This window comes from Synchiropus splendidus, chromosome 8 (assembly GCF_027744825.2).
Source record: "Synchiropus splendidus isolate RoL2022-P1 chromosome 8, RoL_Sspl_1.0, whole genome shotgun sequence".
Classification (NCBI taxonomy): domain Eukaryota; kingdom Metazoa; phylum Chordata; class Actinopteri; order Syngnathiformes; family Callionymidae; genus Synchiropus; species Synchiropus splendidus.
The window spans coordinates 20,433,173-20,495,250 of NC_071341.1; the positions used below are offsets into that span (position 1 = coordinate 20,433,173).

At 42.8% G+C, this 62,078-nt stretch overlaps 5 protein-coding genes and 1 long non-coding RNA gene across 8 annotated transcripts; 1 reads left to right on the forward strand and 5 right to left on the reverse strand.

Annotated features, from left to right (window-relative positions):
• Window positions 1-2,777: 2,777 nt before the first annotated feature.
• On the reverse strand, window positions 2,778-8,998 carry socs9 (suppressor of cytokine signaling 9). Its single transcript, XM_053872930.1, has 2 exons — window positions 8,864-8,998; window positions 2,778-6,964 (listed from the first exon to the last, which is right to left on the reverse strand). Exon 2 carries the CDS (start codon window positions 6,816-6,818, stop codon window positions 5,184-5,186), a length of 1,635 nt encoding a protein of 544 aa, XP_053728905.1. The 5' UTR covers window positions 6,819-6,964; window positions 8,864-8,998; the 3' UTR covers window positions 2,778-5,183.
• An 88-nt stretch (window positions 8,999-9,086) lies between these two features.
• On the reverse strand, window positions 9,087-21,567 carry LOC128763770 (protein Smaug homolog 2). 2 transcript variants are annotated; one of them, XM_053872929.1, is made up of 13 exons: window positions 21,304-21,567; window positions 19,373-19,893; window positions 18,786-19,196; window positions 18,057-18,299; window positions 17,842-17,951; window positions 17,473-17,559; window positions 16,676-16,949; window positions 15,909-15,994; window positions 15,552-15,667; window positions 15,149-15,347; window positions 13,796-13,922; window positions 12,966-13,049; window positions 9,087-11,377 (listed from the first exon to the last, which is right to left on the reverse strand). In XM_053872929.1, the coding sequence occupies exons 2-13, from the start codon at window positions 19,566-19,568 to the stop codon at window positions 11,349-11,351; spliced, it is 1,962 nt and encodes a 653-aa protein (XP_053728904.1). In that variant the 5' UTR covers window positions 19,569-19,893; window positions 21,304-21,567; the 3' UTR covers window positions 9,087-11,348. The 2 variants fall into 2 exon arrangements, with proteins under 2 accessions (XP_053728904.1, XP_053728902.1); XM_053872927.1 differs by having other exon boundaries at window positions 18,726-19,196.
• A 615-nt stretch (window positions 21,568-22,182) lies between these two features.
• On the reverse strand, window positions 22,183-28,904 carry paf1 (PAF1 homolog, Paf1/RNA polymerase II complex component). The gene is made up of 14 exons (XM_053872882.1): window positions 28,681-28,904; window positions 27,920-27,952; window positions 27,734-27,826; window positions 27,530-27,651; window positions 27,054-27,120; window positions 26,871-26,972; window positions 26,682-26,787; window positions 25,551-25,619; window positions 25,063-25,166; window positions 24,872-24,988; window positions 24,675-24,803; window positions 24,468-24,573; window positions 23,128-23,212; window positions 22,183-23,053 (listed from the first exon to the last, which is right to left on the reverse strand). Exons 1-14 carry the CDS (start codon window positions 28,725-28,727, stop codon window positions 22,629-22,631), a joined length of 1,605 nt encoding a protein of 534 aa, XP_053728857.1. The 5' UTR covers window positions 28,728-28,904; the 3' UTR covers window positions 22,183-22,628.
• A 1,149-nt stretch (window positions 28,905-30,053) lies between these two features.
• On the reverse strand, window positions 30,054-33,254 carry LOC128763932 (uncharacterized). The gene is made up of 4 exons (XR_008415695.1): window positions 33,043-33,254; window positions 31,603-31,739; window positions 30,464-30,508; window positions 30,054-30,407 (listed from the first exon to the last, which is right to left on the reverse strand). It is a non-coding gene; the product is annotated as an uncharacterized LOC128763932 (long non-coding RNA).
• A 1,998-nt stretch (window positions 33,255-35,252) lies between these two features.
• taok1a (TAO kinase 1a) lies at window positions 35,253-45,111 on the reverse strand. Of its 2 annotated transcripts, none has more exons than XM_053873141.1 (20): window positions 44,868-45,111; window positions 41,795-42,041; window positions 41,225-41,296; window positions 41,041-41,142; window positions 40,607-40,652; window positions 40,431-40,527; window positions 40,238-40,351; window positions 40,062-40,153; window positions 39,871-39,964; window positions 39,692-39,773; window positions 39,364-39,531; window positions 39,058-39,258; window positions 38,856-38,975; window positions 38,541-38,777; window positions 38,338-38,466; window positions 38,063-38,266; window positions 37,744-37,983; window positions 37,339-37,551; window positions 37,063-37,245; window positions 35,253-36,878 (listed from the first exon to the last, which is right to left on the reverse strand). In XM_053873141.1, the coding sequence occupies exons 2-20, from the start codon at window positions 41,924-41,926 to the stop codon at window positions 36,369-36,371; spliced, it is 3,036 nt and encodes a 1,011-aa protein (XP_053729116.1). In that variant the 5' UTR covers window positions 41,927-42,041; window positions 44,868-45,111; the 3' UTR covers window positions 35,253-36,368. The 2 variants fall into 2 exon arrangements, with proteins under 2 accessions (XP_053729116.1, XP_053729117.1); XM_053873142.1 differs by lacking the exon at window positions 44,868-45,111 and adding an exon at window positions 43,613-43,993.
• A 2,410-nt stretch (window positions 45,112-47,521) lies between these two features.
• tsr1 (TSR1 ribosome maturation factor) lies at window positions 47,522-53,546 on the forward strand. The gene is made up of 15 exons (XM_053873098.1): window positions 47,522-47,669; window positions 48,415-48,518; window positions 48,601-48,829; window positions 49,753-49,887; window positions 49,978-50,408; window positions 50,481-50,625; window positions 50,691-50,875; window positions 51,879-52,096; window positions 52,159-52,318; window positions 52,379-52,489; window positions 52,555-52,687; window positions 52,760-52,876; window positions 52,948-53,088; window positions 53,155-53,229; window positions 53,298-53,546. The coding sequence occupies exons 1-15, from the start codon at window positions 47,543-47,545 to the stop codon at window positions 53,480-53,482; spliced, it is 2,496 nt and encodes an 831-aa protein (XP_053729073.1). The 5' UTR covers window positions 47,522-47,542; the 3' UTR covers window positions 53,483-53,546.
• The last annotated feature ends 8,532 nt before the right edge of the window (window positions 53,547-62,078 follow it).

The following is a 62,078-nucleotide window of genomic DNA, read 5'->3' on the forward strand; positions in this document are numbered from 1 at the left end:
ATGGGAGCCGTTTCTGCGTGTCCTTGTGAGACACCATCGAGGGGGAAAAACTGCTTCCTTGGTCACTCTCAGCTGTGCGGTTAACTGCACACACATTAGCTTCAGAAAATTCGAACTGCTTATGTTAAAATAAAAAAAAAAACCTTTCAAGGACAAAAGTGTCACACTGTCAGACATCACTCTTTGCCAGAAGAAGGTGTATTTTTGTCGTATTTCCAGTTAGTATTGAGCGAGGATGGACAAACACAAGTACTTTCTCAGTGTGCCTCTCTTTTTGTTTTCTCACTAACAGAATGTTTGACCGTGTAAAGGGATGATGCAGCAATCTGCCGTATTGATTTTAAAAGATTCGAGCCCTGCAGTAGCGAGGGAAGCGAAACAAGCCGTGTAGAATTGTAAATATCACAGTTGCTCCAATGTTTTATTAAAGCGGGAGCAGCGCTGTGAGGTAGGAGGCAGCTCTCATTATTTTTCCATTCAGCACAAATGGCCAAATAACGTTCAAGTGAAGGCTAACACATGCAAGCGGAGAGAAGTAGGGCGGTTGTATGAGGTGAGCAAGATGTCTTCTGAAGTTGAAGGAAAAATACATTCCATTTATGCAGCACTATCGTCCTCTCGCGGTTCTCATGGTAGAAACCCCCTTCGGCTCTTCTGGGGACCATCATGAGATGTGCTCTTCCCCGCACGTCCTGCCTCTGCCTGGGGCCTGCTACCAGTTTGCCCAGAGCACCTCACAAATTAGATCCTGTTTTTCATTTCAACAAACTGCTTTAATTTGCCACTTTAGTCCCAAAAAAAGACTGACATTATTTTAAACTCGAGGGCAGCGACGACGTCCAGGGACGAGAGTTAAAAGCCTTGAACGGTCATTTGGGTGGCAGGCGTCGTGCCCCTTGCTTCTGCATGCATGGGAGCGCAAATGCCTTTCATCACACTAAATCTTTAAAAGTGTCTTTTTTTGGACATGCTTCAGTAGACAAAAGGTCAGCAGTCCTGACTTTGAATTCGGGGCGCCGCCTCCTACCTGCTGTCTACCTCATTAGCAGACGCCTGCGTATCGCGGCTGATCTGTATTCTGCATATCATATCAGCCGTCTAGAGGAGAACACAGCATCACACAGGTTCACAGTGTGATCTATGAACCGTCTCCACAAGTCTGCCGTATTGTGTCCCTCCTGAGATTATCGCCCGGCAAACACAACACAACAGTTACAGTGCAGTTGTCTCTACTTCAGCCTTTCAAAGCCGGGCTCACGTATGCTATTGTCCCTTTGATGCGACATGACATTTATGCTAATGTACCTCGCAGGTCATCTTCCCTCACGTTCAAATAAGTTCTTCTCAAGTGTTTCAATGATCACAACACGGAGGCTTCCACCATGTGAAATTGCATCTGATGATCATTCCTGCTGCGTAAACACTCGCGGGATAGTAGTCAATAGTCATTACAGTTTTAACGTACGTGCCGTTACTTGAAAATGGATCGTACAACTCACTTAGGTTGAGAAGCTCAGTCCCCCTGGGAGGGACTCAAGGTAGAATCGAGTTGGCCTTGACATCCTGGATGCCGCCATAATGTTAGGTATTTCACAGCTTTCATTTGGTTTAACTATCATAGAACCGTTCACACTCATTTTTATAAGTTATTACCGTGGGTCCTAAAAGTCAGCGTTGAGTACCACAGCTCTCGGGAGGCTGGTTGTTCTGGGATCACCTGGGATTTCCACTGGAGCGGCTGGAGTTTTCTAGGAAGGGTGGATACTTTTCTTGGCCTCTGGATATTTGCGAGCGTTGGCCACTTTGAAGAGAAAATTCTGCAAATCCATACTCAACCCTAAATAGCAAAACTGAAGGCACATGTGCCAAAAATCCAGCCCTTCATGTAATTTAAAATGGACCACAAGCACCAAACTTCTATTAAAATTCTTTATTATTTTTATTATTTTATTCTTTATTATTATTTATTTCTTTATTATAGCTTTGTTTTTGTGCTTTATAATATTATTTCTTTTTAATTTATTGTGATATGTTGAGTACAGAGCATGTTACAAACATAATTTCCCTTGGGATTAATACAGTTTTTGGGCACTTTATGGGCATAGTTGTAATAGAGTGAAAAAGACTGTCAGTTGTTGGGATGTGAATGCACACATCCCAAGAACTGCACCTTCACTCAGGGTGACAACTTTTCGGCACCAGGAGTCTAGTACAATAAGGTGCTATAAGCTTCAGCTGGCCCCATGACTGGACCAGGGATACTTAAAGAGCGCCACCCCATGGCTTTATCCCAAACACTAGGCACTTGTACAGTGTAGGGAAACGTCCCTTGTTAAGGTGTGAGGAAATGCCGTGGGAGGAGGAGCGTCGGACGTGTCAACATGGACGGCGGACTTTTGTGTGACCCAGGGACTGAAAAGTCCTCCAATCGTCATTATCTGACATTACTTCAGGAGTGTGTGAAAGTGTTGACAGGACACACTTGAAGGCCGTGATAACATAGATGATCACAGACATGGCGTGGAAGGTCTCACTGCAGCAGCGTTACATTACAAGAAGGTAAAGAGGGTGTTCTTGTGGCGAAATCTCAACTTCCAGAAAAAAGCCTGTCACTGCATTTGGATACTAAACACTTGACATTTTCATTAGCTGATAACTTTTTTTTTTTATCTGAAATGTTATGACACCTCTTTAGCAATGAACCTGAATCACGACTCATCTTGTAAAGCATGCAGCTGGAAACGTTCTCATTGTTCCTCTACATTTACCTTCCCAAAGACATTTCTGTTCAAAGTTTCTGGCTAACAAGTTACAAGGACAGAAAGTGCCACCGTCTGCAGACATTGTAAAGTCCACTCAAGCGTCTGATTAAAGGCTATATAAATACGTTTTTGTTTTTTTTTTAAGGCTTGACATGAACCAACTCTCTGCAGATTTTCTAATGCCGTCTCTGATTCAATTTAAAGCACCGCGGAAAGACTGGAGTCTATTTCTTATGGCATACTTGTTCGGCTCTAGTTGACTCCCGCTGTTTCTTCGTTGAGCTGCTGGAATATCACACAGCAGGAGGCGCCTCTGTCCATTAACTGTTGGCAAAAGATAGAATTTACCATCTTTGATCATATAAATCCTGCATGGGGTCATGAGGATGTTTACTTCAAATTACAAGGTCACAGCTTCAACTCCTTTTAACCTTCGACGTGTTGAACATCAGAGCACGAAATCAAAAAATACAGTTGCACAAAGGCATCATGGCAACAGATGAGCTGATAAAATCTCACTATTACCTTGAACTGAAGGCTGCTACGGGGCTCTCCGACAAAGGCATCGCAAACGTGAGTTGTTATCCTCCACTTCCCACTTGGTCGCCACTAAATCCTTCACCCTGACCCTTGAAGGGCCTCACACTTCCTATCACGATTAAATTGAGAGGAGAATCCCGCCAGGACGGGGCCCCATGAGGGGATTTATCACATCAATGGAGGGGTATAGTCAAGACAGCGCAGCACGATCGCACTTATGTCTGGCCTCCAACATTTGCATATTAATAAGTGGCTGGCTGACAAGTGCACGAAGGCCAAATGTGATCTTTCACGGCAAACTAATAAGACCCCCAGCACCGGCTGGCTCCAGTCTGCCGAAGGTTTTCTCATGGAGTCCCTTTAACTAGACAAGAAGTGCGATGAGTCCTACACATCTGAGTGAGTCCGAAAGATTTCAGGAAAACGTTCAATAGCATCAACTTGCTTCGCTACTTAGTTGAATTGCTTCGCTGGAGTACTCGATCCCGTCCTTCAGGCTGGTAGAATGTGCACATGGATAAATCATGCCATGCTCCAAGCGCCTCCCACAACATCGCCCCCTCCGTTTCCCAGCATCCGAGCTTGTCAATGTGAGACCCGTCACCCTGGCAGGCGACTGATGAACAACTCTATTATAATCATCTCCTTTCACAGTGGGACTCTCGCGCTGCTCCTTAGAAAATTAAGCCGATGAATTTGCACTCGGGAAGACAAAAGCCGACGAGATGTAGCTCTGTGAGCGGCGCAGATATAAATATGTTTAATGATTGGATAAAGAACTTTGTGCAAGACGACATGTAGAACGTACACAGCAGGAAATAAATTAAATTAGGACAGTGCATTATCAGTGAGTACAGGCTGCTGGAGTGGAGGACAAGCGGGACTCTTTGTTCAGTCGGGCAAGGCGCACGTCTTAACCACTTAAGCCGAGTGGTCCCTTTTGCCGGATCCAGGATCACGATGAAAATTTGCGATAAAAAAATGATTTGAATGGTGTTCCAGCTTTGATACTTTCGATTCTAAAAAATGCATAGCTCAGCTGCTGTAGGAATGAGTCAGCTCAGAAAGAGGCGTAGTAGCACTGAATTAAAAAAAAAAAGATTAGCACCAGGTGAGCCCCCAAATTACTTCCTTTTTCGGAAATGCTTAAGAAGCCATTCTTGACACTTGCTGAACATGTCATTCAGAGAGAGGCAGCATGCTAAGACACTGCTGAGAGAGAGAGAAGCAGGAATCACATTTTCAGGAATAAAATGATGGAATATAAAGGTGGAAAGCACTTTCCATACCAGGGTCAGAACTGTTGTTAATGTCGAGGGTGTAGAGTTGGGGTTCCCTGCGAGTCGGCCGCCGCAAACCCATCGAGCTATTCTATAGTTCGATACATTTCCAAGGATTCATGTCACAAACGGCAACCAATCCAGTCCAAGTGAACTAGTCAGACGCTCAAGCAAGAGAGGACGGCACAAGGAAGCTTGAGAGGAAGTAGAACAGGACACACAACTGGAATCCCACGGTGCCGGCGCATGGAACTATTTAGAAAACTGTGATTCAATTCATTAGAAACCAAAATCCTACATGGGAATTAATGACTCCGAGATGACAAGTTCACACATTAAGAGTTTAAACTACCCTGACATCAGTGGGGAGGTTCACCTCCCTAATTGGCTGGTTATGCAGAATCATGTTAGTGTGACATGTTGAGCAAGTGTGAATAAGAGGGTCGGGGTGGGTGGTTAATTCATTTGCTAAGTGATGCTAAAAGTGGCTCTATTGAATTCTGAATATGGCGGCCATATTAGGCCACAACACATTCTGTGTCAAATTTTTTAAAAACTGCAGGCACACTCTGAGAGGCTTAAGCGGTTAAGAGGTTTTCCTTCACTCCCACCACGTATCCATCCTCCGCACTCGTACTCGCTGCTTATAGTGGTATTCTTTGAGGTGCTTTTTCAGAGTGTTTGGAATGGGCAGCAGGTTGATTCCATCGTAGGTGGTGCAGCTGCTGATGACCGCTCTGCTGATGTGCTGCAGACTGAAGGGTTGTGTGCGATGGATGGGGTTGGACAGCAACGGCTCGAAGAACATGCAGGAGTTGGGGTCTTTGTAGTGCTCCAGCAGGCCAGTCACAGTGGGGGCATGGAAGACGCTGGGGTCGTGCACGTCGAAGCTAAAGTTGTGGTTCCACTGTTCGATGCGAGCGTGCAGCGAGCGGCCATACCGACGGAAACTAACAGAGAAGAGGTAGTCTTCCTGCGCCGAGTCACGCAGGAGGAAAGTTCCTTCAGGCTTGCCGTCTAGCAGGGTCTCAGCCTCGTAACGGTCCATGACCCCCCAGTAACATGGGAGGTTGGTGATCTGCAGCAGGTCTGGGACTAAACAATGAATGTAGTCGATCTGAGTGTGGATGTTGTAGCCGTCCTGGGAATTATGATGGTCAGTCTGAGAGAGCATCGAATTGGAGGGCAGCTTGGCAGCTTTCACCTCGGAGTCAAGCGGTGGATCAGGATCTGGGTTGCTGTTGTGACCTGAGGATGTCCCTGAGGCAGAGGCCACCACCTCGTCGAGAGTGTCCAGACAACTTTGCAGCAGGAGCTGGTGCTGCTTCTGCCTCTGGATAAGAAGCTGCTGCTGCTGCTGCTGGACCCTGTCACTTCCTGTCAACTCATTCATCCCGTGAGCTACTTTCGGCCCGTGCTTGTACAGTGGGTTCATTTGAGCCGTCACCTCAAAAGTGTGGATCTCTGCGTTGGGTGGTGGCTCGACACCTTGCTCGATGCTAATACGCCGTCGCTCCCGCAACTTGTCATCGACGTCCTCCACGACGATTGCCTTGGCTGACACCGGGGCGTTGCATACCACTGCAGAATCGAGGATGGGGGGCTGGGTGATCGGTGCTGTGTGCTGCTTGATCAGATACCACTTCTGAGCCAACTCGGATCCCACAGGGAACGGGCAGTCGTCCAACATCAACTCACTCAGATGGATTTTCCGCCTGGAGGAGGTGCAGGGAGTCGAGGGTGAGAGTGCCTGAGGAGACGGCGGTGTTACAGTGCTGTGTGTTTTGATGGGGAAGCACTGTCCCATCGCATCCTGTATTTTTTGCCGTAGTGTGCGACTGCTATTCGAGCCTCTGGCTTCACCCTCACTGGACATTGATAAGTCTGTGGCAGAGCTGACTGTTCTCAGACCAGGGCCTGCAGTTAGTATTTCCTGACCAAACAACGACGCAGTACTGTCCATATTCTGCCACCTCCAGCTCTCCCTCAGAGGAGAGCGGGAGGACTGGTCCTTGGCCTCCAGGTCGCCCAAAAGTTCTCCATACTCGAAGCCATCGCTGACAGGCCGGTCAACTGCAGCCTCGTGAGATGAGAAACCTTTCTTCTTCCCCTTTGCACCTTTGCGCCCTCCACCAGCATCCCGCCTCTCTTCTGATCGACTCTGCCTCACCTTTGGACGGGCACCTCTCTCGCGATCCTTCCCTCTCTCCCCAGACTCTTGGGGAAGCGACATCATAGATAATGTGCTGAATTGATGACAGTTGCGCTCGATGATGAAACTCTGGGGATTCCAAACTTGATGACTCAACAGCTGTTCGCTTTCCAGGGGAAGTTTTCCATCTGCCTCTGTTCCAGTCACAATCAGCGATAATCTTCAGCAACCTAAAAAGGTAAATAACAAGCGTGACATTGCAATACTGGCGACTACTGACAGATAATTCAGCACAATCGTCCACGTTAAAAACAATAAATGCACCGAACTAATTCCCATCAATCCTATTCCTCATATTTTCTTAATTTTAAATGCTTATATAAAGTATTGAGGGAAGTATGTTACCTACTCGAAAAACACAAGCAAAAATAAGTGAAATTATACAAGTGAAACAATGATGTTAAAACAGAAGCCAGAAAATGAAGCTCCAGCCCTGCGTTAGTTTGAAAAATAAAAATGAACAACACTTCATAATATTATTCTTTAGAAAGAAAAACAATTATCTGCCAGCATGAACTTGTAGGACAATGTACTGAAGTACAGTGGTACCTCCCTTCTCGACCACTATCCGTTCCAGACGGCCGTTCGAGAAGCCAATTGTTCAAAATCTGAATCAATTTTTCCCATTACAATGAATGGAAAAAGAAATAATGCGTTCCAAGCCTTAAACTAGTCTTTTGTAGGAGTGAATGTGGAGTGTCTGCTGCAGGTGCGCTGCTCCTCTATGTGTGTGGCCGCTGCATGTGGGAGGGGTTGCCGAGTGAGTGACGTCTCTCCAGAAGTGAAGAGGTGCCCGGTGCGTGTCCAGCTCTGAATGTGCGCTTCTGTGCAGTTTGGCTGTGACAAAGTCATAAACCAAGTCACGCTCTGTCCCAGACTCGCCTCATCCCTGTCCCAGCTCCAGCCCACAACAGGACATCAAACCCTGGAGTGAGCGCTCCAGCACCTCCCCTGTGACACTCTACCACGGTCCAGTGTGGAGACAGGAAAGGTTTTACACCTCAATATGAAGAAGAAACAGTCAGTAAATGTAGCTAACGGGACACGTCTGCATACAGAGGCTGCGTCATACACAATAACAAAGCGCGTCTGGGTCAGCTGATCAGTTTGCGCACGTTATGTTTTTTTCTGGCTTTATTCAGGGGCGTTCAAAATTCAAAGCAAAAAAATCTCGAAATTTTTGATCGAACTCCGGGATGTTCGGAAACCGAGGTACCACTGTACTACATTGTATGCTCTCCACTTCAACTCTATATTGTTCTTAATGTGTTCACCTGGGTGTTTGTGGGGTTTACATATTTCCCCCCTTGCATACTTGGGTTTCCTCTTGGCACTCCAGTTTCCACCCACGACCCTAAACATCCAGCTCATCTACGACCATAAATTGTCTGTGTGTGTGAGTGAGCGGTAGTGTCTCTACTTAGGCCCTGAGGTCGACTGAGGAGTTGTCCAGTGTCAAAAATGGAAATGTTTTGAACAATAGTAGTGCGTCTCCTAGCAAGGCATATACTAAAAAATGTACTACGGGAGCTAACAGGTTACAAGGTGACTATCGAAACTTAAATTCTTAGCGTAGAAGAGACTTCTTTGTACTTCAGATGACAACTTATTCATCACCGAACACACACACACACACACACACACACTTTTATAGATGTTATGAGTCCAGTTTAAGGTTATGCAAAGAACTGGATGACAATTACACTTTGTTAGCCAAGAAACAAAAGTTATCTGTGCATCAAATATGAGCTTAATGACCGTCCGAGGCAGACTTGTTTAGAGACACGGTTCGACGTCCGCAACACTTGACGCTTCGTTTCGCGTTATATTTCCAACGTTTCTCTTAGATAATAAATCACTAATCTTAGTACATGAAACGTCAGCTAAGGTTGCCATGTCGGTTAAACAACTTTACGTTCACTTTTACACCGTTGACATTGAAACCACTCGTTCAAAGTAGGAAGTGTTCGATAGCATGCTAATGGCTAACCGGTTTGAGAAGCGACTGTGTTTATGGGCGATAATAGTTTGGTGTGAACGTTACGGTTACTTTGAAAAACAGTACTCACCTCATTAATCACACTTGGGGACCAAGGAATTGATGTCCATGTCGGAGGAATTAATGACGATGACAAAGAGGCAGCTAACAACACGCTAGCTTGATAACCGGGAAGCGGTGCTCACGTGACCCGGAAGTAAAACATACACGAGTACGTGTGGGAACCGCGTCGTCTCTGGTCATGTGATCGACTAAAATAAAGACAACACAATGTATGTTGCAAAAGAACTGAACCTCTTTATTTGAACTGACAACGATCCAACAGATGCTGCATTTCAGACCATTCACACACACAAATGAGACGGTAAAAAAATGCAGCTGAGCATGAGATGCGAAAGGTTTATAAAATATACCTGGAAAGTCATCCGAGATGAATATCGACTGAAAAAGACAGAGACGCCGACAGCCAAGTGTGTTAAATCATGACTCAAGCTTGGCAGGGACATTGACAAGACCTCAGGTCCAGGCGACTTGGTACCTCCGACCGGATGCTTCACGTGTACAAAAATACACCAGGCTGACCTCATGAAGTGCATTTTACCCCTGACTCATTTCGTGCACCATTGGAATGTAAACATGGAGTAAACGTATTCCTTGGCCTGTTATTAGTGTTCAGTTTACTCATGACTTGAATTGGTGGCTCAGATAAGCATCATCATCCTCTGCTGCTGCTGCTCCCTACATCTGCACTGTCAAAGTGAGCAGAGGCCATGAGAAGAGCGATCTGAGCCATGTAACAACAGCTGATAAACAGTAAAGTCAATGACCGTTTCAAGGTAGCAACGTTTTTACACAATGTCAGCAATGAGGTTTATGGGTATGAATGTGGTGTCTGTTTCCTAAGTCAAAAAAATCCAAGAGCCTGCTCTGAAGGAATCCATGACTAGAATACTACTCAAGATCTTAAAATTAAGATATTGAGGGCTCGACATTTCAGGCACCACATGAAACGTCTCTGGGAGCCAATCACAAGGCTGGAAGAGCCAGTTAAAAGCCTTCTCTTTTTTTTTTTTTTGGAGGGGGGGGGGCTTTCCATTTCAAGCTTTCCAGCCAGCTCCTGTGTGCGGTGGCTTCAGTTCTTCAACGTGTTACATAGTGATACAATGGGTTACTTATGACATCACATAACATGAGCTGGGTATCATCCCAAAAAGATGTAAACAGTGACATATAGGCGTTATAAACATTAGTTGCAAGATTTAACGCTCGCTCTCTCTGTGTGTTTTGGTGACAATGGAGCCCATCCACCACCATGTCCTCTATCTACAACAGTGCTGTATTAGTGTGGCAACAACATGCGATTATAGAAAATAAGCATCAATATCAAGGGAGAGTAAAAAATACCATTGAAAAAGATCATCTGTAAATAACCATCTGGACTATACAGACCTCATATGGCTATGCTGAAACCAAATATGAATCCCTGCCTTTATGATGCAACCAAGAGTGAGCGAAAAGTTAAGACCATAATACACAAACATGCACCTCCGCTCTGCCACATTCAAAGACAGAGGCTGAATAAGACAGTTTTTGGATCCAAACACTGATACCGTCGGGTGAAACAATACGACGAAACAGAAAAGAGTGGGGCATTTTCAAGCACCTTAAAAAGAATGATTCATCAAATTGCCGCTTTGGCCGCGCGAGGAGAAGGGCGGTGGCGTGCGAACGAACAAGTCCCCTGTCACTCCTCAGTTCGACGCAGCCACACCGGCCCTTTGGGGATCCTCGGCGCAAAGGACGATTCATCATCATTGAGGGCGTAAAACAAAAGACAAATCACAGCCGTTGCTTTAAGGGGGAAGGAGAAACACACCGTTTCACTACGAACGTCCCTCTCGATTTAGGGATCGCACAACTCTTCTCTTTGGCTTTGTAGAGAGGACAGTCACTCCGACTATGTAACAACCAAGACGAACGCTGAGCTAAACCTCAATCGCCATCATCACCGCAGGACAAAGGAAAGCTGTCCCACTTCAACGTCCTCACTAGCACTGGTCACAGGAAAATCTATATATCAACGCCTCGCTCACCTCTTCAGTGAGTGTACCCCAAATTATACTTTAGTGCCTAATATCAAATATAATTTAAGAAAAGTGCCTTACTCCTGGCTGGAACTGGCTCCCAAACTACACACGCATCTGTCGCAGGAGGAACCGATGAAGTCGCGAGGCGGAGCCCCAGTAGGACAGCACCACTCTGTCGCTCTCAGAAGCCGGTCAACGTGACTCTGCATGCTATGTCACAGTCCTGCAGGTGACAGAGCGGTTCACGCACTTCCTCTGCCCTGCAATATAATATCTGTATTCCATTAATTATTTTTTAATAAACTTAGTCGTATATAATAAAGTACAAAAATATTAGAGAACATATACACAGTTTTTCTGTCATTTAGTAGTGACTGTTTGCTTGGTTCTCTTGATTATACATATATCTTTGTGCTGGGTGACAAGGAGCTGGACAGGCTTTAACTCAAGTGGATTTCAAGACTCCTTTCATATTGTGGATGTTCGGTCAGTTCCATCTGAGCAGAAGAGCAAAGAGCAAAGAAATGTTAGAACAGTCACATCCAGAATCACGTCCAGAAAAACTTCTAACTCCTCACCAACCCTGAACAACAAGAGCAGAAAAGGTTCTAATCCCATAACGTAACTCACTTGTCCACCCCAATTCCAGCCCACAGGGTGATTTCTTTTGCTGCTTCTGCTCTGCAATTTCACCACAATTCCCCAAATGTTTCAACAAGCTGTGGAGTTTTCAGTAAGTGGTGTCTCCACCAGCATCTCAGTCGCAGGGTTTGATATTTAAATCACTGTCTTTTCTTAGTGGTGGAGATTGAAATTGTTAAAATATGAGATCTCACCATCTGTCGCAGCATTTTTTTTGCTTACAATTATATTCGGAAAGATTCAGATGCTCCTCCGGTTTACAAGGATAAGGACAAATATATCAAGATTGTAGTTTCATTTTGAACATTCAGGATTAAATGCTACATCAGGGGTGTGTCAACTGCAATAAAAATAAACAAGACTCCACTCAATCTTTCACCATCATCATAGCACTAGTTACTGGGGTAAAACAATGTTTAGGAGCAGCATCACAAGTCACTGGTTGGATACAGGACAACCAGCGTCATGGTTCTGAGGAAGCTCAAGCAGACCATGAAACAGGAGTATTTCTCTTCCATTTATTCAACTGAATCCCAGCATATCGAAATCTTAATAAAGTTAACTTGCCATATGTCTAAGACGCAAGAGAGCTGCACCAAATCATGATCCAGCCGATTTATCGGCACCGATATGGGCATTTATGACGTCATTATGATCAGCCGTTCAAATGACGAATACAAGCCGTTTTTTGTTCTTATTTTTCATAAGATGCTTTTTAAATTTATATATGATGCAAAATGTTATTAGGCTTTAAAATTTTTAATTGAAAATTTGATGTAGGGTGTAAGAAAATATTGATACACTCAAATATCTTGATACTTGATTGTGTGATTTCGCTTTGTAATTTCAAGTCAGCCATATCAATATTAAAAAAATACTTGGATATGCTGCTACCTTTTACAATATATTGCTGAACTTAGAGTATATATCCAAATGTATGATATCACCACTCGATACGTATCGTAAGATACCTGCCAATACACAGCTTTAATTTGATCCCCTCCTTTTCGTGACTGCTAGTGATTTGTTCTTCCACTCAGTACCCACAAATAACACAGAAACAAACATCTCTGGCTACACAGTTACAACAGATCTGCCTTTCCATTTCAGTGCATTTTTTTGTTGTGCCTGTCAATCTTTCAAAGTGACTACAAATTGCTTTCTTTAAAATGAATCAGACAGTTCAAAGAATGTCTCCTGACAAAAAACATAAATATATGCAAGACATTCTGGCATAAATATTTGATGAGGAATCAGATCACTACATCGTCCTACTCCTTTTCATGCACACAGACAGTGTTCAAAGACTTTTTAGAACTTAATGTCAAATCTACTTTGCTTCCATCACTATCATTATTATCAGTAAACTGAGTATGGAGGGTTTCAGGAGGTTTCTGACAGAAATGTATACCAACTGTGATCTGAACTTCTGGGGACACTCACCCCCTAAGGCGTGCTCCGTCATACTGAGGCACAGTGACTCCAGCGTGGGGTTGATCTCCAGGTCGGCACCTGGCACTTGGCATTCTGGGGAAAAAAGTGAACACAGTCGGACATGCTGCACGACACAATGAGAATCCATGTTCCTAATGGTGGACATTGTAAAGCTCCTACATTCCGCGGCGTGAAAGTTCATTGTACAAGTTGTTTGCTTTACTTTTGGGGGATTATGTGTTCTGTGTAGTGGCAAAATGTAAAACCACATATGAATCCATGAGGATTGAGGAGGTGGAATAGAAAAGCAAGAATCCCCTTTAATTCCTTCAAAATGTGCTCAAGCACAGTACAGATCATAAAGTCAATGACACTTGCATTTAATCCTCTACCCATGAATGAAGCAAATTAATATTAATAACATCCATTTTGGAATTTACAGTTTAAAACACCCCAGAGGACAAGGCTGCGTAGTTTGGTTTATAAATTTGATTAATTTATATTTTCACAGAAAATATTGAAATAATATTAATCTTCCAATGAAGCAAACAGAAGTAGGCAGCATGTGACAAGTTGTTGACAACAAAATGTGCCTTTGCTCGGAGGGAGAAACACATATTATATCCAGGCATCAGACAAATTCAGAAGGTTGTAGTTGTGCATCTAATGTAGCGGGAGGAATTGATCCAATTGTCCTCTGCAGCGGTCTAATTTATCTGTGTCCTGGCTTGAGTAAGGATACAAATGCAACCATAAAACTAAGAAAAACAGTTTGACAGATTGTAGGTGTAGACCTGAAGAATAAACAAGATTAGGAAGGCGCTTTGACCCCACAGTACCTTGCTGCTGGAACATGAGCATGGTGTGTGGCGACGTGTGGACAGGGAGTGAGTGTGTCCGCTGCACTGAGCTGCGACTCTGACTTGGCATGCTGTTACTGCCTCCAGGGTTGGCAAACCACAGGTTCTACACAAATGAAAACGAAACAGTTTGAGAATAAGACCAACTCATTTTTATATTGCTGCCTTGCAAAATGTAACAGCAACCTACAAATAGACAAAAAACACCTTGAAAACTATGGCAAGTAATTGTATATTAAAGTTAGATATATTTCCATTCAAAATAATGTTCTCCAACCAATTGGCTGCCAGCAACGCTGCAGGTGTGCTGCATCATTTGCGAAAGGCATCCTCACAGACAGGTTTTATGGTGTCATTCTTAAATGTTTGCGCAGTGCACTTCATCAAGTTCATATTTCCCTCAATGGCTCCTTTGAGTTAGATTCCAAACTTTAGCATATACAGAAACCAAACTTGTCTGCGTTTGTGCAAGGACACTTTTGAGACAGGTTTATCAGTTGTGTTTAGTAAAGTGACACAATACTGCAAAAACAATTCCATTGTCACTGAAGTAAAAGTCAGTCTGAAGGATTACTCTCGGGTCGAGGGATCCAATGAAGTTTTCAAATCTAGCTCCCTAACACTGTTTGAAGATGAAGTTTCATGTCAGGATAAAGACGCCAAAATGACTTGGATGCTACTGCATGACACTTTCTTGTTGTTTCCAATTGAATTGTACACACATTTCTTTATGATATTATTATTACTTGAATGCCATAATATAATCCCTCGATACACTTCCTCTGGCTCAGTAAAATCAAGTCTTTGGGGGCCGAACCAACCCAAAAGGAAATATAGGAGTCCAGTTTTGGGACCAAAGGGCAAGGAGACTTTCAAAAAATAAACTATTACATTCCAATACCTGCAATACATTGTAAGCTCACCAGGTTCCCTATTTGCTTCTGAAACTCAGAAGAAGGCTGATATTACAACACTTTCAGATGCAGTTTGAACCCAGCACTCCACACTATTAAAACTGGACTCTCACAGAAGAGCTGCAAGGATTTGGATGAATGAAACACTTATAACAATTAGGATTCGAGCTCACGAAGATGACAAAAAATTGACTGTGCTACCGTTGTACGAGCCGCCCCCACTTTCATTAATCATCATAGAAATTGAAATAACCCACTGAAAAAAAACAGAGCTGAATTGTTTCCCAACCTGCAGTTGCATTAGTACTTCTGGTTTTAGCATCTCAAGACAAATTATACATGTGATCAGACTCATGAGCGTGGAATAAATGATTTCATCAGAATGTCAGAAAAATGAAATCTCAAGCCGAAAGCTTACTTGTCTGCCCTGGCCAGCCAGTGAAGGATTCGTAAGAGTGTGGCGGGGAGATACGCCTCCAATCCCACCAGGACTCAAGAGCCCCATGCGACCAGCTGCCAGTCCACGAGGGGTCATCTGGAACTGCCTTTGGCCCCGTCGGCCCACACCCCCGCTCACAGAGCCTGCTGTTGGGAGGGAGTTGGATCCGTAGGCCCAGCTGGAGTTGAAACAAACAATTTGACTCTTCACCAGGCAAAATTTCTTTTAAAGAAGGAAAGTGATGCACTCAAGAAGAGAGTGAAAAGGGAAGGAAAACGGTCACAACGCAAGCAGAAAGTAGGGTGAAGTGCAGGGAATTCCACTCAGCTTGTCTGACACACTGACACATCACCCCTCCTCAGAACACTATGCAAAGGCTCACCCTTTCTGTCTGTACACAGGCATCTCCAACATAGCTTTCCGTGGGAACAGGCGAAGCAGTTTGAGGACTTGCTGCTTCCAGGAAACCAACCTTTTCTTATGAGTTTCTGTAAACGCCTGGCAGAAAAAGATGTGACATGTGAAAACATGTGAAGCACTAGATTTTCTACAGTAGAGTCTGATGCAGCTGGAATCTTGATATTTTGTCAAGGGCAAGGCAGGTTCAAGTTTGAATTTCAACAGCGAAAATAGCCAAGATCATCCATTAATAACAAAGACAGCCTATGGCTATTTTCACCCGCTCGATGCTATAGGGCGATATTTCTGTGCGGTCAAGCCGATGTTTGGAGGTTCTCACCTCATGCGTGAGACACTTTTCAATGAGCTGCAGGTAGCAGCTGATATTCTCCTCATCTGGTCGTGACACCAGCAGCTGGGTGCACACTAAAATGAAGAACAAAAACCCAGTCAGTTTCAGCATCAGTTTAGAAAGTTATTATCCACAAACTAGAGCAAAATAAGCCCTGGCAGACAAACACTGAAAACGCATTTCCAACAGTGCCCCCTGCTGTGAAAAATGTGTTCTGTGACATTTTGTCACCCGATTTTCACAACAAAATTTAGGCCACAAAAAAAGGACTGGATTAAAAATCGAAACATGAAAGACATTTGAAACCCTTTATGGTAGAGCGACTACATAAACAAATTTAGTGCTCCATGTTTAAAGCCTGTTTTTATTTCTAAATATAATCAGCAGAGTATTTTTACACAAAATAAAAAATAAACATAAAGAAATAAGTCCAAAAAATGAACCCCACTTAGCCTTCTCATTCACCTACAGGCCACAGATCAAAACCGCTCTATCAGCATGTCACTTTGTCAGTCGTTCAGCATCAGATTAAAAATGTTCAAATGTCAGCATCTGTGTCAGGTGCATCAATAAATAGGTCTTAAACTAATCTAACGGATAATATGCCCATTGTAGCTCTTAAACAACAGTACGAAAGTGAATGTAATGACTGCGACTAACAGGACACCTGAACTCATGTATATGCTTATTTAGTTAATGAAAATGTAAAGCAAAGATTGCATATTTTTTGTGGTCACATTTCATTCGCGTCGTACCTTTCCCCATGACTCGGGTGAACTGTCCAGCAATGTCTCCTTCTGAGATGGGCGTTGCCGAGGAGTCGCCATCACAGGCAGGTGGGTTATGCGAGTGGAAACTTTCCGTCGCAGAATCTTTGTCCACTCCGGATTTTGTAGCCTCTGACGGGCAGGAGGTAGTTTCCCGTGCTGTCAGTATTGAAGTCAGCGTGCTGTAGGCCTTGATGGGCGTAATGATGATTTGCTGCAGTTCCTGCAGGGCGTTGCGCAGGTTTCCTCCTTCCAAAATGTCCTGTGTGTAAAATCAAAATGTAATAATCAAAGAGTGCAGTGTGGTCATGCATCAGGCATATTTTGAGCTGCACTTAAATCCTTGTTTTCATTGTCCTATTACTCTGTGTGTTTAGATTTTATTTTGAATTATACTCATATGGTGTACAGTAGTATACACAAACTATATCTAATAAGAAGTAATATCGATGCATCCGTGTACAGTGGTCTTCATCCTGAGGAATTATTTTTAGAGGCTTCTGAGATGAAGGAGACAATAAATTAAGCACATTAAATCTTCAGAATTGAAGATAAACTTAAAATTAATGAGCTGAGAAAAACATTTCAAGCTTAGCCTCTTTCTAATTTGTTAAAATGTCTCACAGCTGTAAACCAATATCCTCCTGGTCGGTCCGTATCATAAAGTTAAATGGGAGTGCCACATTTCAATGTGTCACACCGACATACTCGAGTGCCTTTGATCATGGATATAAATGGAGATTAATAAGTACAAGTACAGGATTAGACGAACGACACCACGTTACCTTTTCCAAAGACTTGAGCACACTCTGCCTCTCTCGCAGCTTCTGTATACTCAGTGCGATCTTGTGCCGCGCTCCTTTCGTCACATTCTAAACGGAGAGGAAAACAACACGTAAACAAGTCATTTCTCTCAGGAACATGTTACTAAATAAGAAACCCAAACAGCATCTGTTGGAGCCAAGGGGCACCAACAAAAACTGTGCCATTTGTATGTGTGACTGGCTCAATATAACTGTGGGGTGCGGTGGTTAATTTCATGCCTCATTGACAGCTGATGTATCATCAGGTTTGAGGACAGTTATGTTCACAGTTGATATGGAGGGTGGAATAATCAAAGCCGGGCTCAGTAGGTTTAAATAAAGGCTTAGAACCTGCGACTCCAAGTGCTGTTCTGTGAGGATCATCATCTCCTCGTAGGTCATCTGGGAGAAAAGTGACGCATATTTATGAAGGCGGAGGCTTTTCAACCATGCAGGAACATCTGGAACCAAACAACGGCAAGAGAGCGTTACGAAGCAGCTTTTATCGCCACAGCTGCTTGGTGTGTGGAGCCAAAAGACCGCTCAGTTAGGTGATAATCTCTGACCTTTCATGCCACTGCCATCCTCCTGGAACGTGTTTCGTGTGGAGCCCTGCTCCTCTGTCTGCTCGCTGCCCGAGGAGGCCACGCTGCTTTGCGGGGAGAGGGGTGCGTGGTCTGTTGGGATGAAGCTCTGTCGGTTCCCTGCATCGTCCTGGCCGGCCCATTCAGAGCCACAGGCCTGAGGACTGGAGGGAATTCCAGAGATGGACTTCTTCAGGGGGCTGGGCTGCATCTGCCCACCCACACCTAAGAGCAAAGAAAGGGTAAATAAACAAGGTGATTAAAAACACAGGATTTACTGATGTCTAGCAGTGATGAAACAGTGTCCTCATTTTAACAGCTTACTAGATGGCACCCTGTGCACAGAAATCCTTGGATTTTGAACGACAGTTTCAATGAAACCTGATCATTTTCAAACTGACAGCGCCACTTGCTGAGCTCTGGCTATAAGGATGCAGATTCATGAAACCTCATCAGCTCATCATGCCTAGTCTTTCTATCTGGAGCTGCAACAACTGTCTCACTGTAGTTGTGTCTCCCCACGTTCAGTAAGTCCATGCAAGAAACTGCTTGCACTTAAACGCACCATTTGCACTTCAATCTGACTAGTTATGGATAAAAGCAACAACATCCAGCTGCTTAACCATGAATGGACAATCCAAGTCAAATAACCTGTGTTACTGTTAATCGGAGAAGACAAGCCGCCTGGAAAGGTCAAGTGTCCATTCTGACCAGGAGGTGACGCGGTGGAAGAGGGGGACTTCTCCTGCCAGGCGTGGCCAGGCTCCAGAGCCTCTGCAGAACTAGGCCATTCGTCAGAGCCCTGGCGGGGGTGGTAGGGGCTGGAAGGTACTCGAGAGGACACGTAGCCACTGGAGAGGTGCTCCTCCAGGTGGTTCAGCCACATGGCCAAAGACGTGCGGTCATCCAGAGTGGTTGCGGGGTGGATGAGTGCGTAGGACAGCAGCTGCCGGCTCTCTTCCACAAACAAGCTGCTCTCGATGGTGTGACTCAACACCTTCTGCAACAGCTTCATGTACTCGCACTTGGCCTCGCTGTTGCGTGGCTGCAGCAGCGGCAGGTGAGACAGTAACAGGGACACCACTTTTTCCTTCGGTTCCTGGTGCCACTGGTTGACGATTGCTGAAGAAAGCAAGATGTAGAAGGTTTTTAAACATTATGCAGAGGCGTTTTTATTTTCATTGCAGCAACAATGAAAAGGATTTCAAAAGCCATTTCAACGTCTCTTGGAGCTCAACCTGCAGCACAATTAACAACAGTGAGAGATACAGATCTATGAAAACATAATGCTTATTCACCTGCATTGTTGGCTTCAGCTTCAAGGATGTGAATCTCTGTGCAGTCTGCCAGCCAGTGTTCAAGGCAAATGTGTAAAAAGCGAGCTTGGGTGCGGGACACTCTCTTCAGGAGGGACAACAGTGCCACCGTCTGTTCACACTCGTTCCAGCCCTTGAACCAATCTGTCAGGATTCCCACCTGGTCTCGGAACATCATGGCTTGTCTCCTTATGAAGGAGAACAGGAATGTGTGACAGGGGGAAAAAACAAAGGAAAAAATAGTCTCCTGCTTCAAACAGAATCAGTCTTTCCCCGCACAGCGGGGTCGTGTTTGCAGCAGTCCTGGGATCCCCTCAGACTGGACCGAGGGGTCCTCACATGGTTTACGGGCGAAGAAAACTGGAGAGGGATTGGTTGTGCAGCTTTTTGGGGAATAGATGTTTGAATCAGGGTAAAAGGACTTAGTAGGATTGTGTTTGTAATGATCCAAATAGGAACTCTTTTCTTCGACCTTTACATGTTCAGGATCCCATCATCAGAGCCTGGACAGAGAAGAAAAACAGGAAAATGATACAAGACAATCGAGACATCTATAAAAAGACGGAATCAGGATTTTATTTCTAGAACTTTTGACAATGTCTCTATTGGTAATGCACCTTTCAGAGGTACAAGAGATACTTAGCAAACACGGCAACATCATCCATCAACATAATCAATATTAACTAAGGCATTATTAATCATTTGGCAAGGGATTACAGTCATGACTGTCACATGCCACAACAGGCCAACTGTTTCTTCCTCTAAGATACTTTCACATTCACATGTGCAGCCTATAAATGTTCACATTTCAATTATGATCCTGCCTCACTTACCACCCAGACAAGCCAATTCAATGAACTTTTTTTAAATACTCTTCATAGCTGCGATTGCTTATTTCCATATGCAAACAGAAATAACGAACTTTGCTCATTCATCTCAACTTTTCTTGAACCCTGTATTATGTCACAAACATCTGGAAAGTCCCAGACGCCACACATGACCAACCAGTAAAAGACTCAAAATGGCGAAACTGTTTGGACCCTCATCATCTGCGTATCATTTTTTTACAGAAAAAAAAAGTCCTTGGAAAAAGTCTTTGAGGACGGAACTATCACATACATTTTAGATATCATTATTCATTGCTTCATTATTAAGTAAAGTGACAGGAAAAAGGAATGCAAATGTGTTTTAATAGGACTGTAAAAGAGAAATATAAGTTTACCACACACAAATCATGATAAATTCCTTGCAGTGACCAAGAGTTACTCATGCATTCAGATTATTATATTTCAGGTTAAAGCTGGTTTGAGCATATTTTCAAAGCCAAACAAAATCCATCCTTACAATTGAAGTATGATTAAAAATAATAATAAAATCTGATTATATTAAAGCAGATATATTTTTGTAAACTTAAGAACATCACTGAGGTATATTAAAATGATATCAAAGCTGATATATTTTGGTAAACTTAAGAAAGTCACAGAGGTATATTAAATGAGCCAATATCACTCCTAAAGTGTGCTGTCATGAAAGACATTTATATCATTAAAAAAAAAGATTCTAAACAAAGTTAAATGTCAAAATTAGCCGCAGCAGAAGTTGAACCCAAAACCGCTCGCCTTGGATTCAAGCTGGCACTTGTTTGGGTCACTAACGTACCGACGGTAGAAAAGCAGAGAACAACACACGTGAATGTAATTTTCAGTGACATTAAACAAGTTAGCTGAGTCGGCCTGGTGAGAGATGAGGGATTTGTATTGTTTTTCGTTGACGCTGTTGCTCTCGCCTTTTTCACCGATTAACTTCAGCCTTGCAAACACACACGCGACATTCTCACCTCGCACAAAGGCCTGGAAACTGACCTCATAGTTGTCCTGCGTACAAACATTGTGTATTATTGGGTTGTTGTTTACCTCGGGCAGTTGACACTGTTGGCGAGCTATGCTAACCCGCTAGCCTTAGCTTCTTAGTTAGCAAGTTCTGCTAACAGATGCAGTGTCGCCAGTTCAGCGGCTCGTAATCCGATGAACGATATTCCACACTGGCATTCTTTACAAAGCGAGTCCTGCGGGGCGTCTGGTGTCGCACGCTCCACAGTCGGAGAACAAAATAAGTGTTTATTGCAACAGAGAAAACAAGAGTATACGCCTGTGGAAACCCACTTCGATATGCAGTGACGTAAGACGCACGGTGACGTCACGCGTCTGGACGCGACGTGCGGTTTGTCAAGCGGGCAAAAAATGGAACAAGTAGAAAGGAAAATTGAAAAAAAGATAAAAAAAAAACCCAAAATAACCTGAACAACATTTAATTTAATATCGTAAAAACATTACAGTTTATTCTTTTTAATTTTTACATCATGATAAACGAATCGCAGAAATTATAGAAAAAGTTAAAATTATTATATTATATTATATTGGCCAGGTATTGTTTTTTATTTATAAGTGCGGATTACATTGACCAGATTATATTACATTGGTTTATATTATATTGTATTATATTTATATTCTATTATATTGTTTATATTATACATATTGTTTATATTATATTGGTATTATATTGGATTGTATCATACTGGCCGTTCCGCTACACTTCCATTAGCTCCACCGAAACAAGAAGATAAAACTAAAAGATAGAAACGAGACAGAATTTAAATTGATTCCCACGAGGTGGAGACAGGCATAGATGCCAACACCACCCATCACTTTATAAAAATATGACCAGCAGCTCTCTCAGAAGTAAACGAAAAGAAAAGGAAAATAAAGGCAATACTTAAATATAATGCAGTTTATTATACTCCATCAAATTATGGTAAAACAAAAGTTCATGTTGGGTTCTTTACACGCAACACGGCCGTATGTACCACGTTGGCTTCATCCACCTTCGTAAGTCACACAGACAGAATACCTTATCTGGTGAAATCTAATGTTTCACTGTGAGCTTCCGATCAGACACTAACAGATTAAAACTCTAAATCATTTCGACATGAATCTTTAATGGACGTACATGCCAGACACAAATCAGGATTGACAAAGGTACAGGCGGGGCACTAAGCCTACAAATAAAAGACTGTCCAAAAATAATCAGCCTCTGACACACACACGTTTCATTTTTGCTATAAAAAAGGGACGCCTGCAGACTCATGATAAGAGGGTAGATGTGGCCCTGCCGCGATCGCTGGGACTGAATCTCATAGATAAGACAAGTGGTCATTTCCATTGTGATCAGATTGTTGCAGTTATTCACTGTCACTGGCGTCGCTTGAGGCTGAGCCCCGGTCACTGCCACTGCCGCTCTGCGCCTGAGCGTCCGAGTGGTCGCTGCTGCGGTCGCTGTGGGCAGGAGAGGCACTGCGGCTCCTGCTGCCCCCTCTGTTGCCGCCCTCGTCCTCGCTGCCGCTGCCCTCGTCGCCGCTGCTTCTGGCTGAGTTTTTGGGCTCGTTGTCGTCGCTGTCGTCGTCGCTGCCGAAGATTTCTTCCTCGTCTCGCAGTTCCCTGGTTCTCTCCTCCCCGCTCTCGCTTCCACTGCCGCTGGATTTCCTCCTCCTCTTCGGCCTGTTGTCCTCATCCTCATCATCTCTCTGTTCTCGCTCGTCCTCGTCCCGCTCCGATTCGCTACCAGAGTTCTCACCCTCGCTGCCGCTGCCCTTCTCTTTCTCATCCCCTGCAAAAGAAAAACCATAAGCACATACACCACCGTCCTACGACACATTACCTGAGAGCGAGCAGGAAACTCACCTGAGTCCTGCATGTCTTTATCCATGTCCATGTCTTCCTCCTCGTCTTCAGGCTCATGGTTCTCCAGCTGAGCTTTACGTGCTTCCTGCAAAGCATCATCAGAATGTGCCATTTTACACACAAGAAATCCGTGTAACAACCGCACAAAGAGGAAACGTTTAGAAGAGTGCTACCCAACTATGTCATCATCACTGTTATCTTATATAATCGTATATACAATCTTTATACAATAGTTTGCCTAAATTCTCTTCTCCAGTCACTGTTCATTGTTTCAATCAGATGCACATTAGATAACTATTTTGCATCCCCTCTGGATCGTCCTATTTTACTGAGAATACTAAGAATTCAACACAAGTGTGGGTTTCCTCAATGAAAACTCAAGACGAAATATTGTCGTCTTATCTGAGTCAAGTGAGGAAAACGACAACTTAACACATAATGTTGCTGTCAAAAAAAACAACTAAATCATCGTAAAATGTGGATTTTCATAAATCAAAACAAGAATTTCATCAGACGCATCGCACCTCACTGTATTATTTAAAAGATGTGCCTGTGGTATTCACATTAACAACTTCAAAAGCAAAGTAGTCTGACACAGAGAAACAGACTAGAGCTGATGTTATACTCTGCACCAAAAAGGAAATGGGCTGTAGTATCACGCCGACAATCGAGCCATTGTTCATCTCACTTTAGGTTATTTCTGCGAAGCTGTGAGGATTCTATTGAACTGTGACAAATACACTGGTAATTCATCATTTTTAGAAGGCAAAAGAATGCGAGACCATGTGAAAATGAATCTCTCGAGGTCTCTTCACAATGCCTGATTTTCATTCTGGTGACTTATTGCAGCCTAGATTCAAGGAAAACAACCACATTTCAAGATAAATCCTACATGTTTTTTTCAATTAAAATTAAAAAGATAATCACTCCAACAGTCACACAGGAAGTTTGATTCCAGACTACTTACTCAGAAAGCCAATTTGAACCAATAATCTATTTGTTGTCGTGTCTCTTTAGGCCTTTAGTAAATTGCCCTATCAGTCCTACATTTTGTCCAAATGAAAAAAATGTTCACAAATAATAATAAAAAAGATGTGGAATAAAAATCAAACAGGTCTACAACAGTCTGTATTTTAGGTTTCCATTCGCTTCTTCTACACCACATAAAACTGCATCACTAAAAAGAGACAAAAAACTGGTCACAGAGACCAAGTGGATAACAGTAGGCATGGGTGACTGGATAAAATGCTCAGTCAACTTAAGAGTATGGCCTAAAAAGAAAAGTAAAACGAAAGCCTGATAGGAAGACCAAATAAAATCGTCAAAAACAAAACACTCACCTGTGCCTCCAGCTCCTTCTCATTCATATCTCTGTGTTTACAGACCAGCACGGCGTTGGTAGTGGACTGAGCTCCAGCCTTGGCTCGCCTCTTGCTCAGACGCACCCTGCAGGTCAGACGTGAAAACAGTCAGAGAACAGACGCCAACATCCTTCAACTCATTGAGTTGAAAATGATTCACATCAGCATCTTCAAATTTAAACTCGCCTGGTTTCCAGTTCATTGTAGTAAACACCGTCTCCATCTCTGAAGATGAAGAAGTAATTCTCTTCGTAACCCTTGCTGGCTTTGTTCTTCACGTTCCAGTTGTATTCTCTGGCGATCTTGTAATCGTACCTGGAACACATTAAACATGTTGCCTATCTGTGGACATTTTCTGAGCAGACCAGTCAGGTTTCGCTTACAGATCTTCAGGCATGTAATCCATTCCCTCCTCGAAGTCTCTCTTGCGCTTGCGAATGGTGTCTTCATTAGGCAGGAAGTAGGCCACAAACTGGTTTCCCTCCTCGTCCATCATACCTCTGTGTCAAGAGGCGAGAGAAGTGTATTACAATGCAACAACTGGAGAGGAGCAAGGTGGGAGTGAACCTCTGACCTGATCATGGCTTGAGACATCATCTCCACACCAGCCGGTCCGGACATGTCCTTTGGTGCAGGATCAGAGTCAAATATGACCTGAGCGCACGGGTTGATCCACATCTGAGGAGGACACACAATGTCAATAGCTGCTCTTGATCCGACTAATAATAATCCCAGAGCAAATACTTTGAAGGCGACTTCTCAGTCAGACACATTTAAATGCTACAAAGACATAAAAGAAAGCAAAAGTATCCAAAGTGAAAATAATGTTGACTTTTCCCTTTGGGCAGAGATGTTCAACTCACCCAAAAAATAAAAAAAGTTAAGACATTTCTCATACAAAACGTGAACAGAGTGGCTTTTTCATGAGATCAGATTTTATAAAGATGGAGGCTGGTCTTTCCTGACATTCAAAACTATGACGCCAAACAAACCTTTGCTTATTTATTTTCACAGCTTCAGCTTGTTTGTTAATGAACTGTAATACTCATGACATCAACTCACCTTGAAGTCTGGGAACACAGGCAGTACTTCCACTGGAGTAACCCTGGGTTTGCTATAGTGCTGTGAAATCTGAAAAAGAAAGGAGTCCATCAAACAGAACTTAATCTCTTGTTCATGTCAATATAAATGGTTTTTGTAAGGTTATTACTTCTACTACATCAAATGTATTTTGTCTGCTTTGTTTCTGAAGGTGGTGGGACGATTTGTCGAAGCAGCCTACCTAACATACGTTGGCTTTTCATTGAATCATACATACCATCAATTTAAGAAGGAAAATAGATCTAGTTCATACTTAAGTCGCTGTGGTCTATAAGCCGCTAGTGCAGTGATGCTGTCTGTCGCGCAGAAAGATCTGTGGTGCTTAAAAATGCATGAGGAGTATTGAAAACCTGGGATGGAGTGACTGACTCATGAAACAAACTGGGCAATGTTCTAAACTTGAATCATGAACTCCTTGCATCTTTTATTGACGTTAAAGAGCTCAGATTGCGCTGTTTTCATCTGGATGTCCTGTTGCTTCCCCTCAAAAAAAAATCCATATATTAGCCACTCGTATAAGCCGCATGTTTCGGTAGCGGGTTTAGTCCGGAAATAACGGTAAATAATAAATTACCAGCTGTCTTTAATGGTGCCAGTGATGTCACACAAGTATGCTTCACTTCTTGTTACTCTGTTTATAAGCAGATGTATCCACTATCTATTTCCACTATCTTAACTAAGTAAACTAACTTAACTTAGTTTTCTCAGTTTCACAAAGGTTAGTGCTGCCCAGATCAATCAATCGGTAACAGCCACATTGTCCACTCATCGAAGAACCAGCCAATCCACATTCCGTAAGCTTCACTTGAGGCTAGAAATCAGTTCATACTTGACGGTGGCATTCCAACATAGAGGGCTTGCTGTTGCACCTGCAGCCCCACATGCAAATTCAAATTGTTCCACCGAGTGCTGAAGGTCAAACAAAAAACACGGGCCACAAACCCTCCACTCAGTAATCACAGTTCTTACTCAGAACATATTTTTATATCTTTGTACATCCTGTTTTTTATGTGTACTTGTGTTCACAAAAACATTTACAAGCCAATACACAGGTGTATTGTTGATGATCTGAAAGATCTGTGAGTCACTTACTGATTTCTGTGCATCATCAAACGTCTTCTCAATGGCGGAAATTTGGCTGTCTCTGTCTTTGTAGATCTCCTCCTCTGTGAACTGTTGTTTGACAGACACTCCGATCCTAAGAAACGCCGCACAACCAGGTAAAGAAAATATCACAACAGGCAGATTTTTTTTAAGCAATAAATCTGTTTATATACTTACTTGACTTCCACTTTTTCATTGGATACACCGTATCTGTTGAACTCTGTTGAAATGTATTCTGTCTTTCTCATCCATGGCACCACCTTGGCATGCTGCTGAGACCTTCAAAACGGCGTAGAGGGATTCACAATTTATACACCGTATTGTCATTCATGAGAAAACATTTTTTTGAACGCTCCCCACCTCTTTGAGCTGGACGGAGCCTGGATGTCTTCCTCCAACAGTTTTTCATCAGCTGGATCCAAAATAACTAAAAAAAAAGGTTTAGAATATAACGCATTGGATAAAATATTACATTATTATATATTACAATATTACAGAGTCATTGGCAAAACTGAATGGAAATGTCAGATTTTTGTTTAAACCTCAAACGGTATCTTACATTTATATTTTGATAACCATTGTTCCTGTGCACTGGGTGGGGATGGACGAAATGGGACAAAAAAAATGCTGTAATTTCTGCGATAACGCAAAACGATAATTATCACGATAAATACATTTTCATTCACATCCAGGTCTCACTTCTGGTCTGTAAAGACCTGCATCCTTCATAATACTGAATATAAATACTCAACCAAGTGGGACAGAATAGGCAAAACATTATGATCACTGCCAACATGTGGCGTTGCATTGACAGACACAAGTCATCGCGCACTTACTGCTAGGGTCAATGCGGTAAGTGTCGGGATTAATGAGATCAATTGTGACACCGAGGTCCGGCTCGGTCAAAAGCTCATGCTTGTGCTGCTTCTCCAGAGATGTGGCTTTGTACTGAACAAACCTGTCAGAACAGAAATAAAAAGTGAGTGTCAGCGCATCACGATCCAGTGGCCCAACAGTAGAGCCGGCAGCAGGGGCTTTACCTGTGCTGGTCAAATGGGTATGTGATGAATTTCGGATCGAATGGGATGTCAGGCAAGCTGTTGCAGTATTTGACCCGACACACAACTCCAGACCTTTCATGGACACAAAACAAAATGCACAGTCAGTCAGTCTGTGGAGTAGATCATAAAGCTGCAGCAAAATAACATCATAGTAAATGTAACCACCTCTCTGGCACTGTCCGGTGAGATGAGGGACGACTGAAAGAGACAACAGGTATTTGAATTATTATCACCGTCAACAATTTAAATCAGAAACTAATGATAATAAACACATAGATACACACATGTATTGATCAAAAATCCTTTTTGAGTGAGATGTAAGTGTAGAGCTTTGCTTCGCATTGGTGTCACATTGTAGTGAGGGAAAATATTGTTCAATCTTTTAGCAACGTTACATATATAGCGATAAACTGAACCATAACACAGAACACCTGCGGTACTGGATACGGATGTCAAGGTATTGATGTCATCTGGTTGATAAGTGGCCGTCTAGTCCGTCTCATAGCATCATGTAATTACAAGATTTATGAAATATGTTTGCAATAATAGTATCAGACACATTGTCTTCAGACCACGAGTCAAGTAACGCATGAGGGAAGAGGGAAAATCTGCTGCATATAATCTGACCCACACCTCTCTACTTCGTTGTTTTCTTGATCATTTACAACAAATACACGGACCGGTATCTCTGAAACATTCCCTCCAAGTAAGTTGGACACATGACAACGACCCAAAAGTTAAGGTCGTGTCAGATTTATGTGCACAAAAAGCACATTATTCATGTCGTAGCAACACACAGGGCGTTCCAGTCTTGACTTGGGAGGCGACTGGCTGGTTATTTCTAGCAGATACCCGCTTACCGTTTCAAGACACTCAGTTTAAGAAGCTTTTATGAACAGAAATGTAACGCAGAGAGCATCTCTTACCTGTGGCCGTCCTCCCGTTGTGCTTGAGTCTGGATCGTTGGCGCCATGTTGGATCACAAAACTGCGAGGAAGTGAACACGCGAGGAGTGTGGTACATAAAGATGGACCAGAAACGACGAGGTGGTTGGCAAATTAAACACGGGAACTCCGGATCTAAGCGTCCATCAGAAAGTGCGATGGAAGTGTTTTATTCCCGGTTGAACAGGAAGTTACCCCGGTCTTGACTGTGGCTCATGGTTTGTGGTTTAAAAGACCGCCCCCTGCTGTTCTGGAGAGTCACTGCGACTTCAAAACCGAAGGAGCAATACATTTTCAAACACGAAATTAAACAAATTGCAATAAAAGTATGTAACATCGAAATATTTTAATATAAATCAAATAAATTAATAATAACTGCAAGCGCATGAAATGTATTTTACAAGGACATGAGCATGATCAACATATGAAATGCGTAATAACGCAGTGAATATAAACTAATAGAAAACGAAAAGGTAAAATATTGTATGTACAGCGAGGATTTCCATTGCAAATAAACTGTAAAAAATGGCGTGTATTAATTATAAAATATATTTTTAATTATTGCCCATAAAATTAAAATTAAATGAATAAAATGCAGGATCTGCAGATGCATTTCTGCGCTAATTTTCACTATAACCTCACAACGGTCACTTAAAATCGAATGGCCACACCTCAGTCTCAGAATTTAATGAGCTATACAAGTTCTGTTCTTAAGGAAACCAAACGTATCACTGAAAGATTACTGCTAACACAAAGCTGTCGTGCATAAGGAACATTATTTTGAAAACAAATTGATATACATTCAACTAACTACCAGTTTAAAACTTCTTACCATGAAAGGGCATTTTTCAAATATGAATACTTGATTCTACTACAGATTCTGATACACAAAACGCAGTAGTACAAATGCAGACCAGGCAGATACATTAAAACGTCTTTAATCTGAACTCAGAAAAATGTTAGAGACAGAAAATATTTTCTTCACTGATAGTCCAGAATGGATTGTCTGATTATTTCTTTAACCAAATGCCATTTTCAAAAGTCCAAAATGTGCGAAACAAACTTCATTCGCGGTGACTAAAACGTGGCTTCATTATCAGACAACACAAAATGTTATAAATCTCTTTTCAAGCTGGAATACTTGCAAATGACTCAAATGTGTGTTCTGGTTTATATAATGAGTGAAAAAATATTTTATACATCTTGTGTACTGCATATCAAATGATTTCTACAGCATTGGAAGCCCACAAATAACGTGTTAAACCAGTTATTGATAAGCAAATATACCAACCGCATGGCTGTGCAGCACACAGGCTCCAGAAGCTCTCTTCATTCCCTTACGCAAACAAAAACACGTCTCCTGGTTTTTCACATCAAACAGATCTTTGTTTGTGATTGTTAAAAATGGTCTCAAGATCAAATGAGATCGAGTTAGAGTATGATTGAAACACCACACTAAGAGTCTGAACCTGTTGAAAAGAAAGTTTACGGACGTCAATTTCATGACTGAATAAAATAGGAGCAATTTAAATAGAAGGTGCTACGCAGGTTAGTGTGATTCCTAACTGTGGATCTGACTCATAATCGTGGTGGCATGTGATGTCACAGCGTCTCGAGGGTGCTCCTTAAAACATCTACTGCATTGACTGCCAGTATTTCTTCGTCTCCCGCTTCAGATCTGCATCTCTCTCCGGATGTGTTCATCGATTCTGTGAGGAGAACAACATGATGAAATCATTCCTCTTCACGAATGCCTCAACAGTACCTTTGCAGCATGTAGGCCATCTCTCCTGAATCATCTGTGAATCCCCTGCAAGAAGAAGGGAAATAGTTGACGTTTAAATAGCAAGTTATGCCGAGGGAGCAGTGATTCAGGTCCCTAAAAGCACGGAATCAGACGATTCCTAAAATAATAAACATAACAGGAGGCAATGTATTATGTATTTTGAGGTGCCTTGAATGCACCACAGCAGTGATGGGCTGAAGAGGTTCATGAAACAGTGTCCTCATTTTCAGAGCTCTCTCTCATTGAAATGGTTCAAATCTCAAAATTTATTCTGAGAGAGTACAATGTAGTGAGCTTGAAAAGGTGAGGACACTGTTTCATGAAGCCCCATCAGCCCATCGCTACACCACAGTGCCGTCAACCGTGTTTCTTATTGGGTGAAGAACTGCCATTTGGTCAGGTAGAACTCGAACAGGAGACGGAGGAAGGCTGGTGCTGTACTGCAAACTCATCAAGAACTGCCTCATCAACACGGGTGAGCTCATGACTCAGATTCCAATGAGGAAATCAGTTCTATACTATAAACATAATATAAATATTCTTTTGCTTTCATGCAGTTAGTTCAGAAAATGATCTGTCCGGCTTCAGTGTTTTTCCATGGTGGATCTCATGTTTAGTTTGACAGAGCCTGAAATATGGACAGCAAATAGAAACATGTTTACTTCACTGTGAGTCAGCAAAACTGAGTTCACATAGGTTCTGAAGATGTTTGTTTTTGTGATAACTACTTCAAATACAAGGATGTGTAATTATTCCCAAGGAATCTATCCTTGGGAATAATTACACATTGTAAAATCCAAAGTAATAAACACTTATTTTTTGTGCAAAGCAATGCAAAAAAAAGAAATTCAACAACTTTATTATTGATGTTCGATCTAATTTAATTCAACATAATTCTTTTGACATTGTCATCACATCTTTCTCACTTGTATATTTCAAATACAAAGCTTTCTTCATTGAACATTTTTGGCACGAGGCTTGTGCAGAAACATTTTCTGAAGCATGAATTATGACTGTGATCTTTCCATCTAAACATTTTAAGGAATACCACCTTTGAAAACCCAGTATAAATTATCTTAATATTACTTTCATTTATCATGGAGAGGAAGCCAACTCACCCCTCCCCCCAATTGTACAAGGCCCTGTCTTGATAGAACATGGAGAGGAACAGCCACACACTGATGGTCTCCACCCAGAAGATGACAAAAAGGAACCATAATGAAGAGAAAAGGAGTTCACACAACATCTTTCAGGCCTGGGGAGAAAAGGGACAAACAAAGTTGTTCGCACACAATGCAATAATTTACATTGCCGAAAGTCTGCACTAGCAGGTCTTTGGACCGAAAGTAGATTATAAATCAATAATATCTTACACACAACAAGAAAACTTTCATCCACTATTCTTTTTTTCTGTTGACTTCGTGTGGTATTTTCAGAATATTAGAATCAGAAAAACTTTATTAATCCCAAGGGAAATTGTGTTTGTAACATGCTCTGTACATAACACATCACATTAAATTAAAAAAGAAATAATATTATAAAGTGCAAAAAAAGTGATACAAAAAGATTGAAACAATATATATTATAAATATTAGAATATTTAGTTCTATAATTATGTTTCATGTTTAGTGTGACCAGTCGAATTTCCTCATCTTGGGAGGAATAAAAAGCTACCTAATCTTCTATATCTGTACGATGAAATAGAGAACAATTCTGCCCACTTGAGGTCACACTCGGTCACAGAGCCGATCCCAGCTATCAAGGGGAATAGGCAAGTCACAGACATGACAACTAAACACCCTAACATCAGGTGAAAGTTACTCATTTATCCAATGTATGTTGCTGAAATGTAGGAAGAGGAATCCCACAAAACACTCCACTATACCACTCGAAAAAATAATGTTTTTAAAGTAGCTCAGTAGAGGATTTCTCTGTGTTTAAAAAGCTCTAATCTGAGTCTCTAACAAGTAACTACACAAGATGAGTGGCAACTAGCTGCACCAGTGGTCCTCAGTTAAAGAGCTTGGGGGTAAAGTCGACACCTCAGTTGTGCTAACAAACGAGTTAACCTTTAAAATAATAGTGTATTTTTCTATAAACAATAAAAATAAGTCAATAGCATGACAGTTGGAAGTTATAATTCATATTATTCCACAAGTGCCAGAGGTTGCCAACATAAACTTTATTTTACAAAACCAGATGGAGACTTAGCAAAACACATTTTAAAGCCTTTAAAATCTAAGTAAACAACCAACGGGTTGTTGGTAGGTCAGTTACAGCGACGTGGAATAAAGTTGTTGTTGTAGTTGCAGCTGAATTAGCATGCTAGCGCTAACTGCGACTTTAACCACGATATTTCAAGAAATAACCGAGTAAATAATTCATTTCGATCACATGAATAGATGTGGTCATTCCAACGTTTCAAATGGAAGGATCGTGCCAGGCGTGCGTCAAGTTTGAAAACACGACTGAGCTCGCGGGCTCTACACAACTACACAAACCGTTTAGCTTCAAAGCTAACGAATTAAACACAAGCCGAATTTTGAATGGACACTTACTGAATTCCAGGGGCAGCATTCCTCCCGCTTCACATTCACTTTTGTTTACAACCTCCGTAAGTCGCATGTGGTTCTTGGGCAGGGCATTTTTGGGCCGGGTTTCGCAAAGAACTGGCCCGCGGCCCGAAGCCACGCCTTCTCAGCGCTCCGACTGGACGGCATAGTTTACATTCTCCTTGGAGTGTCTATTGTTTGAAACTTGCACGACGAATCTCGTAGTGATATTGTTCAGCATCGCCGAAACAGTGTGTGATTCTTGCCAGGTCAGGGTTTCCTCCAGGCAATCCAGTCACCTCCAGCAGTGCAGTCGCTTGTTTCGGTCAGTGTATCACAACCTTTCATAACCGCTCATGTGTCACCCAGCGTTCCTCTGAAATCAACCATGCATTTGCACTTCTCAGTCGGAGACCGTCTCCTCTTGTATTGCTGCGCTGCATGTTGGAACAGGCCATGAATAATGAATCACCGGAGGTATTTGAATCATCTCGTAAGGCGACTTCAGGCGCCTCATGCTCGACATTAAAACAATGTATGATTTGTTCAACAGCATGAAATGGTTTACGGAACATGGGAACTTATTATGCAACCTTTGACACATCACACAAGTTGACATATATCTTATTGTATGGAGTGATTTTCCCACTGTGAAATATCAGCTGCTTCCTTATGGGGTGATCCGAATGGAGCCATCTAAAATGGCATGAATATGAGCACTTGGAGAAGGGAACATGTGACCATGCCATCATATCAGGCGGACGCTTGCTGTCAACAGAGTGGCAGCAATAAGAGCATATTCATCCACTGTCATAATGGTGCTGCATGCCAATTGTACACTGAAAAAGATACAGCTAAAACACCACATATTTTCCCACACACCTCACAATAATATTCTGCACAAGAATCACACGAGTCAATAACAACACAAAAGCAAGGATATACTAAAATTACTTTATTACAGCTGATTTCTTTTCAATATCCCTCTGCCAACACAATGGTAAATATTTTACAAACAAAATAGTAAATTTGATCCTATTTTTTTTATCATTCAGTTTTACCATTTTATATCCACTTTTAGTACTATGTCATCTCTTATGTAATATCTTCATAAACTCTCATATAGTCCCTCCATTTGTACAATTTAATACATGTGAGTTTCTAGTGGTAATGTGCCAAAGAATACTGACATCTGCAATCTCCTTTCATGATTTGCCACCACACACTTTTATCAAACCCCTTGTTGTGAATGTTGGCTGAAAGACCAGAACCAAATGTCTTTTTTCCTCTCTCTTCACACCATTTAGTCAGTAAAAACCATGGAGATGAAACGATGCAGTGGTGTCTGGGCTTGGCAACTCACTGGGTATGGCACAGTGTTTGACCATTTTCGTTGCACGACCTAACTCCGCCGCTCGTATGCCTTCAGTCAGTAGGACAAAGGTTGACATCAAAGTAAAAAAAATAAAAATAAAACAAAAGCGGCTGGATCTTGAATGATTGTAATGATACAAAATATCCAACCTCACTTACACAATGTCAACATGAAACCAAAACATGTGCATACAAACTTAGGTTTGGCATTATGAGGATTTATTGGCTGATGAGTCTTGGCGCGATGAATTCAAATTCTCTTGTGAATCACTAGCGGGGGTTGAGTGTAGATGATATTGTAACAGACTGGAAAACAAGATGCAACTTGAGTCCTTTTCTACCCAATAGAAAAAAGATTTGCCTCATAGTTTCCTTAGACTGGGGCTGTGGTGACCTGTGCTTCTCAACATCAATACACTACTTTTAGAAGCACTAGAGACAGGTTTCTGAATTTGCTTTTAAACACAAAAAAAGAGCTTAGTAGTCAGACAAAACTTGTGTGATGTTTATGAGGGGAAAATAAACACATTTATAATGTCTGTTCAGCGTACTGATCTCTTAAGCAAATGATTTTACGAGTGAATAAAAACCAAACCTATAAGTGCTTTTTTTTGCCTCAATCGTTCTTTCGCTTTCATTGTGCTTTTGGTCAATTCTCATCAATTTCTCATGTTTGCCAACATCTCCTTGGTTTTGTTGCAAATTAACTCACTAAAATGGCTCCAATATCCTTTTCTCAGTGTTGTCCAAGTAGTGTCGAGCCTGCTGCCATGGTCAAGACAATTAGCTTAAGATGACCCCCGGAACACTCCATGAGAAACGAGAAAATAAAAGTTTTTAAAAAAAATCTGCAGAATACTACTTCCTGCAGGTTAAAACAAAAACAAAGCAGATAAACAAAAAAAAGCTCTCCAACGTCATATAAGATCACATTATGTAGTATAACCAAACACCATCTGTAATATGGACATCGCTCTTAAAAAAAGGAGAAAATAAAAACAGATTATTTGTATCCTCATCCTCACATCACACGTACCAACAAAACACTCTGAAAAACAAATGCTCATTGTACAATAATCAGCTGTATAAAGTGCTTTAAAAGGCAGCAATTTTAAAAGGCACTAATTAAAAAAAAAGTACAAGGATTGTTTTTTAGTTTTAAAAGGCAAATGTCATGCGACGGGGGCGCACACAGATTGTTTTGAGCCTATGATAAAAATCTTCAGGAGGACAGAGCCAGGACAGAAAAGTCCACAACCAGTAGAGCTAAACCCGTTGTGAGACTTCGCCATCAATACTGCATGCACTGTAAATATGAAGAAGTGTGATGGGAGCATTTGGAACCAAGAGGTGAAATGATCGACATCAAACGGTTAAAGAAGGCACAAAAGTAGTGTTGAAACAGATAAATATTTGGTGTCGTTAATGTATAGTGTTTTTGGAGGCTGCTGATGAATCCAAAAGTGACTGAATAAAAAGGCATCTGTTTTATCCGAATGACCATCACAGCAGGCTGGAGTCACCATAGCAAAGCATCCTCAGTGAAAGCTGCTGCGTCATCAAACAGCATTGGAGTTGGCCAGTGTATAACTGAATTTTGAGGCGGAGGAAGAGGAAAAAGTGTTTGCCTTTATCGACTTTGACAGTGTATCATGTGCAAAATGATGGCTGTAGCAAGCACATAGGTGAGTGTGTGTGTGTACGTGTGTGTAAGAGAGAGAGAGAGAGACGATGCAAGTTTGACACAAAGTGTTTCCGTCTGTAACAAACATACGCATGAGTGTTGTTGGATTGCTGTGAGGAAGAGCCAAGCCTCTTTGAGCCCTTTAGACCTGAGCAACTTTTTTTTTTTTTTAAAGACAGCAGAGGAGGGGGAGGAGGTGGCAGCAGCGGGCTGCAGGGGCTCACCAAAAACTCTGTCCTGCTTTCAGATTCTGTCTGCACAGTCGACAGCGGATCTATGTGTAGGAGAGGTGCGACCCGTTGGACAACTGAGAGGTGACACTGGTGCTCCTGCTCATGCTCTCACTGCGCCCTCCTGGTGGTGTCCTTCCCAAGGCTTGAGGGCTATTCTGTGGCCCACTGCTGCGGGGGAGCAGGGACACCGCAGATGCGTGCCCCCACTGCTGAGGAACGGCGCCTTGCTGCCAGCCTTGCTGCATCGGTGCCCCTCCAGGACTGGAGTGATAGTGGCGATGGCTGCCATGGTGGCCGGAACCCCACTGGGAGCCTTGAGAGCTCCCGGGAGACTGTTGTTGATGGTGGTGGTGGTGGTGACTCCAACTTCCTGTGGCTCCCGGAAAGCTTTTGTTGAGGGAATCTGGCGAGAGGTTAGCTAGCACCATGTTGCTGAAGCCCAGGCGCATGCTTTCCGAGTCAAAGGCCTCAACCTCCCGAGCTTGGCGTTCCAAAAGGCTGCGGATGCGCTCAGAGCGATCATTCTGCAAGGACACCATCTCTTCCTCGATCTGACAGCGCGAACATCAGAGAGGAAATTAGTTTTGCACTCAACATTCACACTGGGTGACAACTGAAGTACAGAAATACATAGCCAATTCAGTACTAACCAGAACAGGTCTAGAAAAATATTTGATAAAAAAATTCAGACTTTAAGATTAAATCAGAAGTGTGAAAGAAGCTCTTATAAATTACCTTCTGTTCCAGTAGAGCCCGTCGAATGGACACCCTTTGCTCCAGGTCGTTCTTCTCACGTTCATGCTGCGCTTCGGTCTGCATCTTGATTTTGCTCTGGTATGCATTAAGTAGTTCAAGCTCCTGCTGAAGCTGCATTCTCAACGCTTGGCACTGAGATTCCCGGGTCTCATCCAGACGGAGCTGTTGGCAGAATACACCCCGGAAAGAAGTCAACATTTTACAAGACTTGAATTGAAAATCCAATATTTGTCTTCGGCGTGGAGCCAGACTCACCGCCTGGCTTGAAAGCATCTCACTGATGGAGTGGTCATACTGCTCAGCCAAGATGGCCAGTTTGCGATGCTGCTCTTGCTTCAGACGCTTCAACACGGCCTTGTGCTCAGACTTTGGTGTCGTCTCCAGCAGGTGATTTCTCAGGGCCTTGTACTGCCTCGTCTGGATCTTACATGTGTCCTGAAACTGCCTCTTGATCTGTAGCTCTTTGGACTGTCACATAAAAATGGCTGGTGAATTACAAGTCGCTCAAAAGACTCACAATAGAAGCTAAAATATCAGAGTCACTTGTGAGTCTGCTTAAACTCCAGGGTGACATCCCACAAGAATGTCAACAATCTTAGTTGAAATCTTCCACTCTAAATCTTTCATTTTATGTTGCAACAAATCTCATCCACCACTGACCTTGAGACTCTTGGGCTGCTGGCGAACCTCCATGACATGTTTGCGTCTCAGCTCCCTCTCCCTCCTCTTGTTGTACTCCTGTTGATTGGTCAGTTCTGTCTGGTGTTGCAGGCGGATCAGCTCCGCTCTGGTCTTTTGGATGGTGTTGAGCTGCCGGAACTCCAGCTCTTGCATGGACTCGTGGTGTCGTAGGAGCATGGCGTGCTCCAGGTCTTTCTGGGTCTGACGCTTATTCAGCTCCTGGACAGAAACATTAATGTGACTGAGACTCAAATATCTTTGGTAAATAAGATGAAAAGGAGAGTGAGAAAACACTGACCTCTCTCACTAAATCTTGCTCAATATTGTGCCGTGCGATCAAGATCCTCCGTTTGAACCTCCGGCACTCCAGCTCCAGGTACTGCCTCTGCCTTCGCTGAAGGTTGGCCTCTTCCTCGGCCTGAAAGTGATGGAAGTTCTCCTTCTGCTTGGACAACCACTCCTGCTTTTCTTTCTTCGGTGTTGACTGGTTCTCATTGAGCTCCTACATCAAAGCAATAGTTGTTTAGGACAGACTTCTTGTCACGTCATCATAAGTTAAAAACAATCTCAAACCTCTTTTAGTTGTTCTTTCCGAAGTTTGTATTCACGTTTCTGAGACTCAAGGAAACTGTTGAGTTCCTTCTTCTGTTGGCTCTGGATGTGCTGCTGAAACTTCTTCTCATCATTGCTGAATGTTTTTGCCTGTTCACAAGATGAGAATTAAGAGAAGGAACCTGAACAAGCAGAGATGTGCGCAGTGAAGACGAAACACATACATCTTTCTCCATGGATGCCTGGTGCTTTTTAACCAATTTCTCCATCTCCTGTGCAAAACTGTTCCTCTGGTTCTCCAACTCTTTATCCAGGCGAAGTCTGTGCTCGTCCATTTCGGCCTTCAGCTTGTTTTCCAGCGCCATGAGCTGCTTCTGGTGCAGTCGCCTCATCCGCTTGTAGCCCAATATCTGTTCCCTCAATTCAGAGTCTTGCTCATGTTCCTTAATTTGGCGGGTGACCTGGTAAAATAAAATGTTTTTCTTTAGAACATACTCTCAGTATCAAAATCGGTCACCCTCTATCAGTTTGTTAATTACCACTGAGACTGTGCGTATAGTGGCAAAGTGTTCTCGGTTGCGTTTTGGTCGAGGAGTTTGTGCAGGTGGGGACTGTGACTCAGCTGGCCGTGCGTGAGGTTCTGAAGGTTCTTCTCCCTCCTGTCAAATGTTAGCGTGGTATCACAATCACAGTGCTTAGCACACCAGAGGTTTCACTTATGAAATGCTGAGAAATCGGTACCGGTTTGAGGTGAATGACCGAGCTGTTGGACATCACCGTGTGGTCTCCCTCCAAGTCCGCTTCACTCTTGTCATCACCAGCGTCTGTTAGGCTGTTGACGGAGCTGCTCTGGGAGCTCGCACTAATTGACATACTGGGAATAGACTGGTTGCTCCCAACACTGTTCACTGTACCAGTTCGCCCCACGCCTTGATCTGGTTCCTAAAAACATGGCATTGGCAGTTCAGAACACACAATATTGACTCTAATCATGACACATCAAAGTGAATGTAAGGAAGCAATAAGCGAGAGCCAAGAAGGACCGACCTCCTCTTCATCTTGTGCCTCAGTTGTCGTGCCGTTGTGCGCTTCCTGGAACAGAATCTTCTTCATTTTGCGATACTGCAAATTGTCCAGTTCGCGCACAGCGTCCTTGGTCCTATTTATGAGGTCCAATACGACCGATTCTGGTCGTTCACGCTGGACAAAAGCATGCTGAAAACAAAACACAGTAGCAATCAATACTCGCAAACCTTGTGAATACGGGTTAAATATAAATCTCACAGCCATCAGTGAAGGGATAATTTAAACCGACCCTTCAAATCTATCCATTTCAGCCTGAACAATAACAACAATAATGTGCACTGTCATGTACCTTTAAAAGCTCCTCGGAATTTGGCCGGTCCTGTGGAAGTTTCTGAAGGCAAGAATCAACAAAGTTTCGGAAATCGTCCGTCCTGCGCGAGGTTAATAAGAAAAGACAAATATAATTATTTGACCAGTTGATGCCAAAAAAAGTATTTAATTTTCCACAGTTCAATCTTAAAACCGCACCATTCACTCGATTGCAACGTCGGGCTTTCGTTCTGTGCTATATGGTATAAGGCACTCATTGCATTCATATTGAAGAGCGGAGGCTTCCTCTCGGCTACGAAACAGAAAAAAGAGGTCAAAATTAAACATGAACCTTTTATAATATGGCAGATTATAGTGTAAAAATCATCAACATCAACATCCAAACATACCTAATTCAATACAGGTAATTCCCAAAGACCAAATGTCCACCTTTCCATCATATTGACCCTCATCCATAGCAAGGATCACTTCGGGTGCCATCCTTTAATAAATTAAGTCAAAAATAGCACAATAAAATGGGTGAGGTTTTCTTATTTAAAAAAGAGTATTGTGAATATAAGTTTACCAATATGGAGTCCCGACAAAGGAGTTGGCAGGACAGGCGATGGAGGCAGAACCGAAGTCAGCAAGTTTGACCTGCCCTGGCTCTGTGAGCAAGATGTTTCCTGCCTTGATATCTCTGCCCGGGCATCAAAGGAAAATGATAAGAACTCGTGCTGACGATGCGAGGAGAAAAAGAAACACTTAAAGAAACCCACCGGTGAATCATGTTGTGTGAGTGAAGGTAAGCTAGCCCTTGAAGAGCACCGTGGGTAATTGCAGCTATTTCAGCTTCTTGCAGAGGCTTCTTGTGAACTGAAAGAGACACAGACAAAGGCAGTGTAGGCCATGATGAAATAAATCACAAGGATGAAGACGGCTGCATGAAACTCACCTTCCAACAGATCTGACGCAGAACCCAGACAATACTCCATCACCAGCTGTAAATTAGGTCATGAGTGAATTTTAAGGGAATTAAGTCTCAAGGTAGCAGGTTCTAAAGTTAATTAACAATCGTCGATGGCCTCCTTATGATAAAAACAATTATTCAAACAAGTACATATCTGGAATCTCGACATTAAAATGAATCTCTAAGAATGTGATTTTAAAAGAAGCATGTGATGCTCAAGTTGTTTCCGCAGCTCTAGACTATAATTGGTCCACAATGGGGAGACAAAAACTGAAACCATAGCAAGACGCAGTTGCCCTCTTCGTCACAATGTTTATTTTTAGTTGGGGATTGCCAGACTACAGATAAGGTAATGTAGTTGACGTCATTAAAGGTGCTATAAAATTCTATATCACACCAACAACATAAATTGTACTTACCCAAGCAGTGCGCTCTCGCAGGTAGCATCCTTTGTACTCAATGCTGTTTGGGTGTTGTATCCTTCGCAGAAATTTCACCTCCTTGACTATGTCTTGCCATTTCTAACAAGGGAGAGCACAATTCATACCCCTTTATTTATTCAATGTATGGGAAGAGTGGCAATGCCTTTGCAGGATTTTATACCTCATTTGTCTGCTTCCCACTGTAGGACATCTTTTTGATGGCCACCACCTCATTTGTCCGCACATCCCGTGCCTAAAATGACAAATACACGGAAACCTTCAGTGTCTGGTCTGATTGAGAAGACAGTAAAATTCCCAAAAACAGAAGCTACTAAGCCCAGCTTATACCTTTCCTTATAAAACAATGGGGAACCTGTTGGACCTATAGGGTGTGGGGGTATTCTGACTGTCTGACAGAGTCATTTTTCATAGTAATTTGCACACTTAAATGTTTAAAATAAGGTGAGCTTATAAGTCAATGACACAGTGAGGTATTGAGGGTCTTAAAGAGGCCCACACATGCTGGTATTCTCAACAACCTAATTGCACTGTTTACTGCCAACTACCTGTTGACCCTTGCACATTAACCCCCATGTTTGGGTGGCCAAACGAAATCAAGGTCAGTCAAAGACGAAAATTTGCTGTACCGGACCACAAAATTGTATTACTTGGAACATTCTCATGACGGCACAAGAAACGGATTAAAATCTAAATGCCAAGGGAAAATATTAATTTCATATTCAATACTCACAAAATAAACAGCACCAAAGCTGCCATGTCCGATCTCACGCAAATCCGAATAGAACTTTTCTGGGTCTTCGTCGAAGAACAGCTCAGCTATTTCGGGGTCCTTCAGGCTCCCCGCCCGACCACTGTTGGGCATAATGGGGATATGGGGGCAATGCCGCTGTCGCCAGGAACTATCTGGGTCCGCGACAGCGACTTGCAAGCCCCCACTGGTGGCTCATCTGCAGGAAAGTGGTCTCATGTGTTGACAGCTGAAGAAGCAAGAAAACAATAATTTAGCCAAGAAAGAAAGAGCATTATAATTTCAGGCCCAATCCACAAGCAGAAAGAGTTTGTTTTAGTAACATAGTGAATTCCATGTTTGGTCGGCTCTACGTCCACAGGAACCAATGTTTTCAGTCACAATGTATTGCGCTTTTATGGATTTTCCCTACAAGTCCAACAAAATTACAGGTTGAATGAGACGAACAGATTCTGGATCGTGAGACTACAGCATGTACAAATTTGAGTCACTTAAGTGAATCAACCTCAGCAGACATGATGAGCAGCACAATAACTATTTTCAGGCAAATGCTATGTGTTCACAATTCAGTGTTCACGGTAATACATTCCCATTGAGACAAATGTTGATGTCAAATAAAGAATTATAAACAGACAGACCTGTCCTCAACGCAGTTGAGCTGAATTCTGATTAAGAAATGGTTAGATTAAGTTGGACCGGTAACTTCCAATTCTCAAACCTTATCTTCTCGAACAAAGAAAGCAAGGCAACCAACGACACACTGCACCACTGTGATATGAGTGCCGCACCAAGACAAAGCATTCCAGAGAGAGGACTACCTGACAAACCTGTACGCACTTGGTAAACACATGTTTTCAAACATACTGCTGCAACAAGTGATTAAGAGATTTCCAATCCCAGCTCTTTGATATGATAAGATCACTGTCTGGCTTTATGGTTATTTGGCAAAACAAAATCAACACAAATACAGAACTTTTTTTTTCACCGACAAAGCAAAATCTTTCCTGTGCAAATAATGACCTTAAATCTGAGGAATTTGGAAACTTGGTTTAACGGACTGTGTGCTTTAAATTGGTCATGAAAACGTTATCCAAATTAATTGGGGACATTACATTTTACTGGTCAGGTCATACAACATAAAATATTTGTAAGCATAGTTTAGATATTGTCAGTTTTCAGGGAAAATCACATCACACAAGCAGTTCTTAGTAAACCCTTTCGATTGTGAATCCAAATCACTGCTGAGGTGGGGCTACAAATGTATATCAATTTAGGTTCTGAAAAATAGGGTGAAACATATAAATATTGAAAAGTTTTTGTTGCTTCACAGTTTAAAACTGCTAATGGAAAACCACATTTCCATGACTATTTTCACACTGAAATATTGCAAGCACAGAGATGATACCTTTCAAGTGCTTACCACTTATTAGAAAATGTAAATTATTCACACACTGAATTGTCTGATCTGAATTAGCCCATTGTATATACACAAGTACTTTGAACACGTTTTATGGCATTTAAAAAAGAACTTAGTGGCTCTATAATTGCTTACCAGCGCCAACCTTTTAACAAAATACTGCTTCTTAAGTGGTTTTAATTGGAAGCCTTGGCGCTGTTATACAGATGTAGACTGTTAAAATCACGGCAGAGATTTAACTGAGTTCCTCTCGGCTCAGATGATCAGCTGCAAACAGATGCAGAGCTGACGCTTCAGTCACAAGACTTCATTCCCTGCCTAGGAGAAACAGCCCCCATTTCAACGAGAAACCTTTTGTCCCACAACACCACCAAACAACTCACTTTTTCACTCAGATGCTTCCACAGCACTGAAACGAAGTCTTATTACCACGTGCGACAGCGCCTTTTCTATTGTCACTCGCCGGATCGTACTTAATGAAGAAGTATTGTCAATGCCTGTAGAACATTTCTTGTTAACAGGACAGATGCATGCAAGACCTGATATTGATAAAGCACAAATACAAAAAACATGGATACACAAACACGAAAGAATGCAGCAGGACAAGACAACAAAGCTGGAGGGTTGGAACTCCCAACTTGTGCTCTCACTGGGCTGTTTCTCTCAGAATTTCCTGCTCACAAAACACGTCGGGACGTAAAGATTAGAGCTGCCAACTGTTTTAAAAGGTGTATAAAATGTATGCCAAGCAATCCTTTATACAAACAAAGGGCCCACATTGAACTGAAATGTAAACTATTAAAAATATGTTGACTAAACTTCTACATTTGAGTTCTACAAATGTATTCCATATTTCACAGTTGGATTCAAGTTAAAAGCAGAATTCTATTACCCTTAATGTCAAAAAATGACTTTCATTGGTGACTTTATATTGACTGGTTTTAAGAAGCTAGATGAAGAATCAACAAGCCAAAAGACTTAATAGACATCAATTACAACTAAATAAATACTCGTGTCTAAATAATTCACTGGAAGGTTAACGATGTGTGTTGATAGTATGATGCCTTTTTACACATGGCAGTAGCAAGATTATCAAGTTGCACGTTACTTTGTGTGTTGTTCACTCCGAAAGCAACTCGTGGAACTTGCGATCAAACCACCGACGAGTGGGAAAAATGGCAACACATTCGAGGCCACGCTTAAACGTATCGTTTTAATGCGTTTTAGTATGTACGTGAAAGCAGTTACCTGTGGCTAGGTGTTGCCTCACCACAGTTGCATCACAACTTTCAGAGACCTCAGAAAGAAGGATTTACCAGTCACTTTCTAGCAACGGTTGTATAGGCGAGTAAAGTAGGAACAGAGTGTAGTCGTTAAAAGACCGTCACAACAAAAAATAATATCAAATTAGCCGTTAGCTTCTGCACATCAAACTTGACGTTAGCCGGACTAAGTTACGTGTCATTTAATAAAACGACCACAGAGCTTTATAGGCCATAATTAGTGTTTGGGTAGTTGCGTTTGAACACGGACGACGAGCTATTGGATCGATTATACGAGTTTCGCTTTACATTTTGAGATATTAGTGGGCTATGTGATGTTTGCTACGTTAGCTTAGCCACTTAGCTTCCAACTCACCCTCCTATGACAGGCCAGGTTTCGAGAGAGCCGTGGAACTCAAAACACATCCGAAAAGTCTTCCCCAGTCTACATTCCCAGCGCGACGGGTCGTTTCGCCAAATCCAAGCGGCCTCCGGTGTTGTCACTCGGCGGTGAGGTGACGATTATGGACTTAAAGCCCGGTTCGAATCCCCACCCTTGAAGTGTAGCTGGGGTCCCACTCGCAGGCAGGTCCTGTTCCAAGATGGCCGCCGAGCTCTGAACCGCCGCCTCCCTTCGTGGAAGTGGGAATGTGAGGGAAGTTCAAAAGATTCCACCAGAGATTAAACCTGTGAGGAGTCAGCGGTGAATCGGTGTCATACACGACATTTTCCTGAATAGCAATATTCCATTTTACACCACGAGGACCAATGGAAATAAAATGTTTATAATATTTTTTTAAATAATAATACATAATTCAAATGTGTCAGACAATATCACAATCTTTAAAATATAAATTAAATTTTCAACTTGAACATAGCTTGAGATGTCATATTATTATTATTCAAAGGATATTGTTATTCATGAGTTACAAATATCCCAAGCCTGAGTATGAATCCTTGCGTCGTATTTGTCAAAACTCCATCCATCCATTGTCACCCGCCTATCCGTTGCCAGGTCACGGGGGCAGCAGCTTCAGGAGGTCACGCCAAACGCCCTTCTCCCGACTGACATCCACCAGCTCCGACTGGGGGATCCCGAGACGCTCCCAGGCCAGCGTAGAGATATAATCTCTCCACCTGGTCCTGGGTCGACCCCTCGGTCTCCTCCCAGCTGGACGTGTCTGGAACACCTCCAAAGGGAGGCTTCCAGAGGGCGTCCTGATGAGATGCCCGAACCACCTCAGCTGACTCCTCTCAATGTGGAGAAGCAGCGGCCTCTCCCGAGTGACAGAACTTCTCACCCTATCTCTAAGGGAGACACCTGCCACCCTTCGGAGAAAAACCCATTTCAGCCGCTTTTATCCGGGACCTTGCTCTCTCGGACATGACCCAAAGCTCATGACCGTAGGTGAGGGTCGGGGCGAAGATTGATTTGTATATAGAGAGCTTTGCCTTCTGGCTCAGCTCTCTCATAGGGACAACAGTGCGACAAAGGGATTGCAATACCGCCCCTGCTGCCCTAATTTGCCGACCAATCTCCAAATCCCTAATCCCCTCACATGAGAACAACACCCCGAGATAATGCCAGTTAGGCATAAATGTGAACTTGAATAAAAGATACATTGGCTGAGATGATCACTTTTTCATGCAAACTGTTTTCAATGAAAACTAATTTCCAGTCTTGGGGAATTCTAGATCCCAGGTTTGACTGATTATGAATCTGTTAAATAGGAAAAGCACATTATTTAAAAAGCTCTAAACTTGTAGCTACAAATAGAAGTTCATTATGACAATCCTCACCTTTGGTTTATATTACAGCTCGGAAAGTAAGGAAGTTATCCTTCAAGAGGAAAATATATGTGTAAAAGTCAGGTTGGATAGCATTGCCCGGAATGTTAAATATTTTGAGGGCAGCAGTCATACACTTAACAGTTGTGTTCAGAGAGTTGACAACAGAGCGGCAAAAGATTGTGGGTTATGATGACTAGATAGTTGGTAAATAAAAATTATGAACAACACAGCCTTTATCAAGACCGGTTTTAATAGATGATACACATATCTCACATGCTGAATCCGTCATCGCTTGAAAATATGAAACTATGTTTCTTTCCCCTGGAGGGAGGAGAAGATAGTCAGTCATTGTTCACCGCTGCAGTCTGCTGGATCCATGGATGATGATGTAACATTGTGGTTTCTTGTTCAAGTCTAAACCCATTTCTCTTTTGGGAACACACAAAGATTTCCACAACCAACACCAACACATTGACATTTTATAGTGGTGTAATCACAAGATTGAGATCATGACTGAAGGGCTTTCCTGAGACAAAATGGTGAGGTTTTTCTTCCACTCTGCGACATGTGTTTTCATCAAATATGCTATGATATGGAAAATTATTTTAAAACATAACTTGTTATATGATGTATGATAGTTTATTTTCCTGCACCCAGGCAATTATCAGGTCATTCTGCAATTAAATATTACAGTATACAGATAAATTAGAGGTTGTTGTCTGAGCCTCCCTGGGAAAAAATGATGTGTCATGAAATGTAAGTGTTGTGTTATATTGTGGTTATATTTCAGATGTATTTGAAATGTTCTGTCCAGTCAAAACACCTCTGAAGATGGCTGAAAGGCACAAAATATGAATAAATGTGTCTGACACATGGGAGCCTTGGTGAATTTGTGTGTGACATCTTGAAGTCCGGAACGATCCTCCAAAAATATAACGAAAACCATATATGTCAGGTGCGAGGCCCTTTTGATCCACTATAAGGATAATTTTAGCATAACCAAAATAATAATAATAATAATAATAATAAAACGTATGCAATGCATTTACAATTAATATATAAAATTCTTTATTATAATGAATAGGTTTTAAATTAGTCCAACAATGTTTGCATAATGTTCACAGACTTTAGATTGTGATCCAGTATTTTAGTATTTATGAAAGAACCGCAGCGTGTTCAACTGGTGCTTTTATTTTGACAGCGCACGCCGCTCTGTGACGTAGCATTGAGTGCGGAAGTAGTCCGCCTGCCGTCTCCCACATGGCAAAAATGGCTGCAAACTCGGATAAACAACAAGGCCACAGACCTGGCATATACAAACAGAAAAACAAAGGGCACAAACATGGCAAGCATCGAACCAAGGGGGAAATTGACCGAGAAACCAAAGGTAATCGTTACTGGCTAACTTCGCCGCTGTATTTACTCCGTTTGCTGCGTAAGGATTCATGTATGACACACGTGTTACGTTGGAGAACAAGTTGACGTCTCTTTTAACAGGATCGCTGTCGTTTATCCATTTCATTTAACGTTTGTATTCGACACGGCTGCAAGTGCTGTCATTTTAACGCGTTAATTCGATTCTTCATTTTGCCTCATTTAGAGGCGTGTAATACTTCTATTATTCATTTTTGAATTGTTAGATTGTGCTTAAGTGCCGATTTGAGACAGCCTTATTTTATTTCAGAATTTTACTTATTTAACTGAATCGCTGTGTTTGTTTTACATTTTTCAATAATGCACCTGGCCTAAGTGGTTTGCGGATGTGCTTGACCTTTACTTTTGCATTTCATTTAAATCTTTTCTTCTTACTGTATTCAATTGATTAGACATGCACTATGATTTTTTAATATCCTAGAGCTCAATTCTTCAATTCTTTATCAGGAGACCTTTAGCAGATATGACATAAAAATGAAATTAATTCGATCGACTGACAGCACTAATATATATATATATATATATATATATATATATATATATATATATATATATATATATAACGTGCATAGTGTGCTAAAGATTCATGTGGCTGTAAAATAATAATTCAGTAAAACGTATACAAGAACTATGATGTCTCATGATATGCATTTATGGTCTTCAATGTTTTGGTACTTATCAATAATTCAACCCTTCAGGCAGAGTGTCTGTGATAGCACTCACCAAAAAGCAGAGAAAAGAACAGAAGAAGATGGACCGAAGGCATAAAGCCAATCAGCTTCGCCGAAATAAAAAAGACATGGTAATGTTGATAACTGCTTTGATTTTTTTTCTTTTTTTGTTTGGTCAAGGTCTCCGTAAAACTCTGTTGCTGTCTGCCCCAGGTTCTTACCGAGAAGCGTCGTCTCGGTAGCAAGGATGGCCCGCCTCATCTGGTTGCCGTGGTGTCGCTGCATGCTGCGGTGGATGCTGCTGCTGTGACCAAACTGCTTCGCCAGGAAGGCGGAGGAGGAGTCGTTCACCAGGAGCAGTGTGTCACCGGTATCAAAGACAGTTTTGGGATGCTGCTGCCTCGCTTCAAACAGAGGTTCACTTTCCTGAACCAAGCGACAGGTGAATGTCATGGACAGCTTTTATCCATTGTAAAAATGTAATTAACAAGTAGCAGTCAATGGGAAACTGATGGTATTTTTTTCACTGCTACCTGCCTAGGAAGGAAATTACAGTGGTACTTCGGTTTTCAAACGTCCCGGAATTTGAACAAATGGGAGTTCGAACAAAAATTTCGAGATTTTTTTTTGCTTCGAAAATCCAGAACTCCAACGCCCCCGAAAAAAGCCAGAAAAACAATAACGCGCGCGGACCAATAAGCTGACCCACGACGCGCTTTGTTATTGTGTATAACGTGTATAACTGTATGCAGACGTGTCCCGTTAGCTACATTTACTGACTGTTTTTTCTTCATATTGAGGTGTAAAACCTTTCCTGTCTCCACACTGGACCGTGGTAGAGTGTCACAGGGGAGGTGCTGGAGCGCTCACTCCAGGGTTTGATGTCCTGTTGTGGGCTGGAGCTGGGACAGGGATGAGGCGAGTCTGGGACAGAGCGTGACTTGGTTTATGACTTTGTCACAGCCAAACTGCACAGAAGCGCACATTCAGAGCTGGACACGCACCGGGCACCTCTTCACTTCTGGAGAGACGTCACTCACTCGGCAACCCCTCCCACATGCAGCGGCCACACACATAGAGGAACAGCCACCTGCAGCAGACACTCTACATTCACTCCTACAAAAGACTATTTTAAGGCTTGGAACGCATTGTTTCTTTTTCCATTCATTGTAATGGGAAAAATCCATTCAGATTTCAAACAAATCGCTTCTCGAGCGGCCATCTGGAACGGTTTGTGGTCGAAAACCGAGGTACCAATGTATAACTATAAGTATAAAATGACTTTTATGTGTGTGTTTATGTCAAGAAACTCTTGAAGACCATTTGACATGTCTAAATATCTCATGCTTGAAATCCTCCTGACAGCTGATGTACACTCCCTGATGGACGTGGCCAAGATAGCAGATAGCCTGATATTTGTGCTGGATCCAAATGAAGGTTGGGACAGTTATGGAGACTATTGTCTCTCCTGCTTATTTGCACAAGGCCTCCCAAGCCACGGTCAGTTGGAACAAAGATCTTCTGTTGAGAAATGCACCACTGGCAGCTTGATGACTAATTTTCCACAACTGGTGTCTCTCTGTCCTGTAGCCCTGGTGTGCCAGGGAGTGTCTGATCTCCCTGTGAAGAAGAAGGTTGAATACAAGAGGGTTTTGTCAAAGATCACAGAGATCCGATTCCCTGATACACGCATCTTTCCTCTGGACACAGAGCAGGAGGTCACGCTGCTTCTCAGACACTTGGGAAGTCAGAGGCAGAGAAAGCTAGGGTTCCGCTCGAGGCGTTCCCATTTACTGGGACAGCATGTCACTTTCACGCCGAACGACGCGTCTGGTCTGGGAACGCTCTGTGTCTCTGGATACGTGCGTGGATGCCCATTGCGAGTGGACAGATTAGTCCATTTAAGTGGACATGGAGACTTCCAGCTGAGTCAAATCGATGCTCCTCTAGACCCTCTGCCCCTGAACGTTGCTGCACCCAGACCAGCCAAAGGTGGGAAAGCAGGTGATGTTGAAATGCAGGTGAGGAAGTAGGTTTTAAACCATGTTATTTGACGTCTGAATATTATATTTACGTTGCTGTGTTGTCATCAGGACGGGTGTGACGATGAAGCTCCGGTTCGGATCTTGATGAAAGCTGACCCGGCCACCAGGGAGAGCCTGCAGTCCGAGGCTGAGGTCGACCCGATGGATGGAGAGCAGACCTGGCCCACTGAGAGCGAGCTAATGGAAGCTGAAGGTGACGTCTCCGGCAGACAAGTTTGTCTCTGGACTTTCATGAAATACATTTTTATCGACTTACAGAAGCTCGAAAGAACAAACGTACCATGAAGGTCCCCAAAGGAACATCAGATTACCAAGCCACGTGGATTGTCGACGAAGACGCAGAGAACGGCGAGGAAGAGGACGAAGAAAGCAGTGAGGAAGATGACGATGATGATGACATGATGGATGAGGCCATGGAAAGAGATGACGACACAAACTCGCAGGTACTTCCTTTGCAGAATATCTGTAGGTGGCGCTGTAGATTTCTGTAAAAATGTAGAAGAGATGAAAGGCGAATTTTAAACCCCATTGCTAGTGTCACGTATGCAGCCTGTCGTTTACGTGACCCTTCCTCGGTGCACCTCGCAACCTAGCACCAGTGTTTGTTATTGTGTCGTCTGTTTCTGGTCTGCGGACCGTAACAATAGAGTTTGGAGTCCCGAGAGAAGCCCCCCATCTTCCTGCGCTAGGCACAGAACTTCCCGTCTGGACTGCAGGGTGGGGTCGATCATTTATGTATTACGCGTTTCCAGTGCGGCTTGAAATGAAACTCCTCGGTGGCACAGGTTTGTTATGATCTGCGGCTGTTATTAGCATTCTTTTGATGTCTCGGTTTGTGTACCAAGAAAAGCTAACAATGGGGGAAAATGGAACTTCAAATGGTGGCTATTTTTAATCTTCCAGATATGATGGATGGGAGAGATTGTGATTTAAACTCCCGTCGAGATGCTTCCTCTCTCGCTGGAGCCTCTAGTGATTCACTCTACTTCCTGATGCAAATGCAACATGAAGACTTGGTTGACATCAATTGGCTTGAAATGTGAGCATGTTCCACACATGCTGCTGGAGATGGGGGTTGCAACAACATGAGGAGGGGAAAAAATCCTCAACATGTATAAAAATAGAAACAAAACAACCCCTCTTGAAGTGGAATTTGCCGAATGAGAAGCAGATATTTAAATTTTTATAGCATGGACTTTGTTTCTAGTTATAACTTGGGAAAATCTGCAGTACAACAAGAGGCCGAAATAGGCTTTTATCTTGGATATTTTTTCAGAAGGTGTCCCCCTCAACACAAAATCTCCCAGCCCGAAAACTATTTCTACACTTGTTCTACAATTTTTTTTTTTTCAGGAATAGGCCTTTAAGAGGACCGGAAGTCGGTTTAGCTTTAGCCTGCAAATGTAAAGGACAACTTAACAGTCTTCTTGTACTGACCTCACTCAGGACGCCGGTTCAGAGTTTGGCTCAGAGGACGAAGAGGATGAGGAAGAAGAACAGGAAGAGGTTTGCTCCACAGAGCGCCTTGGAACAGATCACCGTTACGACGAGAATATAGATGAAGCAGCCGAGGAGGAGGGACTGAAACGTTACCGCGAAGCCCGAGCCAACGACATGTTCCCGGATGAGGTGGACACGCCGCTGGACAGGGCAGCGAGAATCAGGTCTGTCGTCATCTGAGTTGGAGGAAATCGAACAAAGGCCACTGACCTTGTTTGGTGCACAGATTCCAGCGATACAGAGGCCTCAAGAGTTTCCGGTCGTCTCCGTGGGACCCCATGGAAAATTTGCCGGTCAACTATTCTAGAATCTTCCAGTTCCAGAGCTTCGATCGTACGCGCCGCCGCATCCTCACAGAAGCTGCAGAGGAGGAAGAGGGAGCCATGGTAACCCATCTCAGCTGCCTCCTCTAAAGTCAACCACTAAACTGAGTGCACTTTCTCCAGGTTGGCTGGTACGTTACTCTGCACATCATTGATGTTCCTCAGTCTGTGATGGAGAGCGTTCAGTCAGGTCGACCTCTAGTGTTGGTTTCTCTGCTGCCGCATGAACAGAAGGTTTGTGCGCCCCTCTTTTTCTGAGCCCACATTCTACTTTGTTTGAATTCTCAACGTCTTTGCAGATGTCTGTCATGCACCTTTTGGTGAGGAGACACCCCAGCAACACGGAACCCATCAAATCCAAAGAAGAGCTGGTGTTCCACTGTGGCTTCAGGAGGTTCAGGGCGTCGCCTATCTTCTCGCAGCACACTTTAGGTGAGACTCCTGAATTTAACTGCCCCTTCCGCTGAACACTCAAGACTTGTTTCTGACATGATATCTGTTCAGCCGACAAACACAAGATGGAGCGCTTCCTCAAGCCTGACGCCCCGACAGTGGTGTCAGCGTACGCCCCCATTACCTTCCCACCCACAGGTGTCCTGCTGTTCAAGCAAAGGAATGATGGTAAGATTCAGCTCCCCGTTGTACTTCCATGTGTCACCCTCTGTTGACGGCATTTCTGTGTTTCAAAACAGGTGTTCAAGACTTGGTGGCGACAGGAAGTCTGCTCAGCTGCGACCCTAAACGCGTGGTGCTGAAGAGGATCGTGCTGAGTGGGCATCCTTTCAAAATCAACCGCCGCTCCGCCGTTGTCCGTTACATGTTCTTTAACAGAGGTGAGAGAAAAAAAGAACTTTAAATGGGAATTCAAGATTTTAATGACCTGTTATTCCGCCACGCAGAGGACATTATGTGGTTCAAGCCGGTGGAGCTGAGATCCAAGTGGGGTCGTCGAGGTCACATCAAGGAGGCTCTAGGTGAGACTGTTCATTTGATTTTTTTGATTTTTTTCTATGTTCACTGACTTTTTATTTGTGCCTTGTAGGAACACATGGACACATGAAGTGCGTGTTTGATAACCAGCTTCCTTCTCAAGACACCGTCATGATGAACTTGTACAAGAGGGTCTACCCTCGCTGGACCTACGACCCCCACGTGCCTTTGTCTTTACCATGGTTCAAAAGAGAGAGCACAGTGGACATGGACGACCTGGACTTGGACATGGATTAGAGCAAGGACAACGCCGTCACAGTGATATGGAGCATCTTCAAGTGTTCATTTAACAGCTGCTGTGAGAAATACATTCATTTGAATTGAAATCTGCTGTCGTTTATTTTGATCAAAACAACCGGATAGGACGTCATTTCTGCTTTTAAACTCTTAAATTCCTCCGTTTTCAACGTATGATTATAGATGTGACCACTAGGTGGCATTGCTCGATAATTTATTTTTTTTCTTACTTGTTCTGCGCCGCGTTTCGAAGTTGGCCATCTATGTTCCAACACGCACTATTTGACGCCCTGCCTTCTTCTTTTATCATTACAGCTGAGATTAAAAACAACAGTGACACATGCAGGTTTAAACACAACTGCTACCCTGCAGTCATGTGTAAGTAAAACATTACAAGTTAATACAAGAAGCCGCATTCGTCATAAATGTTCTCAGAAGGTAAACAAAGCGCCAACTATTACTAAATAAATAATGAAACCGCACGGTAGAATAGTGTCAAAGCGGCTGATAGCTTTGTACTATATGACCTCTTTTTTTTTTTTTTATAATGATGAACGTAACAATAAACGCAGGTGTGACTTAAGATGTGACTTATGAAAAACCATAGTTGTAGAAAACTATTAACCCAAGCTACACACAGAAGCTTGTTTCTCATCGAAGTCATGACATACTTGATATTTCAAATCGCACATTGTTTACCTGAAGCCCTTGTGAGTAGGTAAATTGGAAGGGAAGAAACACACACCTCTAAACCTATTTGAAAACTGGCGTATAAAACAGAACATCAATAAATAAATAATAAAAATAAAGAGGTAGGTAGCAGTGCAGCTGAGAAAAAAACTGCAAAATGACATTCAGTTTCATGTGATATTCATTATAATTCACTCCCATTTGAAACTAGCGTCGGAGGTCTCAAGATACACGGTGGCGTCTGGCGCCAAGATGTTGGCAGCCTGAAGTCTTGGAAATGTACATGTGACACCTTAGTGGTTTGGAATGGTCTTTCTGGTCAGCACATCCTTTCTCACAGTCTCTTTTTCTGTTCTTCAGACCGTTTCTGACCCATGCTTGTTTTGTGCCAGGGCACATCATTCTGCTGAAAGAGGTCATCGCTACCAGGAATTACCGTTACTCAAAAGGTCAGATGTGGTCCGCAAAATGCCTTCAACAAAGCTCAGCACTTCCCAGAAACTCTTGACATTGCCTCATCTCACTTGCCTTCCTGCCATGTGTGCTATTTTCAAGCATGCACGACCTTGTCGGCGGTTTAAGGGTGTAAGCCGGGGTCTCAAACTTGAGGCCTGCTGGCCATTTGTGGCCCTGAGGATAAAGTTTTGCGGCCCGCCAGTGGGTCGCCAATTTGATGCCTCGAAACCACGCCAGACATTTGTGGTATGACTTGTAGTCTTCTTTTAAAAGGAGCCTGTTATAGATCTTCAAGAGGCTCACATTGGCATTAAGAAGAAAACTAGCCCTCTTTCAATGCAAGTAAATAACAAGATAAAGCGAATCGACCAATGACAAGCAGCAAACCACAAGACCGCTCAGTCCGCCAGACTCACCGATGAGGCTTCATGAAACAGTGTCCTCATTTTCAGAACTCAGTAGGTGGCGCTCTCAGATTAAAAATGATGGGAGATTTAACAGAAAAGAATGTTTAAATCCAAAGTTTTTTGAACAGGGAGCGCCATCTGTTGGGTTCTAAAAATAAGGACACTGTTTCGAACTTCAATAGTCAGTCAGTACTCACCAAGACTCTGTCAATTGAGGATCAGACCCCTGTAGGCGGTCATAATAGGTGTGATAGAACCAACTAAAATGTAAATAAGCATACTATTAACATACAGAACAGAAACAACATATCTGATCTGAAGATTGTGTGGTCACTTGACTGCATAGTACACACAGCCTTTTGCTCATAAAGGCAGGATTTAAGACTGTTTTTAGCTCAGAGATATCTGTGTATGTCACAGTTTTGCTCAACAGAGCCCATGACAAATGCTCAGCTTTCCTTTCCTTTCAGATGTCTGGTTGAACGATGAAATAAGACGTTCTTCCTGGTGGTCTTTTTATGACCCGGTCCACTTTATCTCTCACTCGCAGACTACAGCCCCCTTGAACCGAATTCAAGAACATCCATCGCGATCCCATTTTTCTTTCTGCAGCTTTGGGAGGTTCTGAATCAAAAACTCTAATATTTATCATTGCGAGTTCTTGCATGAGCGCTGCGACATGATTCATCCTGAAGCTCTTCGGGGATGAGACGAGCCAGTGTGGCTGGGAAAGTGCAAGGTGAGTGGTTTGGGATGGAGATGAGAACATGATCGGAGACCAGAAGTGGAGCAAAAGTTCACCCTCCGATTACAATGGAAAAAGAGGGTCTTACAAATGAGAAAGACAAATGTTCTGCAATGCCCACGGGGGCGTTGTTGGAAGCCCTGGATGGTGATGTGGTCATTTATTTAAAACCCCTTTTTCCGCCTCAAGTATGGAAGCAAGGGCACGAGCGGTGATGTGTTGAACACATCTTGTTTCAGTGCAGAGGAGGGGTCCGATGTGTCCTGCATGTTCAGAGGGGGAACTCAATACCCCTGCTGAAAGCACGTGTAGATGGTGCAGAATGTAGATTTGCACTCCGCATTTTTTCCCTGACACTATCAATTTGAAGCAGATCAACATTGTAGCCGTTCAGGGACCAAGTGCAACATTGCAACACTAAATCCAGCCACTGAGTGAAGTGTGTGTTTGGCACCCAGTGCGGTCGGAGGACACGAAGACGGGTGACTTATGTTTTTTGGAGCCGGAATGTTGTGTGGTTCCCAGTTCACTGCCACCACAGAAGATAAAATGGCTGAGAGATTTTTCCATTGGACGTGGATAAAGAAGCGGAAGGAGAGAAACAGGGCAGCGAAAGGAATGAGAGATAAGGGACGAGCCAGATGATTTTCAGGCTGAATGAAACCAGCAGTGGTAGGAAGGAGGCAATGGAATGCAAAGGAAGAGAGATGAGTGGAATTCAAGAAATTAAAGTGGGTGAGGGAGTTAAACGGGAGAGAAATGGAGGAGTGTGTGATCCGATGTGGGCGAGAGAACCGGAGAGCAAGAGTGGCTGGCGTTTATAGATTGCAGATGTGGCGCTGTGGGGTTTTGGCAGGGCCCTTGCGCGCCTGAATCCTGCACCGGCTGGGTGGCACCAGGGTGAGAGGGAGGTCACGGCACCGCAGCCCATAAAACACTGAGAGTGATGGCGCAGAGGAGAGGACGCATAGGCCTCAATCTGCACAGCAATGTCGCGTCTAGGTTATAAGATGGATGGATGGATACATAGATAGATAGATAGATAGACAGACAGACAGACAGACAGACAGACAGACAGACAGACAGACAGACAGACAGACAGACCGATCGATCGATCGACGGACGGACGGACGGACGGACGGACCGACGGACGGACGGACGGACGGACAGATAGATAGATAGATAGATAGATAGATAGATGATAGATGGACGGAAGGACGAATAGAAGGACAGACAGACAGACAGACAGACAGACAGACAGATAGATAGATAGATAGATAGATAGATAGATAGATAGATCGATAGACAGATAGATAGATACGGTGATTCATAAACAATGTGTCAGCGTTGACTATTGACTTTGTGGAATGCTACTTTTCAAAAGTGAAGCCTGGGTAAGCCCAGTACGCAATCTTACGTTCATGTTTACTGTTACATTAGTATTTTCAAACCTTGGAATTATTACAACACAAGTATTTACATGATAGAAACGATCCGTTCCCAAAGTCGCCATACTGATGACATCACAAACACGTGGGGGAAATATTCAGATACCATCTGCTTACCACTTCATCCAGTGAAAAAAATGGTAAAATTGCAAGCATAAAATATATATATATATATATATTTCTATTTAGAGACTTTTTATCAATAGGTGTTGATGCAATGTGACCTCATTCAACAGGGCGTTCACAGCAAAAGTAGTTAATTTTTGTGTTGTAAAAACAAGAACACGCAAGATGCATTCGGTTTCCTTGGTGGGCCCTAGTCTAAGTCTTTAGACAAAGCACTGTGACAGTGCAAACCTCCGCCAGAGTGCTCACTTTGCATGACTTTGCATGATGAATCCGTAGATAAATTAGAGAGACTCAAGAATTGCATTCCTTGAAGGCAAAAACTAAGTTCCCCACCATAGCCACTAGCGCACGAGGGACATCATCTTGACTGCATTCCTGAGTTATCGGAACTTTACAATCTGCCCTAGGAATTTGTAAGCTTGTTGTCGAAGTGATACAGTCACATGACAGTGGAGTTATTTCAGCGTTTTATAGAGTAATGTTTCTGATTTTTTTTTTTTTTTGCCTGTTCTGAATGGCGCGTTAGCCATGGTGGCGAGAAGCCAAACAAGTGGATCAGAATCGGAACCATCTTAATTCACCAAGTATTAAGAATATGCAAAGATTTTTTCTCTGGCTGATGATGACATTTGCGATATTTGTGATGCTCAGATTGGAAATAAAGTGGCAGTCACTGACCAGAAATGCCTGGAGCCGAAGAGCAAATCTGTGCCTACTATATCTGATTCATTTCACCAGGGATTTTATCGAACACAGAAAGTTTGGCTCAAATGTTTTAGAAACTATTTTGCCCATTTAAAAAAAAAACAGGGGAACATCCCAAGCACATCTTGCACTCATCTGTTTTTCTAGGTGCCGTCTTACGATCCTATTAGGTCAGCTCAGTTTTTGCTCTTTCTTCTGTAATATCCGTCCTTCCCTCCTTTGTTTCCCCCTTTCTCTCCCTCTTCGCCTGCTTCCTGGGGCTGGGCCAAGGAGAGAGCGTCCCCAGCGGAGATGGAAAGAGGGGGCAGCGAAGGGGTGCCGAGTCCAAGTCCAAGAACTTCTCCTCTCCTCCCTTTGTTGCCTGGCAGACTCCCCATAGCTCTGCCATTAATCAGAGTGGAAGCGATTGTGCGCGACGCTGACTGGTGTATATCTTTTGCGCGTGCTGATAGGGAGCTGGATCTCCTGGAGATGGTATGGAGACCAGAGTCTCCCAACAAAAGAGTTCACCCAGAGAACAAAAGAGGGCGGGCGGGGAGGAGGTTGACGGCCATAAAAGCTGCTGAGCAGATTGAAATTGCGATTATTGACAGTAGAAATGAAACGGCAGACATGAGCCGGAGACTTTTTTGGCACGTGAGGATACCAGCTGCACACAGATGAGTGTAAACAGCGCATGACCCCACATGTTAGGAACTCGAGAGTGAGTGGCTGTAGACATCAAGGTTCCCCTCGGGTGAGCACTGCCTTCCCCTTCCTGAGCCCTGATGATTGTGCAGGTGGGTGTCAAGTCAGAAAAAGATACAGTTTCCGACCTGCACCCCCCCCCACCTCCAGAGTGCTTTTCTGCTGACATCACCCAACCTGGCAAGCCACTCTCCCCCAGCTTCACCATTCCCCTCTCGTGGCGCTCTGCCCTGATGATGTCACGCGCCATATGGTTTTCAGCAGCCCCGGAAAAGAGATTTAGTCAACGCGGGGAAAAGAAGGAGCTCGGTCTGGAGCGGGGAGCAACAGGTCCCTCCCTGTGAGTGGAAGGTGGGGAAGAGAGGAGGTGGTGAGAGGGGAACTGCTGCGCCGTGTGAGACTAATGAGGGGAGACCAAGGAGCAAAGAGCACGCGTCGGACAGCCATGTGGTTTGCAGACACCTTGCACACTCACACACACAGGGCGTCCCACCTCTGGGGGGGTAGTTTGAATGATAATTCATTTCAATGGAGCATCAAAACGGATGTGGATGATCAAGATGGAGCGATAAATGTGGAGATTTTTACAGTAATGTAGACAGTCCTGCCAAGAGTAATATAATGGATAGAGCTATAAGGAATCTAACCAAGGGCCACTGCTGGTCACGGACACTAGAGAAGCTGGTCCTACAATCCAGACTCCAATAGTGAGGCATTAAGTATCTAACATGGTGATGTCATAAACTCCCTTTTCATTTAACGTGGATGTAAACACATCTGTCCATGGATCAACGAAGGAACAAGTTTACTGCTGGAGTGAAAACTTGAAGCCAAACAGGATTCCAGCAAGACCATATGCTTGGTTGGGGACAGAAACAAAGGTTCAAAATGGGCCCAAAACTGCTCATTGTTGACAGACCTGGAAGAAGTGGGGCCCCAGGGCCATGTGCAGCTGTTTGGCAGCGTTCATGCCGCCGTCATGGGGTCAGAGCGAGACCTGTTTCTGATGGATAAATGACAATATTGGTGGGAAGTGAAATTCCATTGTATATATTTGCAATGACAATAAAAGGCTCAATCCATCAGTAAATCAATTTGATCTTTATACTTTTTTATAGTTCTTGACCTTAAAGAAGGTCATCTTTAAACATGTTTTTTTGTGTTACGACTTAATTTCCCTTCTCTCGTTTGTATTTCCTGTCCTTCAAAGTGGAAAAAAGAAGCATATACAAGTACCATCTGACTTACGTCCACCTGTACTTACGACCACGGCCAGCAGATGCGTATTTATTTTTTTTATTCAATGTCTGGAACCGCAGCACGTAGCAGCCCGGCAACACGTACGACAGTTACAGCAGGACAGTCTCCCAGCATCTCACTCTCACACTGCGATCTACCACTACAGTAGTAGCTATAACTCCCGCGTTGGTTATTTTGAATGGCATTCGACTTCCGTCCAATCTGACTTAGGGCCGGTTGGTCGAAACTGATCCTGCTTGTAAGTTGGATGTAACTTGTAGTTGTTTTATCATTCATATTTTTAATAAAATGAGCAAAAAAATGGTGCAACATGCAACCATTCCATTATTTTACCCTATTTTGTCTCTATATATTTCACACCAGATTAGAGTGAAGGAGAGACAAACTTCAAATATGGTGCCACTGACAAGTTCTGCTTTGTGTTAAAGAAGAATAGAACTGCAGTCCTGCTGCAGATCTGCTCTTGCACATGGAATGGGAACAGGTCCACCACCTTATTCGAAGATATATGTCTCATGTGCACCATCAAATATGGGAGAAACATTGCAAGAGGTGTTTGATTTAGAGAGCGAGAGTGGATGGTCGGAGGATTTGGCGCTTGGGTCTGGGTTATCTCCACTTTTTACCGCTCCGCTAATGCAAGTCAGGGGATTTCAGGATGGTCTCCCCGGGTTGGTGATGGGGTTCAGTCATCCCTGCTCTCAACTGAACGATTGCTCACAAGCAGGGTATTTTATTCAGGTCGATCCAAGTTCAATGTTTCACTTTTTTTTGCAGTATTAGAGAATGTTTTGACAGGCTGAAGTTAAATGTCCAGCGCAGGCCTCGGGGGGCTGATTGATGACTGTGATAAAGTCTGTCTTGGACATCGGCAGCAGTCCACGCAAGACTTTGCTCTGCTCACTGAAGTTTTCTTGGAGGACAACAGCTAAAGTGCTTTAAAGACTGTTTGACCTCCTGAGGCAAATTCAAGATTTATGACACTGAGGTGTGTAAATAAAAATGACAAGCATTGGACATCAGTCATGTTGAAAACAGAGAGAGTTATTGTGTTCCATATCAGCTGACTGCTACCAGACGATGACTGCTGGACTACTCTATGTATATGACAAGAAATTATGAAAAAAATAAAATAAATAAATAAATTCAACACGCAAATTAAATTAATAAATCAAATTTAAATAAGAAATAAATACATTAGCATATTTCAATATACATTCATCGTGTTTAAACTATTCAATAACACATTTTTTATATAATTTATGAATAGGTCTATAAGTTAAAAAAACTTGACAGCCACAATGTCATCGAAAAACCAAAATAAATTTCTTATGGCCCTTTAAATTAAAATTTCGATGCTACACATGCACAGTTTTACACAATGACCTCTTAACAAAAAAATCAGATGATCAATTATTAAAATTAAAACCACCGATAAACCCTTTAAATGTTAATAATTTAAAAGAATATTGATCATTAAACTTTAGTCATCTTAAAACTAAATAGAAAAAAAACGCACATGGGCATATTCATTATGCACATTTTTGATAAACAATGAGTGCTGAGTAAAAAAAGTAAAAAAAAGTGAAGAATAACTTATAGTTAAAATAACAATAGTTGCAGATAAATGAGCAAAGAAATTCATATTTGATGTTCCTAAAGTGCCCTTCAAGTCATCACGTCACATTGGCAGCTAAAGGAAGCACAGTTCCACACAACATCTGCCTCAGCTGAGTCTATTTTGAAACATCACTTCCAAAGCAGTTATGGAACACGTCTATTCTTCAAGATGATTCTGTCTGAGGTTATCGGCAGTTCATCATCGGAACATGGAAGCGGGACACAATACCTTCCTCCTTTTCTTCAGGCACTGGGGACTGACCAAACACCAGCAGGTTGATGTCAGAGAAGAGGAAGAAAAACCCATCATTTCGAAGCTTGACTAAGGTCCAACATCTGCAGAGATCACAGATAAGTGTGTCTTCCAAACGTCATTCCTCTGTCAGAGACAAAAAATATATGGTCATAATTATTAGTTGGGATTTGCTGTTGTGTATGTGACCAGTGGT

Coding starts and splice junctions, on each gene's coding strand:
- paf1 (XM_053872882.1), bottom strand. CDS start 28,727: ATGGCGCCAACGATCCAGACTCAAGCACAACGGGAGGACGGCCACAG. Junction 25,167..25,550: donor CTGTGTTCCCAGACTTCAAG/GTGAGTTGATGT, acceptor TGTCCTCCTCAG/ATGTGGATCAACCCGTGCGC. Junction 24,989..25,062: donor ATGTCTCAAGCCATGATCAG/GTCAGAGGTTCA, acceptor CTCTTGACACAG/AGGTATGATGGACGAGGAGG.
- LOC128763770 (XM_053872927.1), bottom strand. CDS start 19,568: ATGATGTTCCGAGACCAGGTGGGAATCCTGACAGATTGGTTCAAGGGC. Junction 19,197..19,372: donor AGCTGAAGCCAACAATGCAG/GTGAATAAGCAT, acceptor TGCTTTCTTCAG/CAATCGTCAACCAGTGGCAC. Junction 17,952..18,056: donor GGATGGCAGTGGCATGAAAG/GTCAGAGATTAT, acceptor GTTTGGTTCCAG/ATGTTCCTGCATGGTTGAAA.
- tsr1 (XM_053873098.1), top strand. CDS start 47,543: ATGGCAAAAATGGCTGCAAACTCGGATAAACAACAAGGCCACAGACCT. Junction 48,830..49,752: donor TTTCCTGAACCAAGCGACAG/GTGAATGTCATG, acceptor TCCTCCTGACAG/CTGATGTACACTCCCTGATG. Junction 50,409..50,480: donor CAGGTGATGTTGAAATGCAG/GTGAGGAAGTAG, acceptor TGTTGTCATCAG/GACGGGTGTGACGATGAAGC.
- socs9 (XM_053872930.1), bottom strand. CDS start 6,818: ATGATGTCGCTTCCCCAAGAGTCTGGGGAGAGAGGGAAGGATCGCGAG.
- taok1a (XM_053873141.1), bottom strand. CDS start 41,926: ATGCCCAACAGTGGTCGGGCGGGGAGCCTGAAGGACCCCGAAATAGCT. Junction 40,352..40,430: donor TCACACAACATGATTCACCG/GTGGGTTTCTTT, acceptor ATGCCCGGGCAG/AGATATCAAGGCAGGAAACA. Junction 40,154..40,237: donor TTTGTCGGGACTCCATATTG/GTAAACTTATAT, acceptor AATTTATTAAAG/GATGGCACCCGAAGTGATCC.